At 56.3% G+C, this 60,948-nt stretch overlaps 2 protein-coding genes across 2 annotated transcripts in view; both read right to left on the reverse strand.

Annotated features, from left to right (window-relative positions):
* Window positions 1-9,643, reverse strand: part of ALDH4A1 (aldehyde dehydrogenase 4 family member A1) — a 24,840-nt gene extending 15,197 nt beyond the window's left edge. Inside the window, exons 1-2 of the mRNA XM_032863578.1 lie at window positions 9,516-9,643; window positions 292-388 (exon numbers count right to left, since the gene is read on the reverse strand). Of these exons, the coding sequence (XP_032719469.1) occupies window positions 292-388; window positions 9,516-9,577 (159 nt within the window). The 5' untranslated portion in view covers window positions 9,578-9,643. The remainder of the gene's footprint in view (window positions 1-291; window positions 389-9,515) is intronic.
* Window positions 9,644-16,305: 6,662 nt separating this feature from the next.
* On the reverse strand, window positions 16,306-59,551 carry IFFO2 (intermediate filament family orphan 2). Its single transcript, XM_032863579.1, has 9 exons — window positions 58,577-59,551; window positions 26,987-27,047; window positions 25,659-25,754; window positions 24,272-24,412; window positions 22,887-23,026; window positions 19,077-19,197; window positions 18,875-18,967; window positions 17,862-17,992; window positions 16,306-16,679 (listed from the first exon to the last, which is right to left on the reverse strand). Exons 1-9 carry the CDS (start codon window positions 59,233-59,235, stop codon window positions 16,574-16,576), a joined length of 1,548 nt encoding a protein of 515 aa, XP_032719470.1. The 5' UTR covers window positions 59,236-59,551; the 3' UTR covers window positions 16,306-16,573.
* Window positions 59,552-60,948: the final 1,397 nt, after the last annotated feature.

Below are 60,948 nucleotides of genomic sequence, written 5' to 3' on the forward strand. Positions count from 1 at the left end.
CACAAAACAAATGTCTGTGGGCTTACCACCCCTAACCTGGAGGGAGCCCCAAAAGTGTCCGGACCCCAAAGTGGCCTGGCTTACCACCCCCCTCCCCTGCTGCTGCCTCCAGCCTCTCCCATCCTCCAGACGCACGGCTGTCCCTGATCTGGTCTCCTTCCAAGGCTGGAGGCAGGCACATCAGCGGGTGAGGGCTGTAGGCAGAGAGAGGCATCCTGGGGGCGCTGCTGGAGGCTGTCCTCACGCCACCCCCTATTCCCACTGGGTGCCCCTGCCCCCACTGGCCATTACCTTTTGTAGCGCATCTCGCTCCGGGCTGCCCCGCGTGAATGCCAAGACCGGCTCGTTGGCCACCTTTGGGGAGGACGACGTGTGCTTCCACCACAGCCTGGGGTCCAAGGGCAAGGAACAGAGGCAGACAGGTCAGTGGTGGCCGCCACCAGACCCAGCCCCTCTATCTCCAGTGGGGGAGGGAGATGTTCTGGGTTGGCCCAGAATCCTGAAATCCAGAGCAAATATAGAACTGGGGGGCAAGAACTAGCCCTGGGGTCCAAAATCCAAGTTCCAGGTCCAGACCTGCCCCTGTGTGTCCTCAGGTATGTGAGACCTGCCTCCTCTGGGCTGGTTTCTCTATCTACTAAGTGAGAACCATCCTACGAACCCACAAGGCCGTTTGAAGCTTAAGTTCAGTCAACACAAAACTACTTCTAAGTGTTTTGTACATGGAGAGACGGTGGACTCTGCCGTTCCTTCCCCACAATGCAGCCCTTATCCCAAAGGGCCCCAAGTGACTGACTGCTTTCTCTGGGCTGAAAAGGAAGCCTGTTCCAGAGCTCAGCCCATCAGAATGGGACCCGGCTGGGATTCCCTTGGCACCAAGAGCTGAGCTCCCGTGGGCAGAACATTCAAGATGTGGGCCAGGACCTTGGAGGAGTGCCCTGAGCTCAGCTGGCAGCCATGGGGAGGGTGGCTATCAGGGTTCAGGGTCTGATGCCAGGGTCCTGATTTTCAAGAGCTCGTCATCCCGGAAACCTGGTTCCATCTTGAACCTTAGGACCTCACTGACCGGTGGGTCCTCCAGGCCTCTGTGTCACTTGGGCAGTGAGTGCTGGGGGCACTTTTTATTCCTTCTCCCTGGGAAGGGGTCTGGAGGCTCACGGACCCAGTCTGGAAGGACTGGAGGAAGGACAGGAAAGCAGGGGCCATCAGGACTGGTCCTTCATTCATTCTAGAAGGTTCCTGGGTATCTGCTATGCCTGATGCTGCTGTAGACACGGGGGACAGAGCAGTGACCATGACACCAAGGCCTCGGGCTGCATGGGCTGCAGAATCTTTCCCCTCGGTGCCCCGGGCTTCGAAGAATGAGGAGGTGGACCGGCAGTGGTGGCAGCAAAGCAAGGTTAACGACGAGATAGCAAAGAGATCACACAAAGCTCCAGAGGAGGGAGGGGACTGAGAGGGTTACCACCAGTTTCTAAGTCCAGCGGTTTTTACCCTGCCTACTAGCAGGGTGTCTCTTTTAATGTGATTAACACTCCCTGAGCCTATCATCCAATCAGTTTCTTGTCCTCTACCTATCACCAGTGGGGAAAGGATGGAGGGCCCCCTCAGGGTGGTGTAAAATCCTTTTAAGGGTAGTTTCCTCTTAGGGTGGGAGGGCCCCTCCTGTTCCTACCTGCCTTTCTTCCAACTACCCTTCATCCCAAGCAGCTAACCTCCAGTGCGGACCACGGCAAAGAAAACCACGGCAAAGAAATAAAACACGGTGAGAACAAGAGGTGAGAGAACAAGTAAGGGGAAGGGCAGGGCTGCTCCAGCCAAGGTGATCAGGGAGGGCCTCTCAGGGTAGGTGTCCTCTCGGAGCACCATCTGGGATCTGAGAACTGGGAAGAGCCTTCCAGGCACAAAGGAGAGCAAGTACAAAGGCCCAGAGCAGGAAACAGACAGGAAGCACTGAGAGGTCCCCGGGCGGTCCAAGAGGGAAGGGGGCAGGGCGGGGTTGCCCAAGATTTTGCCTAACAGCTCTAAGTGAGGTAGGCCTTCTCCCTCCTCCCCCACCCCACCTCCCAGGCAGCACCCACCCCACCCCAGGAGGACAGTCACATTCCTTAGGCCCCACCCATCCCCTAACCACGGCTAGAAATGTGGGGCTAAGCCAGCCTCCCACCAGCCCTTCCCTTGGGTTACTCTCAGGAGCCAGGGAGACAATCACACAAAGCTACAGGTTTATCCCGTAAATTCAAGTCCACACCGACCAACCCCCCAACCTAGAGCTGGGGAGGAACAGAGCCTCCACACCAGTGAGGAAAGCGGGAGTGGCATGTACGCCCAGGGGCCCTCTGGAAGTTTCCAGCAGCTGCACACTACCAGCAAGCAGTCAATCAGCTATAGCCAGGAGGGGGCCCGCTGAAGAGGGGTGTGGCCTGGGAGCCTGGACCCCGCTCACGGGGCATGCAGAAAGCCCAGCTCTGTTAGCAGACAGCTATGGGACCAAAACCCCCACGGGCTCCGAGACATCAACCCACTATGACAAACTCGGCAGGTCTCAGATTGCCCACCTGAAAAGTGGGAGCAGTCCGTGTGCCCTTCAGAGGCATTGGGAGGTGAAAAGTGCTCGCCTTTCCTCACCCCTCGGGCTCTGTACTTCTAAGAATACTGTCTTCTTAGATGTGTCTCACAGATGTGTACGTATATATGTATATGTATGTATACATACACACACCCAGAACGTTACCGCACCAGGCCAGGTGTTCAAGGGCAAGATGGTTCTCAGATACCCGCCAGGTCACAACAATCGGGCCGGCCTGGGCACTCACCAGACAGTGCTGGAATAAACTTAGCACCGCATTCCACCCAGCCTAAAATGTAGCAGCTACCAGGGAACCCCGCTCGCTCCCTCCCAGGCAGTGTCAGAAGCAGAAATCCTGCATTCTCTCCCTCTCTACCTTCCCTAGGGCCGAGGCCCACTGTGACCACAGGATCATCACACTCCCCGCTGGCTTCCCCTCTGCCTGGAAAGTCTCCAAGCCCCAGCCCAGCTGCTCATCAGTCCAAATGTGGGGAACAGAATTCAGAGATGAGCCTGAGTTGAATCTGAAGCCAAAAATAACCCAAGGACACCTGACAAAACCAAACCACCCCCCCCAACCTTTTGTTTTGGCTCATGGGCCATGTGGGATGAGCACGAGCTCTTCCCTGGGCTCTGGAAAGGCAGAGTGGAAAGGCAGAGAATAATCACTCACAGAACCTGGAGCCTCTGCGAGGGTCTGCTTGAGGCCCTTCCAGGTAGGACTCATTCCTTACTCATGCGCACACATTCATCGCATATCTCGAGGGCGCAGAGATTGCTTGGATACCACCAATGAAACCTACCTACTCGTGGCTTCTCATCTCTTCTCCAACAAAAAAATTGGAATCCTTCCTGAGGCCTCCAGGCCTATTTCCCATCACCCCTCTCCCCTGCCCACTTTGTCTGCCGAGATCCGGCCACCAGGGGGTCTTTCTGGAGTCCCCTCCTCTGGGGACGCCACCCTCTGGCTCCTGGATGGGCCGTGTATCAGGTCATCTCAGAGCCCACGCTCTGATCATAGCACCACCAACAGTGCTCTGCCTCTCCGTGGCTCCTGCCAGGCCACCACCCCCGACCCCACCACTCACCCACGGACACCCCACCTGGCCCTCGGGAGCACTGGAGAAATACCTTTTAAAACAAAGAACACCCTGATAAACCTTTTATCAGATTCATCAAGAAAAAAAAGAGGGGGGCTGATAAAGAGAAAAACAGGGAACACCCAAAGTGTTGTTGGAACAACACCAGTCCCCCGGGACTGGACTCCCAGGCCAGTGCTCTTCTGCTAACACCTGGGGCTGGACGCAGGTCCCGAGTGCCTGGGGTCAGGGTGAGCAAGCACAAAGAGAGGAGGAGAAAGGAAACTACCCTTGCTTCATTCAGCTTCCAGACTTTCCCAGCTGTTATCTGGGACCTGATAAGGCCAATCCTCCTTATCGTGGAGATAAGGGGCAGTGAGCAGAGAGAAAGTACAGGGCCCAGGCAGATTCAGGCCAAGCTTTATTGCCCCAGAACTTTATTGCCCCAGAAATATCAAGGAATACATATTAAGTGCTTACAACAGGCCTGGCAAGACACCAAGTGATTATCTCCTGAATCCAGCTCCGAATGCATGAGAAAGAGACCTGGATTACTATTACTATTACTATTACTATTACTATTACTATTACTATTACTATTACTATTACTATTACAGATGAGAAAACCGACTTCGGGGATACTAATGCTGTCGCATGGCTCCAGGGCACGGCTCCAGGGTACAGCTCCCCGCCCCACAGAGCAGCACCTGAACCCAGGGCCTCCTCTCTCAAGCACCTGCCGCCTGTCAAAGACCCAAGCGGCGGGGCCAAGGGGACAGGCTCGTCCTCCTCTCCACCCAGCTTGTGTCTCCTCCCTCCCAGCATTTCCCAGCTCACGAGAGAGGAGGGTGGTGATTTGCTGTTCATGGGCGCTGTCTACTCCGTGCCAGGAAAGGAAAGGTGGGGGCAGGGTAGGAAACCCCCAAAATGGGCAGCTGTCTGCCCCCACCCGGGGGGGTGAGCAGGGTCTACCCCAACAGAAAGGGTTCTGCCTTGGCGTCATTAGTGAGGACAACGGGCAGGCACCGAGGGCACCCGAGCTCCACACCTGCCTCCATCATCCCTGTGCTGGCTGGGACCCTCGTGTCTGAATCTTCCTGGTCCAGGGTGATCACTCGGGACAGCCCATGACTGGGGAGAGGGATCAAAACAATACTCAGAGCAACACGGTTGGGGCACCTGCGTGGCTCTGCCCATTAAGCAACTGCCTTGGGCTCAGGTCATGACTTTAGGGTCCTGGGATAGAACCCCAAGTCGGGCTCTCTGCTCAGCAGGGAGCCTGCTTCTCCCTCTCCCTCTGCTCCCCCTGCTTGTGCTTTCCCCCTCTGTCCAATAAAGGAGTAAAATTAAAGGGAAAAAAAAAAGCATCATTGTCCAAGAGCAGGTACTCTTCAAAGTAGTTTGTGTGTATGAACTCATCTCCTCTCAAGGCAATCCTAGGAGACAGCTACTACTGTCTTTACCTTTGGGAAAATGAGGCAGGAGGGAGGCTGAAGAGCCTGCCAGGGGCCACAGAGCTGCTAAGAGGTGGGGCCAGAATCCACCCCACGCTGTCCTCTGGACCATTCCAACAGCAAGCATACAGCACCTACTATGTGCTGGGCCGGGGCGGGGGGGGGGGGTACCAGAGGCAGGTGCCCAGGGAGCACCAGGGACAACCACAGCTCAATGGGGATTCCGTCAACCTCTGAAGCCAGAATTAGCATCACTTCGTGCCGCTAGTTACATAATGAGCCCCCATCACACCATCTCTAACCCTTCTGCTCTGCGGCGAATGGGATTCTCCCCATTATACAGACAGGACAATGAAGGGCCAAAGGAGAGCCACACCACCAAGGCCACAAAGCGCTGGGTGTGGGCTCGCCAAGGGGGCAGGGGAGAACATTCCAGGCGAGAGGCACTGCCTGGGCTCTGCTAGGAGGACTGAGAGGAGAGTTTATGTCCAGGAAGCGATGGGATGGGCCAGCCCCCTGCCCAGCACAGCCTGTGCCCATTCCAGGGGCAGGCAGGCTGGGACATGTGTTGGGGAGTTCTGAAATGCTGCAAACTAAGCAGGTAGGTGGGCTGCGAGGAGTGACCCAGGATTCTTGCAGGGGACAGGACGGTAGTCAATTCCAGCCCACCTACCCCCTGATGGTGGGGGGGACCCCTGGCACCCAGCAGCATCTGGTACAAAAGTAACAGAGAAAAATTCACGATTGGTATAAACCTACGATATGCCTGGGCTACTTTTTTTACTTATTAAATCTATACATAAATATAAATATGTATCTTTCCAAAAAGAATGTGCAGAGACATAACTGAGGATAACCCCCTGATAAAGTCAACGAAATAGAGAAAAAACCAGGTCAGGGCCCAGGGAGACAGGAGGCAGTCAACTGGGGGCCTGGTGTTTACTAGCGTAAAGCCTTAGAGGAGTTTTCCTTAACTTTCAAGGGCTTTAGTTGTTTAATCCACGAAATGGGGAATAGTAATGCCTATAAAACTATCACAGGCTGCTAAGAAGCCCAGTAAAATAATCCACGTCATTAAAAGGTACAAGACCACGGAGATAGTAAAATGGACAAGTCTACGAAATAAAAGTAAACTACAAAAAAGTGTATGCAGATGAGCCCCCCATTATACTGTTAGGTTTGCTTTTTTTTTTTTTAAGCATACATATTTGTGGAAAGTTAAAAGGATATTAATCGAAGTGAGGGCAGTGGTTACCTCCATGTGGTGAGATTCTAGGTCATTTTCATGTTTTTTGCTTTATCTGCACTTTTTCCAATGGACACACGTTAATTAAATAAAAAGAAAATGCATGGGGGTGCCTGGGGGGCTCAGTCGGTTAAGCACCAAACTCTTCATCTCAGCATTGTGAGATCGAGCCCTGCACTGGGCACAGAGGCTGCTTGGGATTCTCTCACCCCCTCCCCACCAATCATGCATGTGTACCCTGCATTCTCCCTCTAAATAAATAAATCTTAAAAAAAAAAAAAAAAAAAGCAAGGGGGAATGCATGATTAAGAGTATTTTTAGGGGTGCCTGGGTAGCTCAGGCTAGGTGAAGTGTCCAACTCTTGATTTCAGCCTAGGTCATGATCTCAGGGTCATTAAGGTAGAGCCTGCTTAAGGTTCCCACTTCCTGGGATGCCTGGGTGTCTCAGTCGGTTAAGTTTTTTGGCTCAGGTCATGATCTCCGGGCTAATAAATAAAATCTTACCAAAAAAAAAAAAAATTTCTCTCTCCCTCTGTATTTCCCCCACCCCTTTAATAAATAAATAAATAAAATTTGGGGGCAAAAGGTATTTTTTTTTTTTAAGATTTTATTTGACAGAGAGAGACAGGGAGAGAGGGAACACAAGCAGGGGGAGCAGGAGAGGGAGAAAGCAGGCTTCCCGCTGAGCAGGGAGCCCCACACGGGGCTCAAGACCAAGACCCCGGGATCATGACATGACCTGAACAACGGCAGATGTTTAATGACTGAGTCACCCAGGCACCACCCCCTCCCCCGCAAAAAAAAAAAAAAAGAAAAAAAAGAAAAGGTGTTTTTAAAAAATCAGTTGAGATTCCTGGCACTCCAGGCAAAAAGGGAAACACTATGAACATCATCACCCCCACCAGGTTCCTCAAAAGAGGTGATTTTCCTCAGCATTAGTTCTATGAACAGGACACGGAGAGATACTATTAAACATGTTCTAAAACTGTTTCTCCACAAATGGCCCAAGAGCATCCTAAATATTAGCTAAATAAACAAAAAAATGGCCCAACATCACACCTGTTTTTCTAGCACAACGGCTGTCTGCTAGGAGCAATTTTGGCCTCGGAGACGTTGGACAGTGTCTGACATTCCTATATGGACGGTCCCAACTGTAGAGTGCTTGTGGTGTCTCATGGGCAGAGGCCAGGAAAGCTGCCGAACATTCTCCAAGGCCCAGGACAGCCCCTAACACACAGGGTTACCCAGCTCAAAATGTTAACAGTGCCAAGGTTGAGAAACCCTGTTTGGGGCTCTGGGCCAGCTGCTCTATCGAAAGAGGTAACCTGAGCCTTCAGATCAGGTTGCAAAAAACGCTTTCGCTCCACTCGGGAGGCTCTGTAATTAAGAGCAGGAAGCGGGAGCCTGACTGCGATTTTAGCTCTCCATTGGTTTTAACTGGCAGATCAGTTTCCCATCTGTAAAAATAGGGATAGTACAATGCTTACCAGCACACTGCCAGGTCTATAGTTCTTGATCGCTTGATAGTTGTTACTGCTATCGTAAGCTTTTTTTTTTTTTTCCTAGAATATGGATTGCTTTCTACCAGGTATTATAGGTTTTTATGGCTAAGCCCTCTCCCCCGCACCATTAAACTGAAAACTCTCCGAAGTCCCCATCCACGTGCAAGTCCCCTGGGTACCCCTCTCTTCCAGGGTTTAGCACATGGCACATGGTAGATGCTCAGTAAATACATGAACTTATGGTCTTCCTCCCCCATGGCTGGGGGTGGGGGTGGGGGCGGAGGGTGGTGTCCGAGTCCAGGGAGAAGCTTGCAAAAGAGATTGCATTGAAGGTGTGGCAAGTGTGGCCCCCAACCTTGGCTTGGGAGAGAAGTCCTCCCCCATGTGCTCTTCCTGTGCCCTTACCTATGAAGCCCCCACCCACAAAGGACACCCAGAAGTGTTGAAACTGACCCATGCCCAGGCTGCGCACCCCCCCACCATCCCTTGGGAAACTGATTAACTCAGAAAAGGCATAGCTCAGCAGGGAGACAGAGTTGGTCACAGTCCTAGGGGTCAGGCAAACAAAACTCAAACTGGGGGCGGGGGCTGCCCAGCCCTGAAAGAGAGGCCCACAGAAGTACCTGCCTGTCAGACTGAGCCTGTCTGGGACAGGGTCTGTGTCCTGCCTACCTCCCTCCACCCTCCACCTAGCACAGAGGGTCTAAGAACATGTCACTGAGAGGCACCTGGGTGGCTCAGTGGGTTAAGCCTCTGCCTTTGGCTCAGGTCGTGATCTAAGGTCCTGGGATTGAGGCCCGCATCATGCTCCCTGCTCACTGGGGGCCCTGCTTCCCTCTCTCTCTCCACCTGCCTCTCTGCCTACTTGGGATCTCTCTCTCTCTCTGTCAAATAAATAAAATCTTAAAAAAAAATAAAAATAAAAATAAAAAGAACATGTCACTGAGTGGGCAAGGGTCCAGGAACCCAACTCCACGGCTCGGGCATTTGCAGGGCTGATCCACCCCAAAACTACACCTTGGTTTCTTCACCTGTAATTCGGAATATCTCCTGCACAGCTTAAAAGAGAGTGATAAAAGACTATCTGCGTAATAATAACTGGGTATTAAGTGCCAGGCACTGTTCGATGCACTTCCCGTGCAGTGTCTCTCCCTCAGCAATCACAGTGAGGCATGCATCAAGCACCTCGCCCAGCGTCTGGCCCATGACAAGCACTCCCTAAGTATTACTCTTCCACCTACTGGGAGGAAGGGTCCCTTTTCTGCCCAGGACTTAATTTGGGAAAGGGAGAAGAGGAAAGAGGAGTCCCGGTAGAAAGGGGACAGGAGACTCAGGGACTCCCAGAGACGAGTCTTGAATGTGAGACCGAGGATGGGGGGCTGAGAAGCGCTGTGCAAAAAATCGAGATGCATTCTGTCGGTGGGTTCCCTGTGAGGAGGAAGACGAGCGCGAAGGAGGTGACTTTCCGAGCGTGGGAGCCAGGAGGTGTCCACCTCGCGGAGGAGACCGGGGGGTGGGTCGCAGCGGGAGGAAGGCCGTGAGGGGCAGAGGGCTAGAGGAGGCGACCCCCGGCGTGGGGAGCCTTCGCGATCGCCACGGGGATCTGGCAGGGAGGGGCCCCCAGGCACCCCCCTCCCGCCCGCCGCAGACCTGGGGCGCACTCACCCGGGGTCCCTCCAGGGGCGGGCCAGCAGGGCACGGCGGAGCGCAGAGGGGAGCGACTGCATCTCGAGCTCGCAGCGGAACTGTTCGCACACGGTGAGTCCCGGGGTTGCTCACAGACCTTGAGCCCCGGGCGCGGCCAGAAGGCGGAGCCCCGCCCGGAGCGCACGACCTTGGCGGGCGGGGGGAATCGGATCACTGGGCCGTTTTCCGCGTCAGACTTACCCGAAATGCCTCCGTGTTTCCTCTTGGTAATACGATCACTCTGATTAGAAGGCACTGGAGACGCAAGTGTGCGACCTAGGACAAGGCAGCCCAAAAGGGAAGCTTTGGTATTTACACGTTTCCCCCTCGTCTTTTATTGTATGGCCCAGTCGCCCTCCGTGGGGGCGGGAGAGGGGGCGTGAGCCCCCTCGACCAATCAGAATGACACACCGAAGACTGTGAGCCAATCGGGAGGGCGGTCCTCCTGTAGCCGTCTCCGGGAGGGGCGGAGAGAGCCAATGAGAGAGCCGGAAGGGGACAAGTGTAAGGAGCCGCGGAAGGACGGCGGTTCGGTGAGTCAGGTGTCGTGAGCGTCCCGGCCTGACGGTTCGGTCTCCCGTTGGCCGGGTGGCCATCAGACTCTTGGACCCCGCGGGGCCACACCGCGGCCAGCCGCGTGCCTCCACCCGGGGGAAGCAGCCCCTGGGATGAGCCTACAGACCCTGCCTCCAGCCTCTGCCTGGTGGGCACCCACCCACCCTGCACCTCGGGGCCTGGCGCTTACGTAAATCCGCCTGCTTCCTGGCCAACTAGGATCAGTGAGAGAGAAAACCCAGCCGGTCCATGCTTAACTTTTCCTTTAAAGCCCCTGACCTCGTGATGAAGAACAGTTGGAAGAAAGGCAGGTCAGGGCTGATCAGAGTAAAACAGCCGGCCAACAAGCCCATAAAGCCCCTAGATTTAAATGCCAAATTGGCAACCCTATCGGGTTCCCCTCCCCGCCCTTTGGGAGCTTTGTACCCTATCATCCAATAAACTTTACGATCGTTCAATAAACCTTGCTTTGCTGCCCACCACTCTGTGTGGTCTATCTCTTCCTTCTTCCAAGCAGCCTGACCAAGAACCAGGGGCACTGGAGGAAAAGAAATCCTGTAACACTCAGAACTGGTTGTCCCTGCGCTCCATCCCACCACTCCCCACCCCCAACCCCTGAGTCAAAATTCTGGTTTTCTCTTGGAGTTGTTTGCTTGAACACTTTATTTAAAATTCGGATTCTGGGAGTGCCTGGCCACGTGGCTCAGTGGGTTAAGTGACCTACTTGTGATTTCAGCTCAGGTCCTGATCTTACGGTGGTGAGATCGGTGGTGAGATCGAGCCCCTGATCTTACGGTGGTGAGATCGAGCCCCTGATCTTACGGTGGTGAGATCGGTGGTGAGATCGAGCCCCACATCAGGCTCTGTGCTCAGCCGGGAGTCCATCTGAGGCTCTTTCCCTCTGCCCTTCCCCCCTCCACACACCCCACCCTACCCCACCCCACCCCACCCACCCTCTAGTGCCAGCTCTAGGTCTCTCAAATAAATACTTTAAAAAAAAAAAAAGAAAAACGGATTCTGAAGCCTTCCTGATGGCTGGCTCTTCAGGATTCATTCCATTCCTAAATTAATTGAAGCTTTTAGAGCCCTCTTCCGAATTACCTCTTAATATTTTCTGCAAAGGCAACAGAGAACCTGCTGAGGAGTGAGAGTGCTGATGGTGACTGTGGTTCCTCCTTAGGACATTGGCAAAATACCCTATTTCCCTGGGACTCAGTTTCTATAGTGGGGGGGGGGGCGGGTATCGCCCGCATTATTTCATGTTACTCCTCTTTCTCCAAGTCACACCCTTTAAGACACTTTGGGGATTTTAAAGAGTGGGGAGAAAAGGAAGCTCCGTTAAGCGCAAGTCTTTTTTTTTTTTTTAAGATTTTATTCATTTATTCGTGAGAGACACAGAAAGAGGGAGGCAGAGGAAGAGGGAGAAGCAGGCTCCGCACAGAGAAGGAAGCCCGACGGGGGGGGGGGGGGGCCCCCCCCCAAACCCCGGGGGCGCAACCCCCAAGCCAAAGGCAGATGCTTAACGGACCCGGCAACCAGGCGCCCCTAAGCACAAGTCTTAAACATGGTAAAGAAATAGACTGGAATTGGTGTCTGTCCCTCTGAATCCTTGGAGAAAACCCTAGTGGGGAGCAGGGCAGCTCACAGGAGGCAGGGTCTCCCTAAATTTGGCCATTAATAGGAAGAAACTAGAACACTGGACAGTGTCAAATCCAGAGTCCCAGAAGGTGGCCCCTCATGGGCACCATAAAAGGAGGTTAAACAAAGGGGGGTGGGTTATGATCAGCAGGACCTCAACTGCAAACCAGGCAATGCCAGTTACTCAGCCTGCGATGGCTCTGGCTCGCTCTTCCCCTTCCGTAAAGTGTATATGGTAATAAAGTCTGCTCTATCGCCCTCCAAAGATTTCACCATGAGGTGCCCATATAACAAGGGATGTGAATTTTCCCTATTTTATCACCAGCTGGCTAATGGCTTTGTTTTGGTGTTTATGCAGCCCTCAGGCCTCTTGCCCTTTGCCCATCACTATTTTATCCTCAATTTAAAAAAAAAGAAAAAGCACCATCAATTCTAAGACATTTCACTTTATTTAAAAGAAGCCAATATACAGGATATAAAGGGCATGATATTTACAACAGTACAGTAAACAGGTTGGTTTCTGGTAGGATCAGTAGTCTTTCAATGAGTATAAACCCCCCCTTTCCCCTTGACACTAGACCCAACTGGCAGACAAACAGCAACAGTGGGGTGGGATGGGACTGCGGGATATAAAGTTTCCCTGGATGGAGCTAAAAATCAGGTAGATGCTAAAACGTCCACGAAGGGGTCTTGCTGGGGGTGGGGATGATGCCTTGCCTCATTTCTCTTGAGGGCCCGGCAGCGGGAATGGTGAGGGATTTGCCCAAGACTAACACACAGCCCAGGTCCAGTCCCGAACCTGGAAATCCTCCAGTCAAGGAAAATTCCCTTTCCGAGAGAATCAGCCTTTACCCATACCCACTCAGCTGCCTCCAGACTCCCCATGTCAAGAGGATGCTCGGGGTCTCAAGATGGTGGAACCCAGGTCTGAGGAAGTCCCAGCACCCCGGTTCCTGCCCCAGGCCCTGGAGGAACACATCAAGGACGGCAGCCCAGGCATCGGCTTGGAGTGGGCACAGCTGGGGCTGGGTGGTGGGCCTCTCCCAGCCTTTCCATTCCTGCTCCAGTTCCCTGATCACTGGGACCCACTAGGGTCCAGGCCCCAAGGAAACCAAGCGTCCCCTGAACCAACAGTCCCATAGTCACCCACGGTCCGCTGCTTCTCAACCTCTCCCAAATACAGCTGACCTGGCAATGGACCTTGGCACACCAGACCCATGTCACCGAACAGAGGCCACCCTCTGAGGCAGAGCTTGTCCCCTACCCAATGCCCCCTCTCCCCTCCTCCCACCCACCTCCATTCTGAATTCCCCGCTGCCCACCCACTCCCACAGGTGCCCCCCCACCTCGAGACTTTCAAGGACCGAGGAGCTGGAGGGTGTGTCAAGGAACAGGGAAATGGGGTGAGGTGGGACGTACATAGGCTCTGCTAAAGCTGCTCACAGGTGCAGGGGTGGAGGGTGGGGAGGCCGGGGAGATGGGAGGGGCACTGATCAAATTCAGACCAGCAGTGACCTGCGTCTTGTTCACAGGAGAACACCGGGCTATCAGAACTGCCTACCCTAGATTTAAAAACCCTTGCCTTTCATAAAAATAGATGAGAATCTCTTACTTTATAAATAGATTACATTTAGCTTAAGTTACACCTTTTATTACCCCCTCCCCCACACCCTCTCCCCCCTTCCAAGCCCAAGTGATTTGCTTCTCTGAAGGTCAGAGCTAAGTCCACGATGGACTGGCCCTTCAGAGACCTCAAGATATATTGCTACAAGAAAACAAAATGTGTTTACTTGCCAATGTTTTGTGTTTTTTTTCCCGTTTGGAGTCTCAAAGGAGTGTGTGTGTGTGTATGTGCGTGCGTGCGCGTGTGTCTTCCACAACCAGGGAGCCAAAAAGAAGCTACTCTCCCTGCCCCTCCCCAATCCTCTCTTTTTATAAAACCCCCAAAAATAGGAGAGTGAGAGAGGGCAGCACAGGAGAGCCCATCTGAGAACAACCTTAAGATACCAATGTCAATATGACACTGGGCTTAGAAATAGAAATTTGTGTATTTACAGCTTTACAAAGGATGGAGCAGTTCGTCCCAACCAGACCAGGGGCTGCTCCAGCGAGCGTTGGGGTCTTTCTTGGCAAGCTGTGGGCTCATGGCAGGGGCACAAGCAAGGGCCCACTGGCAACAACTCAAAAAAGAACTTGGTGGGGAGAGAGGCAGCTGGGCTGGTCAGCCACACCCTTGCCGCCCCCAACACCCCGCATCCACCTGCCCCAGATCCTAGCTCCCTAGGGCAGAGCAGCTCTGGAAAACCAGCAGGAAAAAGCTGCACGGCCAGCGTCCATGTCTGGCTGTCGCCATTTCCACACTCCCTGGCACCCTAGTCCCAGAGGCAAACGTCCTATATACATGAACATAAATAACACTACTGGACACCGACAGCCACGGTCCCCTTAGGTAACTCCGAATACTTACACTCCTGCCTTATGTCTTAACACAACAGATAGCTCTGTCACCCTCCCCACCACCTTGAGGAGCAACCCAAGCCTGGCCTCTGCTCTGCTTCCCAAACCAGGTCATTCCATGACCCCCCTCAGCCCCAGACAGAGGAGGTCCGGGGATGCGGCGGGGGGGGGAGGGGGGGGGTCCTCCCAGAAACGGAAAATCTTTCCAGCAGCTGAGGTCCACGCCCGACTTTGGTTAAAATAAAACTAAAACTAAAACAACACTAATTACAATAATAATCAGGTATGTTTGAACCCTGTAACCTTTAGAACAAGGGTCAGTGAGGAGGAGGGCCAGGGGCTGTCTCTCCTCCAAAACTACTGTCCCTCCGCGTACCTACCCAGGGGCTGTCTGGCTGGGAACGGAAGCCTCTGGGCCAGACTGCCACAGGGGACCAGCAGGTTCCCTCGACAACCACAAAAGAAAAAGAAAAAGAAAAAAAAAGACAGAAAAACTCACAATAAAGGCCACCAAGTTCTGATAAATAAAAATTACATACGGTCACTAACACACATGCTCTCTCTCTCACATATATATATATAATATGAATATTATGTACAATGGTTTTAAGACCGTAAAACAGGTGGGGAAACGGAAGAGAGAGAAGGCCCTTACAGTCGCTGGTACCCTGAGGAAGAAAGACAGGGGGCTGCCACCGGATTTACAGCCAGAGGCCCTCCACCGCCTCCACAGGAGAGAGGTAGGTGGGGAGTTCTGGGCCTCGGATGCATTTTGCTTCTTGGACCTCCAGGGGGAGCTCCTGGGCCAATAAAAAAAATTTTGTTTTAATTAAAAAAAAAAAACAGAAACACAAAAATTGGCAATCACGTCCCCAGGAGTGGGTACAAAAAGTTTTTTGTTTTGTTTTGTTTTGTTTTGTTTTAAGCAAAACCTGCTCGGCTGGCTCCACACTGAGATTTGGCGGGTGGCCTCCACACGGGGCCTTCTGACCCAAGCATTGGGGAGATACTGGCTCAGGTTAACTCCCCACTGGTCGGTCAATCAAGTGAAGTATGGAAACAGGCTTGCATATGTCCATGAGCAGAACAAAGGATGGTTCTCACACTCCAGCTCCACTCCTGCCTCCTCCGATCTGCCAGCAGCCCTTGTTGCCTCTCTCCCCCTCCCTTTCCAGTGCCTGCCAGTGGCCGAACAGCCCGCGACTAGGGGCGGTAGAGAACCAAACAAGATGGCGGCAGGCGGTGCCAACCCAGCCCCACTGCGGAGGGCTGGATACCAGGCCTCGCCCCCTCCAGGCTTTCTCACAGAGAAATTACAGATCTGTAGCCCCTTATCATTGGCTGGGAAGGGAGAGAAAAACATCAAGTCATCAGGGCAATAAAAGACCCCTCCCCCCCCCCACAAAGGTCCCAAGAAAGCAAGCAGTCAGGTGGGCCGATGGCCTTGCAGCCCTCCTCCCCACCGGCCTCACTACCAACCTTGACAGAACCCCTACTCCCAAGTCAGTGCTCACCCTCAGAGGCTGCGAGAGAGATTGCCCTAGCCTCCGCCTCCCTGCCAGCTCCAGGGGAAAACCAGGAGTCTGGGCGATGGCCTACCTTCCACAATGATATAAGGCAAGCTGCTTTTTTTTTGTTTTGTTTTGTTTTGTTTTGTTTGCATAGTAGTTTAAACACAGTGAGACTCCGCTTTCCCGCACAGTGCCTTGTCCCTCCGCTGCGCCACTCGATCCAGAAAGAAAATAAAATTTTGTCTGCCCTCCCTCCTCCCATCTTTTCTCTCTTGTCAGTAAGTAAAAACACTGGGGAGACCCCCCACACACACACCCAGGCCTGGAAAGGTTGCAGAGGCAAACAGCTCCTTCCTAGGGATGGGGAAGTGGATCTCCCCTAGGCCAACTCAGGTCAGCACTGGGGGGGCGGGGCAGAGGAGGGGAGGGCAGAGCTCAGGGCCAATCAGAGAAGCAGGTGGGAGGGGAGAAATCCACATTATACCGGGCCAGGGTCCCCCCCATCCCCCGTCCCCACCTTAGAGTTTTGTATAAAAACACCTGCTAGGAAGAATTCTTTGGAGCTCAAAGTGGCTCAGCTTAAGGGAAAAGGCACAGTTAACACTGCATCGTCCGGACAGAAGTCTGCATTTGTAACGTGGAGAACAATAGAAATTGACAGCACCATTCCTTGGGTGGGTGGATGGAGGCGGGGCACTGGTTGGTGGTGGGTAGAAGGAAGGAAGCAGCGGTCCCTCGGGGCCTCCAGAGAAGGGAGGACAGAGGGAGTCTGTGTGGTGAGGACTGGAGCTCCACTCCAAGAAGCCTTCCTGGCCCCATGGGGAGAGGGGCAGAGGCGCCATCACCAAGACCAGCAGGCACAGGGGGCCTCCGTCATCAGCTGACCATGGGTTCCACATCCGCCTCCCGCTCAAACTCATCCTGGATCTCGTCTGTACTTCCTGAGTCACTGCTGGCCACGGAGCTGGGAGATGGTGAATTCCTGGAAGGCATAAGAGAACAGGGGTCATGCAGAGGGCAGTCTGGGGACTCCTGAAGAGATCCAAGGGGCAGGGAAAGACTGAGCGGCCCCTTGCATAAAATCTAATCATTGATGATTCCGCCCTAAGACCCTGCCTTCACTCTGCTCTCCTTAGAATCTTCTAAGCTCACGGACTTGATTGTGGCCCTCAAGACCTCTCGGGTACCCCTGCACGGCCTCTAAGTGCTCTGCGCGCGGATAGCTCCCTGGGAGCAGGAACCATGGACCGAGCTCCGGTCCTACTCTCCAACCACCTAACACAGGTCCAGGCACACAGCAGGTGCTCAGTAAACCCTAATTAACTCAGAGCTCAGCAGGAGGCCACACAGGGCAGCGGCTAGTAGTACTGGGTCCGGATCCTGGCCCTATCCCGGATGAGCTGGGGGCCAGGAGCAAGCTGTTGAACTGGTTCCTCCATCTGAACACGGAGGTGACGACAGTGGATTCCAGGGACGACAATGAGCTAAAGGTATGACATCCTAAGCCCAGCCCCTTCCCCCACTCCCTCTTTTATAACCTGAACGACAGTCATAATAATAAGAACGAGTACAATGAACACATCTGTGCTTCCTGCCCAGCATTTCTCATGTACCATCTCATGTTATTACTGGCATATCTGTCTCCCCTAAAAGGCGGTGCGTTCCTTGACGGCAAGAGCTCTGTCTTTGTTTTGGCATTCCCTGGCCAACACGAGGGGCCTGAGGCATGTCAGTGTCCTGGGAACACTGTGGCCCTTGGTGGGAGGACAGGAAAGGAAGGGAAATTGCTTCCCACGGACACCGGGAGCCCCATCAGCAGTGATGCTGGAGAGGGCCCTGCGTCCCTCCTCTACCCGGCGACTGGGCAGAAAGTGGGGCATGAGCCCCAAGGGGGCGGGGGATGCCGCTGTTCTGTTCATCGCTGTCCCTGCGGCCTGGCACAGAGCAGGCCTTGGAGAGGACCAGCTGCCGAGTCAGTGGGGGCAGGGCTGCTGCGGGAGGTGCGTGGGATCAGACGCCCAAGTCCTCCCTCACACAGCAGGTGGCTAATACTGGATGGACGGATGTGCTGGGCAGACAAAATGGACCAGGCGATAGGACGCAGCCCCACAAAGCCCCGCCAAGGACGCCGCCGCCGCACCCGTGGGGAGCAGGGGCCGGGCACCTGTCCGCAGAGCCCTTGATGAGCCGGCGGCAGGTCTCCATCCGCACGTCCAGCCCGCGCTTCATGCTGCACATCTCCATGTACTCGTGCAAGTGGCGGTTCATGTCGCTCTTGGCCGTGGCCAGCTCCAGCTGAAGGGCGCAAAGCAGCAGAAAGGTGAGGCCAAGTCCCCCGCACTCAAAACCCTCAGCCACTTCCTCCGCGCATTCCCAGTGGTGACAGCTCCGAGGCCTCCCCGGGACACCATGCCCTGCGCTCCCTGCAGGGTGGACCCCAGCCTCAGAACTGCTCGCAGGGTACAGGGAACAGCTCCCTAGTGACTCGAGGGGCAGCCTGCATGGGGTCCCCCAACTCCACGCCCCTAGCCTCCTGCCCTGCTTTATCCAGACTTGCTTAGGACAGTTCTCAGGTCTCCGTTACGTTTCTGACCCTTCTCCCCTACCAATGACAGAGCCCCCAGGGAAGGCTCGGCCTTCTCCCTCTCCAGCAGTCACTCCCACGGAAAGATGTAGCCAAGCACGGGCCCTACGGTGCAGACAGCCGGCCTACAGGGTGGTTCCTGGCAGCAGACCCTGGGCCAGCCAGGGTCTCGGTCAGTCTCCTCTCTTCTGCTGCTCTGTGTAACAGGGTACAGTACCCACTGGGCAGGCCGGAGACGCCCAACCACCCCTAGGCACGTACAGGGCTCTGTGAGTACTAGCGAGGCTTCCTGAGGGCTTAGAGTCCCTCAATGTCACTCAAACGTCTTCTCTCCTTGTTTGGGATCACCCTCTCTGTTGCATAACGTAAAAAACTCTCTGGGACAGAAACGGATCACCACCCCCATGGGATCTATCTTATACCCGGGAAAACTGAGGCCCTAGGACGGGTAGGAGCTGCAGGGAAGCGCAGGCCTCCAACTTGTGAACTTGTGCCCACCCCACCCCACCAGCCCCGCCCCCCGTCCCCCTCGACTGCAGTCAAGACCTCACATCCCAGGAGCCTCACCAGGGGCTGAGAGCCCGAGCCCTCACCTCGATCTGGCCAATCGTTTCCTGGTACTCCTTGTCTCTCGTCTTGAAGAAGGATTCTGTCTCGTGGATCAAGTTGCCCAAATTTTCCTCTTGCTGGGGACACAGAACAAAGGGGACCAATGAGTCAGGTGGTGCAGGCTGCTGGAACGAGTGGGGATGGGGCAGGCTGGCCGGCGTCTGAGCAGCCGGGCTGGGGGCTCACCTCGCCTTGCAGGTCGATGCTTGGGTTGCAGTTGGTGAAGTCTTCCCAGAGCAGCAGCGTGTCTTCGTTCTCCTCCCACGTCAGGCTGTCACAGTCATCGTCAAAGTCAAAGGTCTCCCGCCTGTGGGATCACAGCAGAGGGCACAGCTGACCAGGAGCCTGGCTGCAGAGGCCAGGACTAGGGAAGAAAGGGCGCCGCCCCGATGGGTACGCTCGTGCCGGGGGGCCATCCCACACAGATAGGGGTGCCAGCCAAAGGGGACACATGCCCTATCCAGCAGGGGGTCGGGGGGGCTGGTCAGCTCTTTTATTTTTATTTTTTTTTAAACATTTTATTTATTTGACAGACAGAATACAAGTAGGCAGAGAGGCAGGCAGAGAGGGAGGAAGGGAAGCAGGCTCCCTACTGAGCAGAGAGCCCGATGGGGGGCTCGATCCCAGGACCCTGGGATCATGACCTGAGCTGAAGGCAGAGGCTTTAACCCACTGAGCCACCCAGGAGCCCCTGGTCAGCTCTTTTAAAACACAAGAAAGCATTGCTATATTACTTATGCCATTTAAAATGTCTCTTTGTAAAGATGCCAGTCTTTAATCAGCGAAGACTAAAGATATTTTCCCCCCAAATCCAATCTGGTGACAGTTTTCATTTGCATAACAGCTCATTTCTGGAGCCCCTACTTTCTAAGAGGCGATTTCTACAGTCTTCTCCGCAACTTGGTTGAAAATATGCCCATTTTACAGATGAGGAAATTGCAGCTCAGAAGAATAACCCACTTGTCCAATGTCACACTGCTAGCCTGTCACAGAAACTGGGGTGGAAAACCAGACATCTCCTACAGCCTTTTCTCCCCTGAGTAGGACACACCAAGCACCCATTATGTGCTGGGTGTGGGACCGGCCACCAAGCATATGTTACACTGCACTTTGTTCCCTCCTCCCAACATGCCTATGAGACAAGCATGATTCTTGGACCCATTTTACAGATGAGGAAACTGAAGGGTGCAGGGATTAGGTGGACTTCTGGACCAATACATGATGGAAACCGGGCCCGGATTCAAAGCCTGAGTAACTTCGGGGCTTCCCGATTCACTGGAACAGGAAGCAGGGTAACGGACCATACGGGCTTGCCTGGGATGGAGGGTTTTCTGCCCTTGTTCCCCCAGCTGAAGGGAAACTTGATCGGATGGGATGGCTGATGTCTGCAGGGCTTACTTAAATCATTTGAACGATCGAATCAGCCACCGAGGAGAACGGGGGTCCCAGGGCTCTCTGCCGATGTCCCCCCACCCCAATGCTCCAGGCCACTATTCCATTCCTTCCCATGAAGGATCAGGCTTGGGGGCCACGGGGCAGGCCCCAAGAAGAATTTCTGGTTAAAAGCTGCCTAGAGGGGCGCCTGAGTGACTCAGTGGGTTAAGCCTCTGCCTTAGGCTTGAGTCATGATCTCAGGGTCCTGGGATCAAACCCCATACCGGGTGCTCTGCTCAGAGGGGAGCCTGCTTCCCCCCCTCCCCGCCTGCCTCTGCCTACTTGTGATCTCTCTATCTTTTAAAAAATAAAATAATAAAATAAAATAAAATAAAATAAAATAAAATAAAATAAAAGCTGCCTAGAGCACCTCCTGGAGGCTGGTCCCCCACCGAAAAGCAGTTTCTGCCCGAGCCTGTAGGTGGCTCCGTGAGCCCGGGGACCAGAGCCGGGCCAGGGCTGCTGAGGAAGGCGCTGCTGGCCTGGACTCTTTCCAGATTAGCCCCTGGGGTCCACCGTCTCCGCAACACATACTCGACCGCTGACTTCACTTCCTTTCTAGCGTCTGGGATCTGAAGGAAACCCCAGCTGAGAAATGGGGAGCCAGAAAGGACAGGAAGACAGGCCAGAGAAAGGGGTTGCGAGATGGGGAGGGCGGGGCTGAGGAGCTGGCCATGGTGCAGGGAGAGTAGTGAATTCCTCCCCTTCTCCTTGGTCTGAAGCCGAAGCAACAGATTTTGATCAAAACAAAACAGCCCTGACACGGGGCACTTATTCAAAGACTTCAGTGGAACTGGCCGGGGGCAGCCTCTGGCTTGGGTCTCAGCCTGGCCAGTAGCCGGTGGAGATGCTGGGGGTGGGGCCGGCACCCTGAGAGGAGGGGGGGCAGGGGTCAGCATGGCCTTGGCCAGCCCTTCAGGGGTGGAGGGGCAATCAGAGGATATATATAATATATATATATTTTATTATTATTATATATTTTTTTAACCCAGGCCATGTCACAACCCAATAAATCCAATTGGATTCTGAACCTAATTCAGGCCGGTCAACCCCAGGCACCCCGACTTTGCATCAGACCTCCTTTGTACAGCAGTAGCACAGCTGGTGGAGGCCCCAGACCCAGCTCTTGCAACTGTCCCTTTCAGCCCATCCCATTCCCAGACAGCCTAACTATCCCTTGGGGATTTTCTGCAAATGGGGACCATTTCTTCAGTGAAGCCCTTTAATTCACCCGAATGAACCCATCCTGGGTGTGTGGGCTGGACAATCCTGCCTCAGGCTCAGGAATGCCCAATGCCCAGTACCACATTTAGAAAACCTGGATCCCACCAAAGGCTCCCTTCCAAAGGCCCTGTCATCACCAAAAGATTGAGAATATGACATTTGGATGGGATGTCAGAAGATGGAATCAGGAGTCCGAGAGTCTCTCTATCACACTCTAACAGCAAGCCCCCAAGACACAGCGTCACCTCAGTTCTGTTCCCAGGGAATGACAAGTACCAGGAAGGGTCACACAAACCCATCCCAGCCCGGGTCAGACTCCTGCCTCCCTAAGTCACCTGGCTCAGCGGCAAAGAGACCAGGCCAGGGAGGATGGTTGCCGATAGGGCCGAGGGGGATTATCTTCTGAGCGCAAAGACAGCTAGCTGGGGACAGAGGACTACACCGTGGGTCAGGGGCCCAGCTCTATTCCAATTCCTGGCACGCCCCTCTGAACCTGACTTTCCCCATCGGAATGTGAAGGGGCTGGGCTGAGGGGCCTTTGGACTCTGTCATGCTAAGCCAGCCCCAGGGCTCTGCAGGAAGCAGAAGGGAGACCCAAGACCTGGCTTCTGAACCAAGCATGAGGTCAGAGGCAACTGCCTAAAAGACAGGAGCTCCTAGGGAGGGGTTCTGTGGGGTTTTGTGACGGCTCCTTAGAGACCAGGGCTCAATCGTAGCTCTGCTGTTGGAAACCCAGAGTCCTTGGGCGGGGAAAGTATGAGTTCTCAGGGCCCAGGGGCCCAACCGCAAGGGGCTGTAGACAGAGAACAGGCAAGAGCAGTTGGAGGGGCGGGAGGAAATAAATGTAGGCCCCAGAGACCCTGTCCCAGCCCAACCCACCAAGTCCAGGCCCTCAGACAAGTCCACTAACGCCCGCAGGGGCACCCTCCTCTTCCGTCCCGGACCCCAAGTCAGGGGACCTTGTGGATTAGCGTCAAAGGTGGGTCTGGATGGAGAATACAGACTGGACAGACCAAGGACGCTCAGTGCACGTCAGGAGCCGGCCTCAGTCCGCATGGTGGGCCCTGGTGCGGGGATCGACTCAGCGATCCCACCTCGGGGACAACCAGTGGGAGTGTAAGGCTTGAGCCGACAGGACCCAGCACTACCATTAAGCCTCTTCTGAAAATGTGAAAGTCCCCCAATTATGACCGTTGAGGATAAATCCAAATTATTTCAGAACCCCATGCTGGCCAGTCAAAGCACTGTCAGAGCAGGCCACCAGTTGGCACCCCTGCCCCCCGCAAGCTGGTGGAGTGGAGTGGAGCCCTGGGGGGCCGGGGCCGCAGAGATACTCACAGCTGGTTAAACATGCGTTTCATCTCATCTGTGATGTTCATGGAGCCGACCTCATCATCCGAGAACCGGTTCACCTCCCCGTCCTGCTCGGAGATACCATCGTCCGAAGCCACCTTACGCTCTTTCTTTTTGGGGACCACCTGATGGGGGAAGGAAGAGATGGAGGTAAGTGGGAGGCTCTGCCGGGAGGGAGGGGAGGCTGGGAAGGGAGTCGGCATCCCACAGGGATGGATGGAGCGTGGCTGGGGCAGCCACTGCTGGGAAAGATGCGGAGCTCCTCTAAGAAGCAGGTGGCGTTAGCAGGAAGCGTGAGGCGGGACACATGCAGGAGGAAGGACAGACAGCCTGGACCCTTCCCTCCCCTGGTGGGTGGGCTGGCTCAGCTCGGCCCTCCTGGAGCGGCAGCCCCAGGATCTGGGGAGAGGAGTGGGCCAGACCGGGGCGCAGAGTCCCCGGGGATGTCTCAGTGCCAGCCAGAGAGACAGGGAACCCCTCACAGAGGCCCGGAGGGCTCCACGCTTTCAGAGCCCTCCTGCTCACATGCAAAGGCAAAGGGCAGGCAGCCCGATGGTCCCCAAGCTTCCTCCATTCCAAGCAGACAAGACACAAGCAAACAGAACAAAGCCTGGAATGGTCACCCCTGCTTCCCAGCAGAGGGGCGGCAAGAAGGCACGGAGGTGGACAAGCCCAGATCGCTCACGCTACACCCAAAGTCACACACTTAAAGCGACAACACGCCGGACTGCCCTGGGTTCAAGCAAAAGCCAAACCACAACCCAGAATTCAAGAAGCAGCCTTTGGAGAATGACAGGTGCCCTTTGGGCCGCTGGACTAGCCCCCGGGCCCTCCCCAGAGGACAGCCCACCAGGACTAACTGCCCCACCGGCCTCTCTTGGGACACAGCCTTGCTCCTTGAGGGCTGGGGGTGCCCTGAGGGACTCTTCGGTGGGAACGCAAACCAGAGGCCACCAGATCCTCTTGGGAATTCTGAGACTCATCTGCCCAGTGCTCCCACAGCCCAACCAGGGCTCTCGACCTTGGCGACAGCGCCCCGCGGGCCTGTGGGCCAAGCCCCAGTGGGTCAGGAGACCTGAGTGCCAGCCCCAGCTGGGCCCGTCCCTTCCTGAGCCCGTCACATCACGGGCTCCTCAGCCACAGGATGAAGCATTGAGCCTGACAAGCCTACTGAGTTGCCACGTCCCTGACTCTGTGTCATCCTGGGAGGCCAGAGTGGGGGCCAACGCTAGCTCTGGGGGCAGGGGAGTGGACGGAACTGAAGGGGAAGAGGGCCTGGCCATGCAGGGTGGAGGCCAGGCACTCCGGGAGGGGGCGGTGGCGGGGGTGCAGGGGGAGTGGCGGCCGGTGAGCAGGGTGACCCTATTCACCTGGAAGATCTTGGACACGTCTTCCGAGTTCCGCTGCTGTGCGACATCGCACAGCTTGGCCGTGATATCGATCCGGCGACAGATGTCCATGTCCACCTTCATGGCCTTTTCTTGGATCTTTGTGTCCAGGTCTGTCATGGGCTGCAGGGAGGACAGCAGGGGGGTTATGTGAGCGAGGGCTGGAGCGAGCATAGGGGAGGGCACGGGGCAGGGGCGTCGCTCCCAGGCTCCTGCTGGGCAGAGGGGTGCACAGCCCCGAGTCCGAGGGGGGGCCTGGAGCTTCTCGGGGGAGGGGGGGGGGGGGCCAGCGCTGCTCAGGTTGGGGGAGGGGGTGGAGAGGTCACAGGAGCTAAAGGCTTTGACTCAGAGTAGAGAGTAGACAATGTGAGACCACGTTTGCCGGCCTCCCTAAGCGCTGGAAGGCGTTCTCTCAACAGACACAGTACTAGTGTTTATTTCGTCCGAGCAAGGAAAAAAGAAAGACACCTCCCACTCTTGAAAGACTTCCCTTCTCTCCCACCCTGTGTGCCCTGCCTGTCCCCCCACACAGAGGGAGGCCAAGGTGCCAAGGTGGCGCGCTCTCCCCAGGATTCCTCCCATGGCTGACCGCGGGGCCTCACCGAAGACGAGGGGCTCCCTTAGGACCCCGGCGAGGGGAAGCCAGGTAGGCTCCCCCTGCAGCAACCCCCTCCCCCCTGCCAGAGGCTGCTGCGAGCCACACCCAGCTCCACAGCCCCCAGGACCCGAAGCCACACCAGGCTGAGCCACCCATCATGGGGCTCCTTCTCCTTTCTGGAGGCCCTCCCTACATGCTGCCGCCGATTGAAGGTGGCCGGAAACCCGGGTCCCCAGCAGGAAGGGGGCTTTGCCAACAGCCTCCCGCACCTACAGTCACTCAGAGAGGTTCCGGTCTTCAAAAGGATGCAGATGCTGGGGTTCCCCAACTTTACAAAGCAGCCCTACTGCAGACCGCAGGCCAGGGGAGCCCCCGCGGCTGACAGACCAGACCCAGGGGCCTCCTTCAACCTGCCACTGGGCCCTCCATGGTGCCCAGACATCGAGGCCCACGGCCACCACCTGCCCTCAGCGTGGCGAGCCGGGACCAGTTGGAGCAAACACACAGACCGCCAGAGGAGCCCGGGGGAGGGCGGGATGGGTTAAGCAGCAGATTGATTAATGCATCTCTACTCAGACCAAGGGAAGCGGAAGGGGGGGGGGGGGTGCTGGTCTCCGATGCATCCGTCATCCTCACAGGGCAAACGCAGCCAGCCAGGACTCTAACTAGAAGCCGAGCTCTGGAGCCTCGGAGTGAATGAAGCATTTTGCATGATGGGTGTTGGGGGGAGGGGGTGTCATGACGCCTGGGGCGGCGGCCGGTGGCACTTACGTCACTCATGAGCCCCTTAAACACCACTAGCTCAGCCTTGAGCCGCTCGATCTTCTCGTTCATCTCCTCCTGGATGGCTTCAGCCTCCTGCGCCGCCTAGGGAGGACAGAGATGGGGAAGGGTGGTTTAGGGGACCGGGCACCCTGAGGGCTGGGAAGGGCTGGACACCTGCCGTCCAACCAGGCCAGGCACACGCATGCCAGCAAAGGGGTGCTGAGGACCTCCCCCCAGCCCGGCTTCCTGCTGAGCCCAGTTCACTGGCAGGGTACCACTCAGCGTGAAACACTTCTCCAAGGAATATTTATCCTATGGAAAAATCCCCAGCAGATATTAAGGGAAAAAAAGAACCGGTTAATATAACAAGTGATTCCAGTAGGTTAAAATGTGAGGTGGGTCCATGTGAAATTGCCGATACTTGACCATCTCCCATCCCCAAAATGGCAACGCCTCGTGTGCCCACCTAACCAAAGACACGTGGAATACACGCGTGTTTGTACAGAAAAGACAGGTCACCCGGCAATCTGTCAACTGGGTATGTGGGGAGGAGGGAAGAACTGGAAGGGAGTTTTATTCTTTTCTCTACATTTCTGAGTTTCCCAAATATTTGACCATGAACATGTCATGTTTGTAAACAGAAAGACTTCCATTACAAAACAAAGGGAGGGCAGACATTCATCCTTTTTTCTGTCTGTGTATTGACATTACTTGATTCTATCTCTTAGACGATCTGTGCCTTAAATATCGGAAAGCCATGTTTAGAAACGTTTTAAAGAACTTTTCTTGTCTCCTCATGGGGTTGCTATTCAGAGGCCGAGAAAGTAAAGTTTGCGGCCCAGTGCACCCAGCAGGTGGGTGTGAAGCAGAGCCCAGACCCAGAGCTCCCAAGCCAGAACCACAAGAGAATATTCACACGGGGAGCCCACCCACTCCAAGGCATAAGGCATTCGGCCCCCAGTCAGTTCTTGCAAGCTGGGATCGGGCAGCTCAAGAGACCGTCCAGTCCTGAACTCAGGTGGGGAGGTGAGGGTCGGAAAGGGTCACAGGACCATCGCCCAGCAAGCAGGGGTCAGTGCTGGGACTTAGACCCAGGCTTCCCTACTCCCGTCCCCGAGCTTTTCTACAACACTGTGCCAGGCCCTTCCTAGGTCTGAAGCAGGGGACAAGGAAGAGGCCTCGTGGCTCCATTTAGGAGCGACTGAGAGAGCAGGGGCAGCACAGTGCAGGGGCTCAGCGGGGACTGGCCTCCGACTTTGCCCCTTGGAGACTGTGCCCCTGGGCCACATGGTTCCCACAAGCCTCTCGTGGTCAAGACCTCTGGGGGCTCTCACCTCCTGCAGCGTGTCCACCATGGTCTGCAAGTTCATGCGTTTGGCGAGCTCCTCCTCCCACCTGCAAGAGCCAAGGACAGGTGGTCAGACGGTGGCCTCCCCATGCCAGTCCAGCCCTCAGACACTATGCCAGCAGCCACCACGGGCCTGTCTCCAGGCTGGGCAAGCAAGGTGCTGCCGTGAATCCCTCCCCGCCTGCCCTCCAGGAGCTCCTGGTCAACAGGAAGGGGACAGCCAGGTCAACACATAACCATAATTTCAGGCAGGGGTGACAACCGCCAGGTTCCCAGCATGAGCACCGTACCCCGGAGAGATGAAGGCGGGAGGGACCACCATCTCCCCTTCACACAAACTATAAAGTGCCCTGCAAATGCCATTGCTCCTGCCCTTGCTAAATGATCCCGTACGGCAGTGGGCACTCAGGAGCCGGGCTGTAGCCAGCGCCGCAAGAAAGAAGCTTCTATTGTGCCAATAATCATCACGATGCGCAGAAGTCTTTCTGTCCGGCAGCCATCCTCACCAGCAAAGAAATCCCCTACCCAGCTAAATATCCCTGTCTCACAGAGAAAGAAACTGAGGCTCAGAGAGGTTACGTATCTTACCCAAAGACACTCAGCTAGCTAGCGCATGCGGCTAGAATCCAAACCCAGGTCTATTCTATTACATTAAAACAAAAACAATAAATATAGCTTGCACTTAGTCAGCGCCTCTACCAGGCCCCGTTCCAGGGCTTTCTGTATATTGCCTCATTCCAGCACATGCTGGTTAAAGCTGGACAGGAAAGAATAAAGGGCAGGAGGCACACAGGGGCTCACAGGGGGACTCCCAACATGAACTGGAGGTAGAATGGGATGTTAATAATCATAATCACTGGGGGCGGCTGGGTGGCTCAGTCAGTTAAGTGTCCGAGTCTTGATTTCAGCTCAGGTCATGATCTCAGGGTCATGAGATCGAGGCCCACATCGGGCTGTGTTCAGCCAGGAGTCTGCTTAAGGGTGTCTCTCTCCTTCTGTCCCTTTCCCCCATCGCCTCTCTCTCTCTCTCTCTCAAATAAATAAGGCTTAAAAAAAAAATAATCATAATTAGCATCCCAGTACCAGCTCACCCTAACTGAGAGCTTACTTTGTACCAGGAACCATTCCACGTGATATCATTCCCAATCTTCCTGACAACCCTCCAGCAAAGCTGTACGGCTAGCCCATGTCACAGATGCAGAAAGCCAGGCACGGGTCAGGGGCCCAAGGTCAGGGTGAGGATAGGTGGAGTCAGGACTCGAACCCAGGCTAGAGGCTCCAGACGAAGCACAGGCAACCCTGCCAAGCTCCCCAGAGACCCAGGATCCATCAGAGCCCCACCCCGCCCCGCGCTCCCCACCCAGCTCCCTTCCTTCCCCAGAGGGAGCCTGGGACCGGTTCCTTCCCTCTCCGCATCCTGGGACAGACAGATGAGCTCCACGCTCTCCTCACCCTCTGGCCACCTCCCTACATGGCCTCCAAGCAGGCAAGTCTGGAAGCCTTTTAGGATGCTGTCGGGGCCAGCTAAAAATAGGCCAGAAGGGAGGAAGGGATGAAGGGTGCGTTACGTCACTGGCTTTTAGAAACAAGAGAAAATGGATACTGTTTGCACACACAGAGGAAAATTCCTCCTCTCCCCCACATGCTCCCCTTCTTCCCATTCCCTCTCTACCAGCTCCCCCGGCATTGGCAGCCAGGCCGAGACCTGCCATGGGCTCCAGGGTCCAACACCTGGCAGGCACGGGGCCAGGGCACCTGCCAGGGATGAAGGACACAGAGGAAGCTGAGGAGGGGCAGTGAGAGAATGTGAGGGTGGAACCCAGGTGAGACCATCTCACGGGGCACCCCCACTGTACAAACAGGGAAACTGAGATCCAGAGCATACAGGCAATTTTCCCAAGGTCACCAGGTACGTCCCAGGCCCACCATGGGAGAGAGGGGTCCCAGGTGGGGAGAGGTTCACAGGCCGCCCTCCACCTGTCCGGCAGCCTGGGGCTCCCAGGCCTTCTGTCAAGGAAGGCCAAGGCCGAGAACACGGGTCCGAGCTGAATCATCTCTCCGGGCCCTGCTGCTCTGAGGGGGGCAGGGGACTCAGCTCTAAGCCGCCGAGATGAGCAGGTGCAGGGAAGGGCTGCGACCTGCCTTCCACAAACAGCAGGAGCCACAGACAAGGGGGTGGCGAGGGGCAAAGGGTGGGGCACCCAGGGGCCCCTCACCCCTGCACACCTTCTTCCCAGACAGGCTCCTGGAGATGCAGCCCGGCCCCTCTCACTTTTCCTTCAAGCAGGCTTCTAATGAGATGCCTCGGGCTCCACAGACCCTTGGTACAGACAGGGAACATGAGGCCCAGAGAAGGAAAGCTACTTGCCCCGAGTCAACCCCGAGAGAAAACACGAACCAGGCCTTGGGATCTCCAGACAGCAGCAGGAGCATCCACCCCAGATGGGCCAGGCCGGTCTGCGTCCCACACCCCACGCCCCGAGCTCAGTGCCTCACACACATCGGTTCTCACGAGAAGTATTATTAACCCGCTTGGGTAGAGAATTTTCCCCAACTCCATCCTGCGGGTGTCAGAGCTGAGGTTCAGAGACGCGAGGCAACTAGCCTCGGGTCACACAGCTAGCGAGCAGGGACAGGACTCACGCACTCACTGCCCGTGCTCTCAAGCAGCAGTGAGTCTTGGGCTGTCTGGGCAAAGCAATCCCCTGGGGGTCGGGTCCGGGTTCGGCAGGCCCGGGGTGGGACAGACATGCCGCATTCCTGATGAGCTGCCCCTGACACACGCCCCACATCTCACTGGTGTTTCTAAGCTGCCCCCCGACAGATGAGCTTTGCACCAGTGATTTCACGGGCCTTTGTATTTCCAAAGCCGGGCTGGGTGGGCAGCCGGCGGGCCTGCTCCCAGAAGACTTGGGACAGACCCCTGCGTGCCCGCGGCAGCTGGCTGGCGGGCCCAGTCCTCGGCCCACACTGCCGTGCCTCCTGGCCGCGGTGGAGAAAGCTGGCTCTGCCCGCACCGGCGTTGACGGTGCAGAACAGCGGTGCCCTTCAGCTGCTCCGGCTGACTGCGGCAGAAGGACAGCAGCGACAGACTGCTTCAGGGACCCCAGACGCCCCACGCTCACTGCAGCCCAGCCCCGGAGGGAGCAGGCGGCTTAACGGAAAGCTGGTCAACCAAGCTGCAGCTGCTTCGATTTCAACACCTGTCCCAGGGACGGCCCCCTCCCCCGCCCTGGGTCTGCCCGCAGGAATGCGGTTTCAGTAAGGACGGGTGTTTGGGGCAGAGGCGCCCACATAAGCGAAGATGGGCAGTACGGAGGCCAGGGAGCAGCCACTGCCACGGAGAAGGGGACACACCCACTGCAGGCCAGGGCTGGGTCCACATCGTGTCCTTTGCAGCTCTCCCACCCAGCCCCTGCTGAGCAAAGGCGCTCACACTGTCGGCTGTGAGGGTACGGGGAATCCCCTGCCCCGTTTTACAGGTGGGAAAATGAAGGCCCAGAGCATGGAGATAACTCCAGCCAGGGCCGAGGTGGCCAGAATCACTCAGAGCCACCCCTGCCTGCCCCGACCCACTGGCTCATGAAACTTCCAACTTCCCACATCCCAGGCCGCATGGCCATGGGACCTCATCCCACATGGCTCTCACCCAAAGAGCCAGCCACGATGTGGGGGACAGGGACAGACTGCCCTCTATCTTTTCCACCTCCAGAAAGTGCTCAGGGCCCCACCCCGGCATGCGTCCGCTGTGCCCCCGCCACACCACGGGGACCTACTTTCGCCCCCCGCAGCCTCTTCCTTCCCACCCTGCAGACACCCTCAGACAGCGGTCTCCAAGGCCATCTCCTCCGAGGGCTCTCTGTCCACAGCCACGCACGGCGGCATCTGCAGCTGGCAGGCAGACGACAACGGAGGAGGAGGAGGGTGAGAAGGCAAACAGAGCAGTTAACACGAACCAAGCACACACCCCTGCCAGGCAGCCTTCCTAGGGGCGTCACAGGCAAAGCTCACTTAAACGAAACTCATGGTCACCTCTAGGCCCCATTATTATCTCCATGTTACTCATGAAGGAGCTGCAGGCCAAGACCATTACCCCAGATCACACAGCTAGGAAGGTGGGGTCGTGTCTATGTGACCCCTTTACTCAGAGCACCTCCAAAATTGAAGGCTGGAAGGGGCCAGAGTTCACCCCATCTACAACTCTGAGGGTACAGTTAGGGAAACTGAGGCCCAGGGTCACACAGGGAGTAGATGGCTTTGTGCCCTCCATTCCCTTAGCCCGGGCCATAGTTCACAAGGAGGGAGGAGGAGGGATGTGAGAATGAACACAGACTCAGCCTCTCCGAGCACCTGCCTCCATCTCTCAGAGCCTGGGTCTCTCCACCTGCACATGGGACAGAATGTGGCCCCAGCACATACCAGAGCCACTCAAGAAAAACTCATCCAGTTCCCACACTCTCTAAAGGTCACGTGACTGGCCCTCAGCTCTGGCTGGACTGGACCTCAGGGCCCATCTCCCGGCCCCAGCCCAGGTTCCTGCTCCCCTGCAGCTCATTGGCCCAATCCCTCCACTGGCCTGTGCTCAAAGCCTCCCACTGCCTTGGAATGAACAGGAAATCAAGATCCTAGCAAGGAAGGGGCTGATGCATGGCACCCCGGAGCTCCCGGAGTGCGGCCCAGTGTGACCCACTGCTCGGCGGCCGGACAGAGTAGCAGGCAAGGGCCGCCCTGGTGAGGATCTCTGCACCAGGGCAGAGGGTAAGCAGGGGTTCAGACCTGGGAGTCCACAAATCGGGAACTTGGACGTGTGTGCAGCAGCATAGAGAGGCCCTCCAGCTCTCATCACAGAAGTTTTAAGACCCTGTGCCCTGGCCAGATGGGGCATGAAGGAAATAGGAGTGAGAGGCCTGTTCTGGTGGGCGGAGAGGCTCAGAGGAGGGACGCCTTCATACAAGTCCTCAGAAGAGTTGGGCCTAAAGCTGGGGGTCCGGCCCTTCTGCCAGGGCCGAGAACTGGCTATGGTTACCAGTGCTGCACCCACTGCCGTACTCCTGCTCCTAAAACCAGCCGGCGCTTGATAAGGAGCCTAACGGAACGGTTGTATGGATTTGTAGAATGAATGAATGAATGAATGAATGAATGAATGAATCCGAACCACATCACTCCTCAGCCCTCCTGCTCACTTCTGTCTGGAACATTCTCTGCCTATACCACACGGATCTAGGGGCTCCCAGGAGCTGAGTTCCCAGCACTGGGTTTCCGCTCAGCTCTGTCCACTCCAGGGAGAGGAAGGCCAGGGGGAGGGGCCACCAGGGCAGGAAGGGGGCAGGGAGAAGGAGAAAGCTTCCCTCCCTCACTTCCCACCGCCCTAGGGGCTGAAGAGTGGAGGCAGGGACGTCAGGACAAAGAGGGCCAGGAGAGGAAATGACCCTACAAAGTGACTTGGAGGCTGAGGTCTGGGACCTCGGCACCTACCTTAGCAGAAGGAGAACATGTGTGAGGCCAGGGGCAGGGACAAGGGTAGCGGCACCCGCCCCACCCAGATGTGGTCTCCCCGCATTCCAGAGGAGCCAGCACCAACCACAGGATGGACGAGAAGTCTAGCAGGCCACTGGCGGAGGTGGGGTGAAGTTTCACCACCAGCCTCCCCACCCCCACCTCCCATCCCCCAGCCAGGGTCTCCCCCCACCATCAACTCTGATGACACACAGAGCCTCAGGAAAGGGGCTGACAAAGCCTGGCCTGCTGGGGGGTGGGGCGGAAAGCCAGGCTGAAGTCACTGGCAGAGGGACTGACTCACAGATTTTTCACTTCCTGTGCCGTCAGAGAAAGGAGGTCTGGGGCCCCCCGGCTCCAGAGGAAAGTGGGTACAGCCCCAGAAAAACAATTAAGGCTTCAGGGACAGTCCAGGGGGCTGCTGGGGAGAAAGTCCTGGAGATGTCTAGGCACCAAAGGACTCAGTTTGAATCCTTCCCCCTCCACTTCCCAGCGGTGTGACCTCGAGCAAAACAATCACCCTCTCTGGGCCTCGGTTTCCTTATCTCTGACATGGGAAGCATTCCACCCCTTTGCAGGGTGGTTGTGAGGACGACAGAAGGTGGGCAGTGGGGGCGAAAACACCCAGTCCTGCCCCCGGCGCAGAGCACACTAAATGTCTGGCAGCTCAGTGTGAACAACATGGAATGCACTGCTGCCTCCAGCGTCCAGACCTCAGAGAGCAGGGAGGGTGGCCCAGGAATGGTCCACACCTTTCCACGGAAGGTAAGTGGCAGGCACACCCTGGCTGACTCACTCAGGTGAAGCTAGGTTAGAGCCCGCAGTGGAAAACTTCATTCTGGGCCAAGCAGGAGTCTGGCCTCCGGAGGAGGGCCGGTGGCAGAGAACAATTTCCACCCAGAAGGACGGGGAGCTCACCCCCTTGCAGCACAGCTGGGTGCAGGCTGCCGTGACAGCCAGGGGCATGCCAGGGCCATCCTGCCCACCTGTCTCCCTGGGCTCCCCCTCGCTTCTGTGCAAGCCCCACTCAGATGGACTGTGTCTCACCCCTGGCCACACTGCAGAGCCGGGGTCCAGGCTAGCATGGGGGACAAGCCCATAGGCAGATCAGGGGGACCCTTTCTTCAAATCCAGCCTCCCCAAAGCCCACGGGCAGGAGATCAGAGTGGGCCAATGGAGCCCAACTTATAGATGAAGATCCAGAGCCCCCCACCCTCTTAGCTTCCGCTGAGACCCCCTGGAGAGCTTCAATGTCACACTGAGTCAGCTTCCCATGCCCCAGCAGCCCCTTGTCTCATATCACAAACAATTCCCACTTGTGGCAGAAAAGAAACACAGATGAGCAGGAAAGGCAGTGGGGGTGGGCCGGGCTGAAAAGACAACCCTCCCCCAGGCCACTAACAGCTCAAATTCCCCTCTCCATCCTGACTTCTTCCTCTCCTGTGGCTCCCTCCAGCAGAAGGAGGGCTAGGTGCTCCCCTCTGTGAGCAGAGAGCCCCCCCTACTTCCCCGAGCCCCGTGCTCACAGGTACCTCCTGGCATGGCTCCCCTGAGGCTCACTGCCCTCCCCCTGCCTGTGCTCAGCCCCGGACCCCAGGGAAGGGACCCTGCACACATGTGCCCATCAGCATCCTGTCTGCCCAGCTGTACTCCGCCACTCGGAAGGAAACACAAATTAAATGCCAACTGATTGTCTCCACAGAGGAGGTATTAAATTAATGTGCACACTTACCCAGGGCAGCCAATTCCATTACAGGCGGGCAGTAATGGCCCGGAGAAGGCCCCCGCGTAGGCTGTGGGCCATGGAGCAGCGACCATGCCGCGTGTGCACCCCTGCCCAGCATATGCACACACACGCACACACACGTGCACTCGTGTATACATGCACATGTGCACACACACATGGCAGCTTTCAACCTGGAAGGGCGGTCCCGTCCAGGGAGCCCAGCGGACAGGGCTTGCCACGAGCGGCCTGGGCCTTCCAGAATCAAGGATGACAGGAGTCTCTGTGGACCCCACTAAGAACAGCAGGCAAATTGCGGACGCCGGCTGCTACTCTGTGATTCCTGGGGGCCCGCTAACCACTACCTAGGAGCCTCAGGTGCCCCGTCTATGAAATGAGGGTGGCGGTCCCACCTTGTGGGGTACATGCGCAGACTCAGTAAGCTCAAGGGAAGGGACAGAGGCATGCTTGATGGACGATGGCCATTCTTACAACTGTTGTCACCCTGCCCACGCCTGCAAGGAAACACAGGGTGGCACGGCCCAGGCTGTAGGAGCAGGGGCACTTCCCCACCCCACCTGACTCTGGGGATCTGGAAGCCCTGTAGTTCAGCTGCCCATAGTTCTGCTAGCAAGGCGGTGAAGGCAGGCCCTTTCCATGGACTGGGAGGCGAGCTGCATGGACTTGTCCACACTCTCCCTCCCTGTTCCCAGTGGCCAGGGGTACCCTGTGAGGGGCAGCTGGATGACTTCTGGGGCTCTGCCTGGGAGCCACCAGGCCTTGAGACAGCTGGGAGGGAGAGGCTGGCAAGTCCTTGACTGGACCCCATTCCCCAGGCCCACATGTCCTCAGGCAACACAGCAGCCAGCATTGCGCAAGAAGCCCTGAATCGGATCCTGTCTCTGTCCCTAACCTGCTGAGTGACCTTGGGCGAGTCCCTTCCCTCCTGAAGCATCACTTTCCCACTCTTAAAGCACTCTTAAATGGTGTCCAGATGGATAAATTTGAAGGGCCCAATTGGCTAGGCCAAGGAATGTTTCCTGTGGTCCCCGAGCAAAAACGCCATGCTGACCACAAAGCGATCTGATAAACCAGGAAACCTCAAGCCAGCTGGGGTATCAGTCTTTGAGCTCAAACCAATGTATACCAAGGTATGTAGCAGAGAGAAGGGCAGGGGCTGGGAAGTCCTGGGATCAAACCCCAGCCGCACATCCTGGGACAAGCGACCAGCCCTCTCTGAGCATTGGCAAGACCACCCAGGTAGGGCTGGTCTCGTAGGGCTTTTTGCAACTGTTCGGTGGACTCGTGTATGACAAGAATCTAGAACAGTGCCTGGCACACACTGTCCCATGAGCATCCACTCGGTGTCCTCGTCCTCCTGACCTCCCAATGACAGACGGTCAGGGAGTTCCAGAGACTGACAGAGTGGTCCTGGACTGCACAGCAGGTGCTACACCAGAACCCAGAACTGGCTGACTCCGGAGCCACTGTGCTGCCATAATAATCAGGATGTTGGTGATGATGATGAGCTAGAGGCCACCATCATCTGGCTGGGCGACCGGAGGCACCTGGGGGTAGCGGTGGCAGAGGGAAAGGAGCCAGATGCTGGTACTGCCAAGTCCACTGCCAGCAAGAGACCCAGCCAGTGTCCTGCCTCTGCCCTCCACGCTCCCAGACCCTCCCCAAGAATGAACGGGCATGTGACCAGCCCTTTGTCTGTCCTAACAAAGGCCACCTGATGGCAAGAGAGACCAAGGCAGGAGACGTCTCACCAGCCTGAGCCCAGCTAGTCTTACAACAACACGCTGGCAGGCACAAGGCATACTCGTGGGCTCAGAGAAGCACCCAGTTGCCCACCCATGCCAATCTGAGGTTCTGGCAGTCTCTACGAGTCGCATGTGCCAGTTACCCAGTGTCCATATTCGCCCAGATTCCTAACGCCACTCCCACTTTGGTGGCATGTACTGAAACACCTACAGAGACCGGGCAGCTCTGTGTGCCTGTAACCCTGAGCTGCGTGCCGGACAGCACCCTCCTTCCATCGCCGCTGTCTGAAAACCACACCCGAGGGGGCTCTACTGTGCCCCCCCATAAAAACCAGACCACTTCCAAGAAGGAAAGTGACTCAAAAGGCATCTCCTGGAGAGGAGGAATCTGCATCCCAAATTGTAGGCCACTATTTCTAACCTGTTCCAGGCTCGCTACACCTTCATCACCTCCTCCAGGGAGCCCTTCCTGACTTCCCCGGGGTGTCACTAAGCCCATCAGGGGGCTCCAGTCCTCGTACATGCCTTCCTCATGGCATCCAGGGAGCTGTAAACGGCTACCTCCCTGCCTCTCCCATCACACTCACTCTGCTAGGAGAAGGGGAAGACTTACACTGACTGGAAAATGCTTATTATGTGCTGGGCTAGTCACTGTTCTCCCACCTGAGCTCCGTGAGCTAAGCGTTTGCGTGCCCACTTCACCGAGGAGCAAACAGAGGTCCAAGGGCAATGCCTGGCTCCAGGTCAGCCCAGCCCATCTGCCTTTCCAGGCTGAGCAGCCTCTCAGGGGTCCAGCTCCATGAACCTCTCTCCCCGCCATGCCCTCCAGCACACCCCAGGTTACCACCCAGGGTCTGATGCACAGATGTGGACTCACGGGGTTTTGGTCACTGACTTGGGAAAGAGTTGCTTACCTGAGGCACCTGCTTTGCCTGTTTACTCATTTCCAAGACCCCAGAACCCAGGTGAGAAAAGCCTGAGCATTCCACTGCCAGCGGCCAAGTCTAATCTGCAGGCAGCCCCAACCACCCACCCACACCAACCACTGGCACGGGACCAGCAAAAGAACCGCCAGATTTGGAGTCAGATTGAAACGGGTTCAAATCCCAAAATGACCAGCCACAGGCTTCCAGGCAAATGATTTCTTGCCCCTGAGCCTCCTTATTTGAACATTTCGACATGGGGATCATGAAGGACCCTCCTTGGGGCTTCTCCAGTCTGGGAAAGAGATGATAGATGCAGGCGCTGCTTCCCTGTCCTGTCCTGCTGCCACGAGCCAGCTCTGAGATCTCCCTGGGTCTCAGTCTCTTCATCTGTAAAACGGTCTGTTTCCCGTGACTCCGGGGCTCTACGGAAACCGCTGGGGGCGGGGGGAGGGTTGCAGTTTGTTATCAGGTCCCCAGATGCTTTGCTTCACCAGCCTGGGATGCTGGGAAGGGCAGGTGTGTGCTGCTGTATCGAGTCATTAAGCACTTAGTACAGAGCCCAGCTCCCAGTAAACGCTCAACTGATGGAAGCTATGATTAGCCATGGGATGGGGTCTTCCCGCCACGGAGAAGGGGTGGGTGGCAGTCCACTAACTGAACTGGCCACGGTCCCGGGGCACCAGACAGGCTACATGGAGGTCTAACTGAACCCCTGCTATCAATGCCTGGTAACACATAGAGCCATCAACCAAAGACACAAGAGGACTTGGCATCGCTCTGGCGTCCAACCCAGCACCACATCCCAGCAGCGACAGAAGACCTGGCCAGTACCAGGACGCCCCAGAGGATGAATGTTGGGTGTCTCAAGGTGCCAGAGCCCCACAGCCTCACAGCGTCCACTGTTACCCAGCTGCGTCTGGCTGTAGGCTTGCAGACCATCTTCCTTCCCCCACGACAGTTTCAACAAACATTTCCCAAGTGCCTGCTCAGGGAGCCAGGTGCTGGCGTTGGGGGGCGGGGGACACAAAGAAGTGGATTCAGGGTATCCCCTCCCACTGAAGCAGAGAGGCCAGCTCCAGAGCTCTCTGTAGCTGGCATCTCTGGCTCCCTTACCCTCAGGTCCTCAATCCCTCGGCCGCCAGGGCAGGAAGGTCTGTGCACCAGCTGCCTCATGACCCGGAAATGGGGACAGAAGGGGCCGTGGCTCCCAGGCTGTCAGGACCAGGCGGCATTTTTGCTCTGCCCACAAGTGGAGGGGACCTGCCCCTGCCCATCAAACCCAGGAATCTACCCCCACACTGGAGACAGAGGGAACCACGTGGCTGGGGGATAGGGCTGGAAGGGAGACTGATCACTCTGTCCCCTGCTGTATCGTATTTTTCTAAGTCATGGTAAAATGCAAATATAAAATTGGCCACCATAACCATTTGTAAGTGCTCAGTTTGGTGGCATTCAGTATACCGAATGTCCACCTCTGGAAGCTCTACACCTGTTAAACACTAACTCCCCACACCCCCGGGGCACCCAGCTTTCTACTTTCTCTCTATGAAACGGACATTCCTAGGGACCTCGCAGAAGTGGAACCATCCAGTATTGGTCCTTTTGTGAATGGCTTAACGCACTTAGCGTAAGGTCTGCGGGATTTACCCACGCTGGAGTGTGTATGAGAATTTCCTCTCCTGTGTCTTTTCCATTTTCAGTGATGCAATGTGTCCACTGGTCAAAAAAATCAAAGGCATTTAAACTTTAAAAACACAAGAACACCTGCTTTCTCTCTCTCTGTTTGCTTTAGGTTGCATGTGTATTTCACAACGATTACACAGAAATAGAAAGAAATCAGCTAAATGAAACAAAACAATTAAAACCGCACCCAGTCCCCCTTCCCCGAGAGACTCACCTTTACAAAGGCGGAATGTCCTTCCTGGTGCCTTCTTATGAAAGCTCATCTTTCACAAGTGAAACCAGGATCAGACTGACGTGGCATTCAAGCATGGTTTTTCCACTTAATATACACCAAGCATCCTTCTGGGCGGGTCACAGGGCAGGTGGACGTGACCCCACTGACCTAACGGGTCCTGCACTGTCATTCCCGAGTCCTAACAATCTGAGCAACGTCGCGAAGAACATCTTGGTGTACATGTATCTGTATATCTGTCCAGTTATCTGGGTGGAGTGAGTGGCTGGGTCAAGGGGGGTACTGAGAAAAGGCGTGTGTGCCCCTCTAAAGTGCTATGTGTGACGAGGCTGAACTCATGCGGGGCTTGGCGATTGCTGGAGCCTGGACAGCTGCTTGGGGAGGCAAGGAAGAGGAGGGTCCCTGGGTCCCCGTCCTAGTCCCTGCAACAGTACTGTTTTATGCCTCAGTTTCCCAATTAATCAAAAGGCTGGTGGGGGGAGACCCCCGCCATAAACACGGCCCTTCCTTACCCTCACTGGGGTGGCATTCTGCAACCCCCCAGGAGCAACACACTGGGCGATCAGGTTCATCTGAGGAATGGACTCAACCCCTCTCTTCCAAAAGGGTAGAAGTTTTCCACCCAGTGTTTGATAAGCCCTGGAGCAAGCGGCCTTAGGCCAACATGGGGCAAGATAAAACAGCAACCCCCATGGCACCCTAGTGTGCCCCCAGTGTGCCAACCCGCCTCACACTAGCAACGCCTTTGCACATGCTGTACACGCTGCCTGGAAGGCTCTGTTCTACATGCCCCCTTTGTCATCTCTCTCCTCCTCATCTTATGCCAATGTCAGGACCTAGCTTATATACCTCCTCCTCCAGGAAGCCTTCCCTGACTCTGGTCAAGGTCAAGTACCCTACCTCTGTACTCCAAAAGCCCCAGTAGCTTGCTACTCAAGTAGTCTCCCTATTTGACTCTTGCAAGATCAGGCCAGTCTCTGGCTCCCAGCAGCAACTCTAGAGCCCAGCACAGAGCCTGGAACCGTAGGCACCAAAAAATGTTTTCTGGATAAAGGGTGCATTGAAGGTCAACTCCAGGGCCTTTCTTGGGACCCCCAGTCTGGAGTCAGCGCAGCACTGATTCACTGTGTGGCCTTGGGCATGACCTCCCTGCCTGCCCCTCCCCATCAGCCTCAGTGTCCCCAACCTCCGTAGTCCTGGCCAGCTCTGCTCCTCTCCTCCAACGATGCTCTTCTCCTACCTGGTCACCTGGGCCTACCTCCTGTGAGGCAGATGACAGGAAGGTGAGCTCACAGCTGTCCAGCCCTAGGACCTTGCCTTTCTGCTCGGGCCTGGCTGAGCCCCCAGAGATGCCCTCCCACCACATCCCTCCCCAGCATCAGGCACTCGGAGCAGCTCTCTGATGCTGGGGCTCCAGCTGTTGCTAGCGTCCTGAAGCCAGCAGGGGTTCCAGGTACCCAGGCCGAAAGCAGGAGGCCCAGGGGCTCTGAGCCCAGGAGGCCGGGGAGGCCCCACCCAGAGCTATGTTTACAGCTTGGAAGAAAAACAGCAACTCCCGATGCTATTTTGGAACCCTAATGTGCACTCTGGGTCTCCCGTTGTTTATTCCAAGTGACTGTGCCACCCCGCAGGTAAGCGCGAGGCACTGTGGGTCTGCCGCTCCATGTAATCGCCCCATCAAAGCCACATCACTCACTGGGAGCGCTTGTGCGCCCCAAGCAGCCCTGGGCCGGCAGCCTCGGAGAACAAGTCACACTCAACATCCGCGACCTGCACAAATAAGGGACTGAAGCCCAGGAGAGCCCGCCGGACAGGAGCTGGCATGCACCCCACCTTGGATTTAACCAAGCCTCTGCGGCCTTGAGCAAGTCCCCTCCCCAGGCCTTGGTCTCCTCATCCATGAAATGGGGGAGAATGACCACCATCTGGGTTATAGGAGGACAGACAAGCATGTGTGCAAAAGACAAAACAACAACAACAACAAAACCCTCCAAACGTGGGACCCCTGGATGTCAGAAGGGGATGCTCTGAGGTCTAGCCATTAGTCCATGGGAAGTCTGAAGCTCAGGGGGTGAAATGACAAGCCCAAGGTCACACACCAGAGCAGAGCAGGAACTGGAACCCAGAGCCTGGAGGCTTCCTGCCTCGCTGCAGTAAGGGGAGGAGCAGTCGCCGGGGAGGAGCAGTCGCCGGGGAGGAAGGAGGGAAGAGTGACACCGACCCAGGAAGCTAATTACACGCAGGGCTTGTGAAACTGAGGATGGGCTGGGACAGACACTGCCTGTGCGTACAGCATCCTAATTGTCACAACTGGCCGGGGAGGCTGCAAGCATGGCCGGACAGGTGATTCGTCTGCCCTCGTCTGTGCCCAGAGAGGGATTAGTGACTAAACACAGCTCGAGGGCACAGACTCATTGCTTAATACCAGCCTCCTGTCGTCATGCAGGCCCAGCCAGGGGGGAGGACACTGGGACACTGCACACACATGCACACACACACACGAACAGAGTGTCCCTCTTGCCCATGCAGGGGGCAAGGGCACCCCTCTCAGAGGACAGAGAGGTCAGCTCCCCCAAGGAAAGAGGGAAAAGAAATGGAGCAGACACCCAGAGAACCCCCATGACAGTAAAGCCTCTGACAGAGAACTTATTAGAGCCTCTAGTGTCTGCTGATATGGAAACTGAGGCTCACAGAGAAGAGGTGGGTTGTCCAAGGCCACATAATCAAAACAGCCCACGTCGTGAAGGGGTAGTTCATGATGGACACTAGGAACTCCTTCAGTCCTCGCGACGGGCTTAGGATGTGGGTGCTTATTCCTCTGCCCGTTTTACAGATAAGGAAACCGAGGCCCAGGGAGGGGAAGTGACTTGTGCAAAGTCACAGAGTTCGAACCCAGGCAGTCTGGCTCCGGCACCCAAGCTCACGACACCAGGATCACCTGCTTCCGCTGACCTGATGGTGTGGCAAATGCTGGGGGACAACACGGTCTCTCCCATCCCAAAGCCTGGGCTCCTTCCTCTGTGCCAGCTGGCCTCATAACAGGAGGGAGAAGGTCAGAAAGTATGTATCTCAGTCTCCCAGGGGTCAGAATGGACCCGGAGTTGCATCACCTCCAAACCCCAAGGGCAAAGTGCTGAGGCTTCCATGCTGACCTGCCAGGCCGGGCCCAGCTTGACCCTGACCGTGTAGCCCCGGAAGTTCTCACAGGCCTGGCTCAGCCTCCAGAGCCCATCGATGGACAGGAAGTCTTTTAGAGACCAGAGATCCTCCAAAGGGGGTAAAAGGGGTTCCCCAAGCATTGCTCAGATCCCGCCAGGTACCCCACCAAGGAGGAAGCAGAGGGTCACCAGCCCCAGTCCTACCAGGGAACCAGCCCGGCTTCTCTTCTCAGCTCAAAGCCAACTGGGGCCTCTCTGCTCCCTGGACTTGGCCCCTCCCTCCCAGCCACATAACCCCTGGCCCAGACTGAGGAAGAAGCCAAAAAGGAGATGGTCCAAGACGGAGGGACAAGAAGGAGCAGGCTGGGGGAGGGGACGAGGCCCTTCACACAGGTCCCCTGCCCCTTATCTCAAAACTCCTGGACATCAGACAGACAGACTCAGCCACTTCTAAGCTGGTGACCTAGTAAAGGGGGCTTTACCTCTCTGAGCCTCAGTTTCCTCATCTGTGAAATGGGGCCAGCAACAATTCTTCCCTCCCGGCTCGTGGGAATGGTACAAGACGGTGAACACCAATCATCATCTTAGTGAGTAGGCCCCACTTCCAGCAGCTGGGAGGGTGGTTCCAGGCCCAGGGTCCGAGGCTTGGCTGGGACGTGCTATCCTTCCCCGCAGACAGTTCATCCTCTGGGCCCCCCACCCGCACCCTGGGATGGGGGCGCTGTCTGGTATCCAGACACTCTAAGTGCGGATAGCAGGTACTCAACTGGTATTTACTGGATGAATCAGCTTGGGAGCTGGAGCCATGGAGTAGAGCAGCAAGAGGGCCTGGGTGCGAGTCCTGCCTCTCCACCTGCACTGACACACTGTGTGACCCTGGACCTGGCCCAGAACCTCTCTGGACCTAGCTGCACAAGGAAGCCCTGACCGCCCGGGGAGCTCGGGTTTTCCCTCCTCTTGCCTCTGGGAAACCCGTGGGCCAGCCACCCCTGGGGCAGCCTGCCCAGAGGTGGGCCCTTTCCCAGCAGGCCTGGCTTCCTAGGGACAGACAGCCACGTGCATGCCCACCCCTGCCAGCCCACAAAGGCAGCAGGCGGCTTCCTCCGGGTGACTTTGCCTGGGGACAGATGGAACACCGTGTGGCGTCTGTCAAGCCAGATGGCCCGGTCGGCCTGAGGGGCCAGGACACCAGCTGGGTGTCCAGCCCCAGCAGGCAGAGCTGCTTAACCCCTTCTAGTCCCAGCCGTAGGAGTCAGTGTCCCCTTGGCAACTTAGTCACTGTTGTACACCCGGGCCTCCCACCCTCCAGCCCTGGAGCCGAGCAGCCTCCCTGGGGCCAAAAGGGAGTCAGGGAGGCAATGGGGTGAGAGGGAGCTATGGGACAGGTGGGAGTGGAGGAGGAGCCGCCTTGGGGCCCTGAAGGCAGTCCCGGACCGCCAGGAATGTGCCAACCCAAAGGGCAAGCAGGGGAGGGCACTGATTTCCTGGCCAGGGAGCCAAAGGGAGTTGTGTGGAGCCAGCCGCCCTGCTTCCAGGACACCCATGTGGGGCAGGGACTGCCAGGCCAGAAGGCCACCAGCCACCTTTACTGGGCCAGGAAAGCCACTCCCCAGCCCAAACCCCAGAATCAGGACTGCCTTGGCAAAGAGGAGACCCACCAGGCTGGCTGAATGGCCCTAGGTGTTACTCAGCCTCTCTGGGCCTCGGTTTCCCCATCAGGAAAGGGCCACTTCCAGCTCCAAGGGTTCCATGACTCCAGGAGAAGGCATGTGCCACCCTCCTGGGAACTGATGGGATCTCAAAGGGACCAGATTGTTCCTACCCCAAGAGCGTGCCCTAAGAAGTGTGCGTGAGTAAGGAGGGATTTTAGGAGCGAAAAGCGTAAGCTTAGGGGCTCAGAGGGGAGTGGTGCTGTCTTCCCCACGCAGTGGATGCCCACCCATTCCCCTACTCCATGAAAGGCCAAATGGGGATGCCACAAATGGGATTATGGCCAGAGACCAGGAAGCATTTTCCAATGGAGAGAGCCACAAGGCACGTCCAGGGGAAGACTCTGGAATGCCCTCCCCAAGCAGTAAGATCTCTAAGCAGGATTTGCAAAGGTCCCAACCTCAAGGAGAGGGAGGAACAGGTGCCTTCTGGAGATCCCAGGATAGCCAGCTGGTGTCCACAAGGAGAAGTAAAGCAGGGTGTCAGAGGCTCCGCACTCGGGGACCCAGCCAATCTGGTGATCCAGACAGGCTGTCATCTCGGGGCGCAGCACAGCCACGCTCAGCTCTAGCCAGCGACCAGCACACTGACCCAACAGGCATCTTTGGGTGTCTTTCAGGACACAGGGTGCAAGGGACTCCAGCAAAGCCCAAGAACACATCAAAATAGGCGAGGAGGCAGGGCTGGGCAAGAGAGCTGCTGGCCGGGAGTGGAACCTCAGCCGGGCAGGGAGGCGAGAACACGGGGTCAGGGGGCCACAGGCCTGGCCGTGAGACCTAGCTTTTTCACCAAGTTGCTGTGCAACCTTGGGCAAGTCACTGCCCATCTCTGAAATGTGTGCTGGGGGAAAAACAAAACATCTGTCAGGACTCTTGCAGCTCTGACTTCACAGTCATTTGGCAAACTGGGTAGGAACGAGAGTCTGCCTTCCTGGTCCATGCAGCGTCATGGCAGGGGTCCAAGCACAGGGCCTGAGCACAGGGGCCCCGCAAACAGATGGATGGATGGGTAGATGGATGGATGACCAAGTGGGGTAATTCCCAAAAAAGGAAGAGCAGGAGGTCCTAGGCGTCCCCTAGGATGATTCCTTACACCTACCCAAGACCTCCTTGGATCATTTTCCCACAAGGACCTATCCTCCAGCCACCAATCCCCTTCTCTGTCTTACACGTACACGCACGTACTTGAATTCGCAACACACGCTCCAAGCACAGTGGCCCAGCTCTGAGTCCCGAGGACAGAAGCTCTAGACCCCCAAAGCCATGAGACTCATCTGCTCCAGCCACCCCCCAGGGCATCTTGGCTCTCTGAAGTGCACTCCCGGAGCTGGGTTTGAAATAAGATGCAACAGTGTTGGACCCCAGTGGTGATCCTTGAAGCCCAAGGGAGGCCCAAGTTCCCGTGCCCGCTCTGCCGCTTTCTAGCTATTACAAGCAGCAGGGCCACTCCAGCTGCCAAGACTCTGCGCCCTCATCCGTACAATGGGCACGACCACAGCCACCCTTCAAGAGTGCTGTGATCTCAAGAGAACGCATCCGTGAAGTTTTGAACCATACTGGGCACAAGAGATGCTCCTGGGAAACCACGCGAGAAGCGCTCTGGGATAATGAGATCCCGGCTTCGTTCTTGGAGGCACCAAGGATGAACCACGCCTCCCAGCGCTTCTCTGTCTGGGCCCTGCAATCCCTTCTGTCTCCTGTCCCACCTTGGGGGGTGATGTGCCTGGGCTCAAACCAGGCAGAAGCTACAAAGCAGCCTTTGTCTCAGAACAAACTCTATACCAGTGGCCCTGACGTCACCTCTGGAACAACAATGCTAACACGGCCTTTGACGTCACCTCTCTGCCAAGGTCTGAGAGCACAGGCTTCACCCACAAGGCCCCACAGAGGCCATCTGTGGGCTGGATCAGAACCCAGAAGCCATCCTCCTGTGGCATTACAGAGTTCCAGAAGCAAGAATAGCTGCCCCCTCCCCCACTGCTGAGAGGCCAGGGAGGCCTCAAGTCCCTGTCTCCCAGCTCCTCCATCTCAGCCCCGGGGCCAGGGGCTTGGGGCAGGGGAGGAAACGTGCAGCCCATTGCCCAGCCTGGAAGACTGAGCCTGTGAGAGTGGCGGGAAATAGTCCGGAAGAACCTGCCAGACTCAGGTTCAAATTCCAGCTCCGCCCTTGCTTCATGGTGAGATCTCGGGCCAGGGATGTGACCTCCTGAGGCTGCCTCCACATCCACACAAGGAGTCTGGGACGGAGAGGGCCCCTCCTCTGGGTGGCAGGAAGAGGGACACACTCTCCCATCCAACGAGGCCCCTGAAGCCACAGGCTCCAGGCAACACACTCTGCTGGGCAGCTTTGAATGGTAGGTCCTGCCCTACCAGTGACCCTGTGCTGACAATCTGCTGGGGAAGAGAGGGGATGTGACCTCCTCCTTGCTGGTCAGCTTTGCTGGGGAAAGGAAGCGCCCTGAACACAAAGGGCCAGGCTGTAGCCAGAAGGGGGAGGGAGGAGGCAGTTCTTACTTATGGGGTCTGGGGCAGAAGGGACAGAGCAATTACATACAGCCAGGGGTTCCAAACCTGGCATGCACTATTTTGCTGAACCTTCATTACGACCTTGTGAGTTCAGGATATCATCCCCATTTTACAGATGAGAGACCCGAGGCTCAGGGTGGTCTCAGTTCAGAGTCGGGGCTCCCACCCAAGTGATAGCCTGTGGATTTATTATGCCTTAAGGCACAGAAAGGAACAGCCTAGGAGTTGGGAGTCCCCTGAACTTGCCACCAGGCAAATCCTGGTTCAATCCAGGCTGAACTAGGGCCTCAGTTTCCCCAGCTTGGATAAGCCGTGATGGTTTGAGTGTCAGTATTTTCTTTGAAGACAAGTGTAAAACCAGTCGCAACAGAATATAAAGACTCTCCGTACAGATGGGCGCAAACACAAAAAGTACTACTTACTGACCACATCCCCAGAGCACAGAGCTCCATGGGGCTGTGGGACCCGGCTTTCCGGTTCACACAACTCCAGCTCAGAAGGCAAAGTTCTCCTACTTTTCCACTTCAGGGCCCACCCCGGAGGAAGGAGGATGGGAACGACCCTCCTGGGGTGAGGCTTATTGACAGCCCTTGGCGGGGGCGGGGGGGGTCTCATCATCCCATTTATACAAGAGGAAACTGAGGCACAGAGAAATGATGCAGTGGAGCACATGGTGGCAGACAGGGGCAGTCAGGCAGTCAGTCAACTCCCCAAGACCACCGGGCTGAGGCCAGGGAAGTGCCTTCTGTTCTAAGGAGATAAGCCCACACTGCTCTCTGATGTCTCCTCCACACGCCCACCTGCTCACCTGCCCCGGGACCTGCATGCTGGCTCGGGGGCGGGGCTCAGCCTCCGTGGACGCCACCTCACAGGCTCTGAGGCTTCTTTACCCGGAGAGCCTCAGTCTCCAAAAGTTTTCAAAAGCCCTCCTCCAATGCCTATCAGACCCGGGAAGGATCCCTTAGCTCAGGGTTTCAAAGGAAACCCGACTCTGCTGTGTGACCTCAAGAGAGCCACTCTCCTTCTCTGGGCCTCAGTTTTCTTATCTGAAAATGGTCACAGGTACGTGCGTGGGGGTGGAGAGAAAACTATAAAACACTGAGGGATGGACTCTCAGAAGGTCTTTTTCCAAAGACAAAGGCACATCTACTCATCGGCCTGGAAGCAGGGGGGCAGACGGACAGACTGACCTTGGAGAACGGCTCACACCATCTGGGCCCGCTGGTGGGTAAGATGAAGTCACAGGTCTGAGGGAGCCCGGACAGGCAGGGTGGGCAGGCCTGGGAGGCAGAGCGAGCAGCCTAGCTCCCTGGCCCCCATGTCTCTGCCTGTGTCTAATCCCAGGCTCATCTTTGAAGGGGGCTGGGAGCTGGAGGCTGAGGTCTCCCATGACCAGTGTTGACCTCCAAGATGCAACAGCTATCCCTTTCAGCAGAGAGCCTCTCCTGCCCCCCCAACTATGATATACGAGGGGTAGTACAAAGGGACTAGGTGGCCGAAGGCAGGGTCCTGACCCCAAGGGCTCCAAGTCTGCAGGGTGCAGGCCGAGGCTCCCAGACACGCGCCCGCACACACACAGGTTCACAAAGCCCCAGCATCAGACAAAGAGCCCCCCACAGAAGCCTGGCATCGGGTGGCCCAGGGACAGGAGCAGGACGCCCCTCACAGCCCTCCCCTGCCTCACACAGGGGATGGGGAGGTGAGAACCAGCCATAGTAAATGAAGGCCAAAGCGAGAAAGAAGGGAAAGGGGGAGAGGAGAGAGGATGAGAGGCAGCAAAATGGAACAAAGAGCACCAGGAAGGGCAGGCGGAGGAAGGGAAGACAAGAAGGGGAAGAAGAATGGGAAGGCCGGCGAGGTCCTGCCTGAGCAGCAGGGTCTGGACTGCACGCTGGCATGGCAACCTCACTTCCAGGCCTTCCCACAAGCTGTTCTCTCCACCTGGAGCGCCCTTCCCTTCTCTTCCACTCTTGCTAGACCTCCAAAACCCAATTCAGGTGACATCTCCTGCAGAAAGGCTTCCCTGACTGGCCCAAAGCTGGCTCACGCACCTTTCACAATCCCTGGGTTTCAAGCACTGCAGGGTCCCACCCAGAGCTTCAGGGCTGTGGTCTGACTTTGCAACCAGCTTTCCCCAAAGCTAGTCCCGTCAGTCTCCCCCATCACCGCTCAGCATGGCCTTCTGCCCATTACCGCAGCAGGCCAGGGGCGCAAAGGAGGTGCGGTCGGGCCCTGGAAAGATGTGCCGACCCTGCCCCGAGAGGAGCCTGTCTGCTGGGGAATTTCACAAGGTCCACTTAGACCAGCGGCTCACCAGCGGCTCTTCCCCTCCCCCAAGACGGCAAACAGGAGGCAGCAAGCCAAGTACCGTCTTAAATAACCCAAGTAATAAAAATGGCCAGTTAAGAGGGCGGAAGGCAGTGTCTCCACTGCGGGGGCGTCTCCCCATCAAGCAGCAGATGAGCGGGGGGCTGTGTGAACGGGCACATCCCGAAGTCAGAGCACGCAGGCCGGAGTGCGCTGAGCCAGCATCTCAGAGAGAGCTCAGAGACAGCGCTCACCCAGTACAGCCATGGGGTGGGGGAGGCGGGCTCCTGCCCAAGCCGGGGTCCAAAGGCCATTCAACCCAACCCCGCACCCCTGTTCCTCTCCCCAGAACCCCTAGTCTCGTTTAATAACCACAACGGGAGCTGCCAGCACCACCGTCCCATTCACTCTTCCTGCTGCCCACGCCCCTTTCTCAGAGACATAAATGACTCTCTAAGTTCACGCAGCTGAGAAGCAGCAGAAACACTCTTCAACTTCCTCCCTTCCGCGCTTCCAACTTGCACACGAATGCTCTGCTCTAAGCTGGCGAGTTCTGCAGGTTTCTCTCCAACATCCCAGCACACAGCTAGTCCCGGGATCCAGGGGCCACAGGAAAGTAAAGCCAAGAGGAGGACGGGAAAGGCTTCAAGGAGCCCCAGGCTGCAAGGGAAGCTGGGGAGGAGGCAGCTGCGTGCGTAGGCAGAACCCAGGCTTCTAATCCTTTCGACCCCAAGGGCAACCACTTGATAGTTTATAAAGTGCTTCCACAGACATCGCTTCATTTAATCTTGCAAATAGCTCCGTGAGGTCAGAGGTACTATCCCCATTTCACAGAAGTGAAAACTGAGGCTCAGAGCGCAGACGCTGTGTGCCGTGGGCGTGCCCCTTGCTGGGTTACAACATAAAAGGCTCAATCCGGGGCCTGACTTCCTGGATGAAACCTTCGCTTCCCACCTGCTAGCTGCCTCTGGGATCAGTTCTGTCCATGTCTCTCTGGCTCCGTTTCATTCTCTAAAATGGACTAACGACAGCACCCAACACACAGGTTATTATGAGGTTAAGTGAATCAAACGTCCCTAAACGGCTTTCAGTGCAGCCTGACAAAGAGTAAATGCTAATTAAATATTTGTTTCATTAATTAATTAATATTTATTGCGCCCTTATTGTGCACAGGTACTATCTGAGCTGGTACCTGTCACATCTGCCTGTGTCCCCAGACTCGAGGCTCCTGAGGGCAGGGCCTACGTCTGCTCTACCCCGGTGCCCAGCACGGGACCCGGCTCGCAGGGCCTGCCCAGCCACTGCTGGGAGAACAGAGCCTCCGCTTCTCAGCCGTCCACACCCAGCAGGCTCAGCTTCCCCAACGAGAGGCACAGAATGACTGTAACAAGTTCACAAGTTCCCTGTGCTGAGACAAGCTTCGCGGAACCAACCAAAAGCACAAGTTCGCGAGACCCAACCCCAGGGCAGAGGCCAGTTACCCTCCAGTCACCAGAAGGGTCGTTGCTCTCTCTCCTGCTTATAGCAGTTCATGAGAACCCCTGGCTGCTGCCTTGGGCAGGATTAGGTTGCTGGGCATGATCAAAGGAGCCTTAACTTAGAATCTGAGACCTTCATCCAGCCCTGGCTTTGCTGTGTGACTTGGAGCAAGTTACTTTCCTGCTCTGAGCTTCGGTTTTCATCTGCACAGCTGGCACAAGGTTTGAATTCCATCATGTGAAAAGTGCCAGACAGGTAATAATCCGTGCTCCCCAGCCTCCCCTCCCCCATTCCTCCCCCCTGCCAGGCCCACCACCGGCCTCTCTGGCTGATCAGGAGCTCCCCGCAACCCACAGTCCAGTTCCCACCAGGATCACCTCCAGGGAGCGTGGGATGGGGTAGGGGGGCTGGACCGCCCTCTCTGGTGGCCCAGGAGGCTCACCTGCCTGCCGTTGCCAGTAACTCACTGGTTTCTCAAGAAATAATTACTGTCAAGTGACAGCAGGAAGTCTTCCCAGTGTAGCAGCCGCCCCCTGTTCTGCCACCTGTGGTGGCAATATTGTGACAGGCACCAGGGAGACCCCATGCCTCAGCCTGCCTCCTCACCCTGGACCAACCTGCAGCAGCCCTCAGGTGGCATGGAACTTGGCCAGCCTGTCCCAGCTAGGAAGAACACTGAACTTGGGGTCTAGAGACCCACCATGCACTTGCCGCCAAGATCCGGGACCGAGGTCTTCTGCCTCTCAGAACCTCTCCTCTCCGCTCAGTCAGTTGAGCTTCCAGCTCTTGGTTTCCGCTCCAGTCATGATCTCAGGATCCAGAGATCGAGCCCCGTGTCAGGCCCTATGCTGAGCGTGGAGTCTGCTTGTCCCTCTCCCTCTGCTCCTCCTCCTCTCTCTCTCTCTAATAAACAAAAAATGTTTCAAAAGGAGAAAAAAGAACCTCTCACCTGTAAAATGGGCATAATTCCCACCCCTTGGGGTTGTCTGTTAATTAAATCTCATTAAAGAAGTCATCACAGAGCCCAGAGCATAGTAGTTACTCAATCAGTGGCTGCTATTAAGTCATTATGATTTATTTTTAAACCTTTTTCGAAAGGCTTTCACACCATTACTTCAGGTGATTTTTATAGCAACCCTGGGAAGCAAAACTCATAAGGAAACGCAGTCCCATTTTACAGAATGACAAACTGAGGTACAAAAGACTGTATGGTGCGTGGATTCCAGACCACTCCGATGAAGTTATAGAGAGAACAGGAGTCCCAGGGCACAGGCCGATCTTCCCATCACGCCCATTCCCAGGGGAACAACCAGAAGCTCAGATCCTACCTAGGACCACGGCCTAGACTCCACAGGGTTCTAGCTGCCCCTTGCCACCAGCCACGGGCTCAGCCAGGCCAGAACCCCCCGAGGGGACCAGAGGCATTTGCCAGGTTAGTAAGCTGGGTGACAACTACCATCTTTTGTACCAGGAACTAGGGTAAGCAACCACATCTTGCCCAGCAAGCTGAAGGTCCCGACCCCATTGGAGGCGGGAAGGTATTGCTCTGGCGGTCAGGCAGCAGCACCAGAAATCTTCACCAGCCGCCCCGCCTCTGGCCCCGAATCCTCTAAGCACCTCACAGCCAGCGGTGCCCAGAGGCTACATGACACCCCGATGCCACTGGCAAAGGCACGGCCCACCCTCCCTCCAGCTTCCAGCCTGGTTCCTGACTTCTGCCTACTTCACAAAGCCATTCCCCCTGACCCCTTAGGGTACCTGCATCACAGCACATCTGCCCTGTGAAATCTCTTTTAGAACTTCCCCATTTATAAGGTACCATAGCTGCACGACCCCATTTACCCTGCCCGAGACACTGGGATACAGATGAGGAAACGCAGACCCAGAGAGGCAAAGCGGCTAACGCAGTCTGGCTCAGCTTTTAATGCCCATGCCAGGAACCCAGGTGATGGGTGTTATTCAAATTTGTTAAAACTGTTGTGTGGGGGGGACCAAAGCTCGGGTCTCCTGACTCCAAATGTCCATCACCTGCATCGTGTGGTTCCCAGCCGCCCTGGGGACCTAGCGGCACGCGCAGTTGCCAGACACAGTGCCCTCCCTCACTGCGAAATGCTAGCTCAGCATGGACCCTGGCCAGGCTCTGCCAGTACAGCGACCCGGAGCCGGCCCCCACAAGCTTACAGTCGATGGGGGAGCAGACATCCCAGGCCCCTGAGATTCACAGTGTGTGCTGCCGTGACAGGAGAGGCAGTGGGCGCTCAGGGACGCCTGATGCTGGGTGGATCCTGGTGCTGGGCAGAGGGGATGATAGCATTTCTTCCCTGCCCCAGGCCTTCAGCCCTCCGTGACATGGGAAATCAACAGAACACCAGCCTGGCTTCGCCTCCCCCAGGTGATCAAAAGCCAGGACTCCCGACGCAAAGTCCACAGCCCGCGGTATCACTGACACACAGAGCAGTTTCAATCAATTCCCCTGGAAGTCGACGCATCTCCTTGCAGCAAAGAGCGTGTTCAAATTCTGGATCTACCCTTCTGTGTCCTTCAAATACCGACACGTGTGGGGACGCGGGCCACAGGCCTAGAGTGGCTGAAACCCTGTGAGCCCGGGTGTGCATGTGCACGTGTGTGCGCGCGCCCGCGTGTGATGGTTGGGGGGGGCAGGGGCCCCGCATCCGGTGGCCAAGGCCAAAGCCCCGCCTCACATTCCTCAGGGAAGGAATCTTCAGCGTCAGCTGTCTCCCAGCTTCCTGCTTCCCTTTCTTTTCTGGGACCTCATTCCCCAGCCTCTGACTTGAGGCTCGGAAAATCCCTCCCAAATATGTCCCCAAAGAGAATGCCAGCACAGCCAAGAGACTCTGGGACACTGAGGAGCTGGATGGAGGGGGTTTGTGTGTTTCTTTCAACGGAGGTTGGAAGAAAGGGCGGGGGGCGGGGGTGGCCAGAGATTTCCGGAGGCACAAATCAACCGCTAAGAGTAGGAAGAACACCCTCCTTAGACGCTGGACAAAGAAGTAGCCCTTTTTCCCTCCGCCCCCAACACCATGTCTGGCGCCTTCCACGGCACAGAGAGAGCAGCGACGTGTCCTGAAATGGATGTGTGGGGTAGTCCAGCACGGTGCCAGGAAATCCCTATAAAATGAAGGCAACAAACATGGTGGGGGGCCAGAGAGGGGACCCACCGGAGCCTACCAAGCCCCAGGTGCCTTAGCACAGGACCTCCTTCGTTCCTCCCCTACTCCTAGGGGAACAATGCCATTCCCCTTCTATTACAGAAAGTGGTGGCTCCAGCAGCTCAGAGAGGTTAAGCAATTGCCCACAGTCACACAGAGTAGCAGAGCTGGGACGTGAACCCTTTCTCCCCCATCCCAGGCTGCCTCCCAGAAAAATCAGAAACAAAAGAATCCGTATCGGTGACAAGCTTCAGAGATAACAGAAGTGGCAGGGAATGAAGCCTTGCGACCAGCTTTCCGGGGCAATCTTCTGGCTCTGGGGCACTCAGGGGCCAGCACACACCTGCTCAAGGGCCTCCCAGGGCGTGATGAGGAAAGGCAGGGGACACTCCAGCTGGCTCACCCACCAGCCCTTTTTGGAGCCTTTCATTCAGGCTGCCAGCCCAGCCCCTTCCGGCTCATGATCAGAAATAGCTGGGACAAAAGTCCCTCCCATCCCTGAAAAGTTGCTTTTTAAAAAATGCTTAAAGGCAGACACAAAAAAAGGTAGAGGGAACTCTACCAAACCCCAGCCGAGGCCGACTGACGTGAGCATCACCTCAGAGTCATGGGGAAAGATTCCAACAGCAGGCAAGGTCTTCCCAACCTGGCTTTGTGGGTCAGCTCCCTCCGGGCCTCAGTTTCCCCATCTCAAAAATGAAAGTAACTCAGCTGAATCAGCAATTTCTCTCTCTCTCTCTCTCTCTCTTTTTTTTCTTCTAAGCTGTAGAACTCTGTTTTCCAGTGGAAGCTTCCCCAGAAAACCAATCTGGCAGGCATGGAAATAGAGCTGCTATGGCTGATGGGGGCCAGATCCCAGGTTCTCAGCACCCCCGACTCACTGTCCCCAGAATTGCCCCCAACACACCCAGCTCTGGATCCCATGGCTCTAAAGGGCCCGTCTGGGAACCATCAGGCTAAATGATCACTGTGGTCTCTCCTGGCTCTCAAGCAAAGCTCCGATCACCCAACCACCGGGGAGAAACAAAGCAAGCCCTTCATGCTGACTTGAGTCAGGGGCACAGACACTTGGCAACCTGCAGAGGGAGGGAGAGAAAACCCAGACAGTTCCAAACCACGCTGGGCCTGGGGCAGGAGAGGGGGAGGACTGCCAGTCTGTGAGACAGGAAGAACAGCCCTGACCCGGACCCCTTTGAGTCACAGACCAAAGTATAGGGCGAGTTGGGAGGGGTCACCAAAAGGAACCCCCTCCCGTAAAGGTGGAGGACCTAAGGCTCAGAGAGGGTAGCAGCTGGCCTGAGGTCACACAGCACCTAGTAGCAGAGCCTGACCTGGAGTCAGGGTCTCTGAGAAGCAATGCAGAGAAATCCCCCCTAGTTTAAAGTTCAGACAGACTCAGCCGGAATCTCTAGAGGAAAGCCCCCAAGCTTGCAAACTCGAAGTAGGACATTTTGGTGGCACTGGGTGGTGACAGGGCAGAGATGTTTGTTTTGGTTTCCAAATCAACGCATCGCAACCTTGTCCACGGTACAGTTTGGGCAACCACAGTTCCCTCATGATAAAGAGCTCAGAGCTGGTTGGCCAGAGGGGAAACCCAAAAGCCGTAGCAAACAGGGCCCAGGGCCCAGGCACCCCAGGCCAGGAGCTCTGGTTTGGGTCGGTGTTTCCAAAGCATGGTTCCCATACCACTCAAGGCCCCTGAGACGATGTGAGGTGGTACAAATGACTCTTTGCATTTAAATTCTACAGACTGCCAAGGTGAACCGATAAACTACGGTTTGTCTGCACAGTGGAAAATTGTTCACGAGTCTAAAGGAATGTACTATTGAAACACACTATGACGTTGGTTGAGCCTACAAAACATTATCTAGGTGCAAGAAGCCAGACACAGAAGACTATGTATGATACGACGACACTGACATGGAGTGTCCAGAAAAGGCAAATCTACAGAAACCGAAAGCACATCAGTGTTGCCTGGGCTGGAGTGGGAAGGGGGATTCACTGCAAATGGGCATGAAGGCTCTTTTTAGGATGATGCAATTTTTCTACAACTGGGTTGTGGTGATGGTTGCACAACTCTGCATTTACTAAAAAAAAAAAAAAAAAAAAAATCACTGAATTCTGCGCTTAAGAGGATTTTTTGATATGCAAATTACACCTCAAGAAAGCTGGTGAAGAATGTTTTTCTTAAGTCAAAATAGGGATGGTGGTGGTACATGGTTCTGGCCGCAGATCCTAGAGGAGGAACCCAAATGCATCCAGCTTGGAGAACACAGAGCTACACGCACCAGGCACATGTACTCTGCGGAAGCAAGTGGGGGTGTCTGAGGCTGTGACTTCCTCCAGGTAGACGGGAGGAAACCCTAGAACCTTTCCTTTCCAGGCACAGGTCCCTTCCACTGGTCACTGCCTGGGGCTCCGTGCTGGACAGCCCCAAAGCATCTAATGCCTTCGGTGGCCCAAGCAAACACCGTGGTCCCATCCCTTAGACAGTGACTTCTCTCATGGCCAGCGGACTGGGAGCTCAAAGTCAAGATTATATTTTGTCAATGCTGGAAAGACCTTTTGAGATCATCTAGTCCGGCGATTTTTAAATTTTTTCTTTTAAGGTGTTGAGATGCCTGACCTCCTCCCGAAAGCAAATTCTCATGAGAAACCCAAATACAGAAAGAAGTAAAAACAGAATGTTACGGGTATACGTTCATACTAGAAGTTCACATATAGAACAGTTAGTTACCTATTCTGAGTCCCTTCAGTGAAGCTGATGAGGCTATTTTGGTTCATTAACATTTAGAACTGGGACCATAGATGACAGTACCATATTCTATTTAATCCTATCTCCAGCTTTGGCTGCAGCGTTTCACGAAAATCCTGACTCACATAGATAAGTAGCTACAAATGGGAACGGTTTTTAGCGGTTTGCTCTGCAATCTCAGAGTACTCTTCAGACAAACAGAGAAAGGCAGGCGGGTGGCTTTAACTTGAGGCCGATTACTAACAAGTTAACAATTAACCATGAGTTGACAGGAAGAACTTAAAAGTGAGCACATTTTTTATAACCATATTAACACTGTAATATAATTTAAAATATTAAGTCTTGGGGCATCTGGGTGGCTCAGTGGGTTAAAGCCTCTGCCTTCAGCTCAGGTCATGATCTCAGGGTCCTGGGATCGAGCCCTGCATGGGGCTCTCTGCTCAGCAGGGAGCCTGCTTTCCCCTCCCTCTCTGCCTGCCGCTCTGCCTACTTGTGATCTCTGTCAAATAAATAAATAAAATCCTTAAAAAAAAAATTAAGTCTTACATAACAGTCCAGGAAACCCAAGACCATCTCCAAGGCAGCCTGGGGCTTCCAGGAGCACGGTGCTAGGCTACTCACCCCTCACTACACAGAAAGGGGAAACTGAGTCCCGAAGAAGGGAGTATACTTGCTTTGGACAAATCCAACTTGAGCCCTGAATCAACTCCAGAAAAGAGGCACCTCCCCAGCTCACCAAAAAAAATGGAGGAAGAGAAGGCGCTCACACAGCCCCGGGGGATAGGAGGACAGGCACCCACACTCCACCTGACCCAGCAGTGCCCATCTCATTCCAGGCCAGCGCCAGAAGCTGACATCACACCCCACACCCTGGATGCAACTTGAACAGAACGTTGCTCAACGCCAACCTATCTCCCTCTGAGATTGGGCACGGTTTTTCCATCTCCTTAGTAGCCAAGTCCAAAAAGCACACACAATAAAACAAACACAGCACAAGCCTGAGGCATGACGACACAATCAACAGTGGGACACAGAAAGGCCCATCCCTCTGTGTTTCACCATCGAGAACAGTGCCTGCTCCCCTACCCCACCCCAAGGAAGCTGCCCACAGAGGCAGAGGTAGCCTCCCCCTGGCCGTGGCGGGGCATGAATCCATTCTCAAGTCCTCAAGAGAAGACGGGCCCTGGAGAGGGGCTCCTCCCCAGCGCAGTGAAAGACCTCCCCACGGAAAGCCAGGCCCTACATGAGAGACCCGAGACTCCCAGGACCTCTGGTACATGCTGGCCTAACAAAGCCTATCGTCTTTAATAACATCAACTGATTACTTTATCCCTTCCAAAAAGCATCACCAACCTCCTCGCCCCTTCTGCAACTGGGGGTAGATTTTATTATTCCTATCTGTCTAATGAGCAAATAGGTTTCCAAATGGTCTACTATCTCTCTGGCAGGTGCTGGAGGAGACCCATGCCCCTGAACAGACCTCTGGGCTCAATGTTAGCACCAGGACTCAAGGAGTGGAAGGAAAGAGCCTTCTCACAACACCCTCCAAGCCCTAGAGTTTGGAGCCAAAGCTCCCAGTGTAGAGTTGCCCATGCTAGGACAGCACAGGGCCCTGCCCCCACCCAGGCCTGTGAGGCTACAGAGAGACCCCTCTCCTCTTATTGGAAAGCTGAGCCATCAGTCCTGTCAGCCAGACTGTGCGCAGGAAGCAATGTCAGTTTCCCAGCTGAGGAAACGGGACCCAGCAAGAATGTGCTGGCCGGTCCTGCAGGCAGTCTACCCCGCACACTAGCCAGAGATGGTGGTCTGGGTCCAAACAACGTCCAGTCTTCAGCCCAAGGTTCTCTCCTCCTGCACGCCTTTAGGGCTGCATCTGTTGGCACTCAAAGCCATGACAGTAGGGGGTGGGGAGAAGAGGGGTGAAGAGAGGGGTTTTTCAAAGCTTGTGGCCAGTCCAATGGCAGTCTGGTTATCCAGACCCAACAAACAGACTTTGCAGAGCTGGAGTAACATGGCAGACTCTGATCCCAGTGGATTTGCCCATTTTCAAACACATGATCTCATTTAATTTAAGGGACCAAAAAAAAAAAAAAAGGCCAGCAGGTTGGTTAAAAGTTTTTTTCTTTTCACCCATGGAGGGAGGGGAGCCCGCCTCCTACATCCTTGGGGAAATACCTACAGCGGGAGACAGACTAGCCAAAAGTCGTTCAATTCACTAGTTCAAATCCTGGTTTTGCCACTATCAGCAAAGCCCCTTTTGGCAAGCCCCTTGCGTCGCTGTGCCTCAGTTTCCTCATCTACAAAATGGGGATAAGAATGCCTTACGCTCTGCGTTGGTGTGAGGATTAAATGAGATCACATAAAACACCAGCGGTCATTATGCCACCTAGAAAACAACCGGCCCCGACAAATGACTGCACCGACGTGTCCCCTACGGTAGTCAGCACCCGCCCCCATCCTTGGAACTAGTAAGTGAGTTTTCCATGCGTGTGTAGGGCCCTATGCAAACACAGCTTCCAGCCCACCTGCTAGGACCAGCTGGCCGCCCCCAGCCCCTCCCGAACGCACACATTCCGCCGCCTCCTGGACCTGGACGACCCCTCCCCGGGAGCTGCGGGGTGGGGGGAAGGGCAGGTCCCCACTCACCTCCGCTTGTACTCGTCGCGCTCGCGCTTCACCTTGGCCAGCACGTTGTAGAGCGCGCGTATCTCAGGCGTGATGGTGTCGATCTGCACGCCCACGCCGTCGGGGTGCACCCACGACACGCCGGGGCCCTGCACCGTCTCCACGCCGCCGCCGCCCGTGCGCCGCACCTGCGTGTAGCTCCAGATGGTCCCAGGCAGGCGGCCGTAGTGCTGCGGGTGCGAGCCGCCGCCGGGGGGCAGGCCGCCCAGGGCAACGGTGTTGGCGTTGGCGCCCGCCACCGCGGCGCTGCCGTGCCCCGCGCCGGGCGCTGGCGGCCGCAGCAGCTCGGGCCCGGTCTGCACGGCCTGCTCTCGAGAGAAGGTCTTGTAACGCAGCCGCCGCTCGCGCTCGCTCTGCTGCTGCTCCAGCTGCTTCTCCAGCAGCCGGTTGCGCCGCTCCAGCTCGTGCACCTTGGCCAGAAAGCAGCGGAAGCGCACGTTGAGCCCCTTCAAGAGGTGGATGTTGGAGCCCAGGTCGTCCCGCAGCGCCGCCGTCACCGGCGACGGCCCCGGCCCGGCCCCGCCGCCGCCGCCGCCCCCGCCGGGGCAGCTCCCGCCGCCGCCGCCGGGCGGGCAGCCGAAGGCCAAGGCCATCTCCCCAAACAGGAGCGAGTTCACCATGCGCCGGCTGCGCGGCTCAGGGCCCCGGGCCCGCGGCTCCAGGTGCGGCTCCAGCTCCGGGCAGGGCTCCCGGCGCTGCCGGGCCAGGGCGGGCGCGGGCTCCAGCGCGGCCGGCCGGGCGGTTCCAGATGCGCGCCAGATGCGGCCTCCGCAGCTACGGCGGGCCGGACCGCCCCCCGGATGTGGGCGCCGAGGCAAGGGACGGGACTCGGGCCGCGGTGGAGGCCGCGAAGGCTGCGTGAGGTGGCGAGGGTCGTGGGTCCCAGCTCCCCGGCTGTCAGAGACGCTGTGGTGGGGCCGCGGCAGCCGCACGCAGAGGACTCTCGGCCGGCACTGCCCCTCTGCGGCGGGCCCCGCCCACTGCAGACACAGGCCCCGCCCCCGCCCTTGCCCCGCCCATCCCACCTCCCTCTGCGGTGCTCCCGGAGCCCGAGGCCCCGCCCCTTAGGCCCGCAGCGCCTGGCCCCGCCCACTAACCCGTGGCTCCGCCCACTCCCGCTCTCCGCCGCTTTTCTAGGCCGGGTAGAGCAGCTGTCTGCAGCTCTGGCTCCGCCCAGCTCCCGCGTGGACCACGCCCTCTCCCGCGCCGGGTCCTGCCGCCAGGCTCTATTCGGATTCTTTGCCTGGAGACGCGGACCGCAGAGCTGCACCAGGTCCGCGGTTAGCTGGAACCGCCGCAGAGCCAGCCCGGCCCCTTAAAGGAGCCGGCAGCCTGAGTAGCGCACGTTTCCCCGTTAGGGCGCCCCTTCCCCCCACGTCCTCTAACCAGGAAGCTCCTCTTCTCTCCCTTTCCCACCCCTATCCCCCCGGCCCTAAATTCCCAAGGCGTGTCCTGGAAGGGCTGGGGGACCTTAGCGTCCGAAGGTGCATCCGCACCCCACCCCCACTCCAACCTGGGGCGGCCTAGATCGACCTTCCCAGGATAAGGCAGCGCTTCCGCCGGCACGTCCCCCACGTGGTGGACCCGGGCAGGCTCCTTCACCGCTTGCCCCCACCGATCGGCGCGAGCCTGTAGTCCCGAGATCGGCTCCGGCACTGCCGATCCCGCTGGTCTCCCTGCCCGCCGCGGCAGCGGCGCCGAGTGGGGGGTGGGGGAGGGAGAAGGTTGAGCGAAGACCCCCCCCCAGGAATATGACACCAGGGCAGCTGCGGCTCCCGGCCCTGAATGACCACCTCCCCACCACTGCACACTCACACGCTGAGATGCAGGGGACCCCACAGCTGGGGTACATTTCATCCAACTACTTAGAGGGCAGCATGCGGGCGGAACCAGCCTGGGGGGGCGGAGCCAACCCGAGAATTCAATCCTTCATTCCTTCATTCAATCTTTTCGGATCTACCACCCTAAAGACCAAGTTCTCCAGGAACTTGAATCAAGTTGCAAATATCTATCATTGTTTTCTCAACGATCGTAATAGCTCCCGTTACTGAGCAATTCCTATATGTCAGGTGCCATACATTTATTATCCCCATTTTACAGAGCAGGTCAATGAGACCAGAGGAGCAACAAGCCATCCCAAAGCGCATGCTCTAACCCGCAATCCCACACTACTGGCCTCCTGTGCTTTTTCCCAATTGATCCTCTCCATAAACCTCAGAGGGGAGGTGACCCACACCTTTGAAAGCCTGTGGCTTGCACTGTGCCTACTTAATCAGACATGCGGCATGTTCCGGATTCTTCCAGCTGCATTTTTTGAATTGCAATTTAATTTT

Source organism: Lontra canadensis, unplaced genomic scaffold (assembly GCF_010015895.1).
Source record: "Lontra canadensis isolate GAN:19392208 unplaced genomic scaffold, GSC_riverotter_1.0 scaffold25, whole genome shotgun sequence".
Lineage (NCBI taxonomy): Eukaryota > Metazoa > Chordata > Mammalia > Carnivora > Mustelidae > Lontra > Lontra canadensis.

Excerpts from the sequence above, each read along its gene's own strand:
- IFFO2 (XM_032863579.1), bottom strand. The coding sequence starts at position 59,235 with ATGGTGAACTCGCTCCTGTTTGGGGAGATGGCCTTGGCCTTCGGCTGC. Across the intron at positions 23,027-24,271 it reads ACGTGTCCAAGATCTTCCAG|GTGGTCCCCAAAAAGAAAGA; the intron begins GTGAATAGGGTC and ends TTCCCCCATCAG. Across the intron at positions 18,968-19,076 it reads GCATCGACCTGCAAGGCGAG|CAAGAGGAAAATTTGGGCAA; the intron begins GTGAGCCCCCAG and ends CTGTGTCCCCAG.